The sequence below is a fragment of the Mercenaria mercenaria genome, chromosome 15, assembly GCF_021730395.1.
Source record: "Mercenaria mercenaria strain notata chromosome 15, MADL_Memer_1, whole genome shotgun sequence".
In the NCBI taxonomy this organism is placed as follows: Eukaryota; Metazoa; Mollusca; class Bivalvia; order Venerida; family Veneridae; genus Mercenaria; species Mercenaria mercenaria.
In genome coordinates this window covers 7,461,828-7,533,916 of record NC_069375.1, presented here as the reverse complement: position 1 = coordinate 7,533,916, position 72,089 = coordinate 7,461,828, and the positions used below count along the sequence as shown (strand labels likewise).

General features: G+C 34.6%; 2 protein-coding genes across 2 annotated transcripts; one reads left to right on the top strand and one right to left on the bottom strand.

Annotated features, from left to right (window-relative positions):
* The first annotated feature begins 14,425 nt into the window (after window positions 1-14,425).
* Window positions 14,426-26,873, top strand: LOC123559483 (uncharacterized). The gene is made up of 6 exons (XM_045351348.2): window positions 14,426-14,761; window positions 15,663-15,745; window positions 20,120-20,228; window positions 20,451-20,585; window positions 23,106-23,282; window positions 24,068-26,873. Exons 1-6 carry the CDS (start codon window positions 14,558-14,560, stop codon window positions 26,345-26,347), a joined length of 2,988 nt encoding a protein of 995 aa, XP_045207283.2. The 5' UTR covers window positions 14,426-14,557; the 3' UTR covers window positions 26,348-26,873.
* Window positions 26,874-35,152: 8,279 nt separating this feature from the next.
* On the bottom strand, window positions 35,153-66,941 carry LOC123536087 (F-box/LRR-repeat protein 6-like). The gene is made up of 12 exons (XM_045318941.2): window positions 66,719-66,941; window positions 56,913-57,049; window positions 55,641-55,831; window positions 53,747-53,834; window positions 48,691-48,883; window positions 45,635-45,766; window positions 44,204-44,326; window positions 41,734-41,895; window positions 41,104-41,192; window positions 39,518-39,683; window positions 38,545-38,699; window positions 35,153-35,517 (listed from the first exon to the last, which is right to left on the bottom strand). The coding sequence occupies exons 2-12, from the start codon at window positions 57,041-57,043 to the stop codon at window positions 35,385-35,387; spliced, it is 1,563 nt and encodes a 520-aa protein (XP_045174876.2). The 5' UTR covers window positions 57,044-57,049; window positions 66,719-66,941; the 3' UTR covers window positions 35,153-35,384.
* Window positions 66,942-72,089: the final 5,148 nt, after the last annotated feature.

The window sequence follows — 72,089 nt, the reverse complement described above, 5'->3', positions numbered from 1 at the left end:
TTTCTAACTGATACATATTTTGTAACTTTTTTTCAGCTTCAATAATCTTGTCTTTTAGTTCTTCATGTTTAATCATACTATCTTTTAATTCTTGAACTTGAGTGTATAACTTTTCAAAATTAGTTCTAAATACTTTTTTTATGTTTTCATCTGTCAAATCAGATTTCTTTTCAAGTTCTTTAATAGAATCAGTCATAGCTTTCATTTCTTCTTCAATTTTACCTTGTAATTCAACTATTAATAATGAATTCTTTTTAAAATCTTTTGTTAATTCTTCAATATTCTTTACTTCTGCTTCTAGTGTTTGTTTTATACTTTTGACATCTTCAAGTTTATAGTCATCTATTACACTTTGAATTTTTTTATACATAAACCGTCTTGGAACTGCATCAGCGGGTTTATCTGGATTTCCTAGGTTGATTATTTCATTACCTCCCATTTCTAATGCTCTGTTTATTGTGTTATCAAGTTCCTTATTTTTATGAAGATACGATTCCATGCCCTTTCTAAGCTTTTTGTATTGTTTTTTAGTAGCATAATCACTTAAATCAATATCAAATTTAACTTTACTTATACTGTCAGGTTCACTTATTTGTTCTATATTATTAAAAACTCCCATTATATATTACCAGTAAAGTTTTTTCTTAAAAACTTCCTTGGTTTGTCAATATATAAGAAATCAAATTTTTGATTTGTTGCATTAGCAAAAGAGTTAGGGTTAATATTTTGTTCATTACAAATCATATCATTTTCTCGTTTACCTGGACTTTCAAATAAAATATAATGTGAACAGTTAATTCGAATATCTTTTGGTGTTTTATAGTAAGACTGACTTAAATAAATAACACAACAGTTTTTGTGACGTCCTTGAATAAAGTATTTTGTTATTTCATTTTGAACTTTTTTATCTTCACATACAAAATCATCAAATATTACTACTTTTTGTTTTTCTGATTCAAGATTCTCACAAGGTTCAATTTGGTTGGAATCAGCCGAATATTCAAGTATTTCATTTGGATCTACTTTAATATTTTTTGCAATTTGACTTAAGTTGTTAATTAAATCTTGATATTTAGATTGTTCTAGGTTTTTAGCATATAACTTATCATAATATATAAGAGGTTTTCGAAGTATATGCATTAATGTATTTGTTTTTCCAGATCCAGAAGATCCACAAATTAACATTCTAAAACATGAATCTGGCATAAAGGGATATTGCTTAAATTGTTTAAAGTTATTGGATTTATCACTTTTTGTATCATAATTTGGAATTTCCATTTATATAATATTACATTATTTTACATTATTTTACAATATCTTACATTATTTTACATTATTATATAAATGCAATCAAAACTTAATGAAATAAGAATAAGAAAAAATTTAGTCGGGCAAAAGATGAGGACTCTTAGAGAAGAAATAATGAGAGAAAAAGTTAAAAAAAGCTACAAATCGAGATATGTACACTGAAATTTATAAGCCAATTACTGAAGGAACAGAAAGTCAAAAAGAACAATTATCAAGTCAGTTAAAAGCATTACCTGGAATAAAACAACAATTAGCATTACTAGGTGATGAAATAAAAGACATACAAACATACCAGGGTTTACCACAGCTATTCCAAGAACCACTACCAATTACAGGGTCTCCTGGAAAAGTTGAACAATCTAAAAGACAACAAGATATATACCAGTAGATTGGGGGGATGAACCTGTTAAACGGATACCAGAAGATAAATTAAAAAAATTAGACGATTATGGAAGAGAAAAGATGGGAATAACTGAAACAACTGATGATACAACTGAAAAATCAGAAGAATTGGGAGCAAGACCAAAAGAATTTACAGTTGATTTTAATAAAGAAATTGATTTAACACTTTTAGGTGAAAAATATAATACACCACAAGAAGTGTTTAAATTTTTTCACAGCAAATCTAAAGATCCAGATGAAAAAATGACTAGAGAAGAAGTAGAAAATATCATAGAAAAGGCATCAAAGGATATTAAAAAATTGGGTAATGAATCTGGTGCAATAACTAGAAAGAAAAACAAAACAGATCTTGATCTAAAGCAAAAGGAAGCAATTATAGCTGAGTCGAATAATTTAAGAAAATATAGAGAAACTATTAGAAATATTCTAAAATCTGGAAAATATATGGGAAAAGGAATAAAATATTATAACCCATATAAAGTTTCACCAAATGGCCAATATGGAAATTTAATTAATGATCTTAATAAACTTTATGGTCAAAACAAATTAATTGCTAAAGATAGAATAACTGGAAAAGAAGTAATTAACACTAAAGTTGATGATGATTTAATTGATTTGATTAATAAAAGATATAACAATAATAAAAGGCATTCAATTCATTCTAGAAAAACATTTAAAGAATTAACAGAAAAATCAGGATTACCTATCAATAAAAGATCTATGAAATTTAAAAAAGTAATTAGGGGACAAGGTTATGACGTTTGTCCATGTAATCCAAAAGAATTGGTTAATGACTTGGAGTTAATTTGTGGTTCAATTGATGCTGGAAATAATAATGAAGAACTAAAAAATGAAGGTATTAGAATAATTGATGAACTATTAAAAATGAATTCACTCTTACCAAAAGAACATGAAATGTTATATAAAAATTATTTTTCTTGAATATATAAATGGAACAAAAAATAGTATTAAGTTCTGAAACAGTTAAAAACGATAATAAAAATACTCCGAGTGATTTTACAATTAGATTTAGTCGTTCTTTAATTTTAGATAAAAATAAAACTTATGTTGTTGCTTTGGATAGTATTAACACTATGACCTATTCTTGGCATAATATTAGTGATGAATATGATAATAAAAGAATTCGTTATTATAATGGTAAGGATTGGAAAGATATCATATTTACAAATGGTTCTTACAGTTACACAGATATTAATAATTATATTAGAGAAACATTAATAAGTAATGGTGATTATGAATTTGATAAATCAGACATTGCTCCAATAAGTTTGGAATTTGATTTAAGTAGTTTTAAGATTTTGATTTCAATTACAGATAATTTCGAGTTGGATTTGGAAATATCAAATTTTCATACATTGCTTGGATTTGAGAAAAAAAATCAAACAATACTGAATGGGGAACTACAACACCAAATATAACTAACTCTGTGGATACAATTTACATTCATTGTGATCTTATTGATAATTCACTTGTTGATGGTAATTTCAGTGATATTATTTATGCTTTAAGTACTGCAGATTTAACAAACGCTTATCCATTTACAAAAGAACCACAAAGAGTTGGATATTCTGAAATTAATAAATATATTATAAATTCAATTAGAATATATATTACAGATGTATTTGGTAGAATAATTAATTTTAATGAGGTTAAAACAAGTTTTACACTAATTTTAAAAGAAATATAAATTTTAGTTTTATATAATGTACAAAAAAGTTTATGACAAAAATAAAGGAATATTTATTTATGTTGATGCTCACACGGGAAAAGAAATCATACACGGAACAGGTATCTTTGACACTTTAACGAAATTGTTTTCAAGCGGAGTTGCATCTTCAATAAGCACAGCTGGAAAAAAAGCTTTGGAAACAGCAGGAAAAGCAGCACTAGAAAGTGGAACAAAAAAGGTTGGAACAGAAGTTGGAAATTTAGCTGCTGATAAAATTGTTGAAAAATTTAAAAAGAAAACTGCTCCAGCAGTTGGTAATTTAATTGCCAAGGAATTACAAGAAAACAATAACAGTAAAAAAATAATGATAATGAGGAGGATATTCATATGAGAATAAATAGAATATTGTCAGGATCTGGAACTTCAGCTCAACAAAATCGTATTAACAGATTAATTTATAAAAACTAAAGTTTTAACTTTAATAAAAAATAAAATAATATATAATATATACATGTTTAGAACAAAACAAAATTGTGAAAGATATGAATTAACTCCTATTCAATTAGATACAGCTTTAATATCTGTCTTGGGAAATAATGTTAAGCAACAAAAGAACGGATATCACTTTACAATTAATGATAGAAGCTCATATTTTGATTGGTTTAATGGTTATTTTGAAGTAAGTTTTAAAGTAAATAAGCTTGCTAATGGTAATAATTATGCTGATGGAGACCACATTGCTCTAATTAATAATGCAGCCTCATTAATTGATCAGTTAGTGGTTAAACAAAATGGAAAAATTGTATATGATTGTAATAATTTATACAAAGTAATAAATGTAAAAAATTTAGTTGAATTATCTAATGATTATGCAGAATCAACTGGAACAAATGAATTTATCTCTTTAGATACTACTGCTGTTGCTGAAAGTAGGGATGACCAAGCTGAATATAATAAAGGTTTTGCTACTAGGAAGTTATTAATCCAAGGTGGTAATGAGGTAAATGCTAAAATTCCATCCAATAATTATTCATTTTTTCAGGGTTTAGAAACTAATATTATACCTCCAAGTCAAATTCAAATAACACTACAGCTGACAGATGATGATGAATTAATTTTTAAAGCTAATGCTGCTGATCCTGGTAGAGTAATTGTAACAAAATTAATTCTATGGGTTCCACGTTTGGTTTTTAATGAATTTAGACTTAATTTAATTTCTGAAAGATTTACAAAAGCAAGATGGTCATACCTTAGGGAAATGGTGACGCAATCAACTGACACACAACAAAATAATATAACCTTTAGAATAACAGCTGGTGTAACAAAACCACAACATGTATTTGTTTATTTACAACGACCTGACAAAAGTAATTCACAACAACATAACCCACACCTGTTGGATACATTTAAGGTAAATGCTAATAATTATAATTGTACATTGGAATCTTGTCGTCTTGAAGTTGGTAATGGTGTTTTTTATCCAGAAACAGAATACACAAGTATATCAAGAATATATGATGATGTAATTAATTATTATTATAAACACAATAATAAGACTACTGGAAGCCTGCTAAATAGATCAAATTTTTCTAGATTATTTGGATTTATTCATTTTAACTTGGAATATAAAAAGGAAGTAATAACAGAAGATCCTAAGCATATTACATTAACAGCTAAATTAAATATTCCACCAGCAGTTAATATTCGTGTTTACGCAATTGTATTGTATGAAGAAACAGTTGAAATAAATACTATTGGAAATGAACTTGTTATTGTTTAAATAAAATAAATTTTAAATATATAATGTCATCAAATTATATTGAATATAAAGTTAACCTTACAGATGGACAAAAGAAAAATTTATCACAAGCTTATAATAATAAAATTCCACATACTTTTAGATTAAAACATGAACAATCACGTGGAAACTTCTCTTTACTTTTAACAAAAACACAAATTAATCAAATTAAAAAAGCTGTTGCAAATGATAAGGGATTAGAAATTACAATTTCAAAAAGCCAAATGTCCAGTCAAGGTCAAAATGGTGGATTTTTGGGAGCTTTGGCTGGTTTGTTAGGAAAAACAATTCTTCCAATGGCAGCAAAAATAGCTCCAAAAATATTAGCCCCTCTAGGCATTGGTGCTCTGTCTGGGCTGGCCAGTACTGGTGTTAGTAAAATACTTGGAAATGGTATGATTTCAGTAGCTAATGATAAGAGAAATATGATATCACCATATCTTACACCTAATCAAAGAAAGCAATTAGTAGGATCTGGGGTGATTAAATTAACACAAAAACAAAAACAAAATGGCGGCTTTTTAGGTATGTTGGCTGCAAGTCTAGGAATACCTTTGATTACATCTTTGTTAAGTGGTAAGGGACATGGCCAGGGTATACAGATTGATTCTCAGAGAAGACCTTACAGATGAATTCCTATAGTAAAAAAAAATAAAATTTATAAACAAACCAATATCTAACTTTGAAATTGAACAATGGGTAAACCAATTAAAAATTAAAAACTTTAGGGGTGTGTTTAGTAGAAATAATTTATTAAAATTAAAAGTAAAGGACGAGTGTGGAATTATAAATTTGGACGACTCTATTGGTCCTGGAACACATTGGGTTTGTTACTTAAATAATATGTATTTCGATACATTTGGACTTCCTCCGCCGAAAGAAGTAATTAAGTATATACCAAATGTAAAATACAACAATGTTCAATATCAAGACAAAACAAGTACACTCTGTGGATATTATTGTTTATTTTTCATTAAAATGTTACAAGATAAAGTACTGTTGTATGATTTATTGTATAAAATACTAAAAATTAATAATGTAAAACAAAATGAACAAACTATTATAAATTATTTTAACCAATAAGGACATGTAAATTTTCTTCCGGGTTTTAATTAAAACTTATTAAAACTGTGTTTTATTTAACTGGAATAATTAATATAATGGGAATATTCAATAATATAAATGAAAAAGTAAATAAAATAGAAAGACAATTAATAAGAAAACCTCCATTGTTTTTAACATGTTATACCCAAGATACTGATGGCGGATTATTTCAATGGAAAACTGTAAATGCTAGTCCTGGTTTAGTTCAAAATGGTTATAATGTAACAATTAAACAAAATTGCATCTTAATTATTCTTGTTGATGCCATTAAATTAGATAAAGGAGAAGCTAAATTACAACTAAAAATAAAGAAAATGTAATTCTTCAAAGTTATAATGTAAAAAATAGTAGAAAAAATGAATCTATTTCTATTAATTATGCAAATGAATTTAAAATAAATGATGTTATTTATATTAATTCTTTAAACGTTATGAATATTCAGTTAACAATTTATGGTTCTATTATTTAAGAGTTAATTTAAAAATTAATTTAAGAATAAGCTAATGTATCAATACCATTATCAAGAATATATCTTTTATCGTCATAACATGATAAAGATGTTTTATTTATAACATAACTGGAAAGATTGTGTTTATCAGAACGAATAACTTCAAAGGTGTGATTACTTTGGGCTGAATTAAACAAAGTATCTTTATAATTTTTATGAACTATTGTTTTCTTAACAACAAGTTTTTTAATTCCTTTACATTTTTTAACATTTACTTCATTTTCTAATAAATATGAATACATTTTACTTCTTAATCCGACAAACTCAACAATGGGAATGCCGACAGCTTCATCTTTAAATTTTCCAATTACTTTTTTATTATTATCGAAATAAAATTTTGAATTATTATCGTAATCACTATTATCAAATAAATCTTTGTCCTTATAAAAATCCTCATATGCATCTTTGGTTTTTATTTCATAACATAATGAATCAGTGTCAGTGAATAGTAATTTACAATTACCCTCGTACTTTTCCTTAATGTAATTATAATGAAAATCATACATTAAATATTTTGATAAATCTAGAATGCACATTCCAACATAACAAGGTCTGTTTAATAACAAACTTTCTTTTATTCTATGAATACCAAACAAATTCTTGTTAAACATCGTTGAACTAACAAATGAAGGTTTGGCTATGTATTTTAATAAAATATTTTCATCATGTGTTAATTTAATATTAACCCTTTTGCGTAAATTCTCCATCGTCTTACCGAATACAGAATTGTTCATTAACTTAAAAAAGTCCTTTTCAAATGAATTTTTTGCTTTAGATCTTTTTTGAGTATTAAAATCAATATATTTTTTTAACCAAGGAGATGAATCAAAAGTTAATATTTTGTGTATTTTTGTTACTTTTAACCCTAATTGTGTATATAGTTCAAGATTTTTATAATGAACTACATAATTTTGTTTTTTCATTAAAGTTGGAACTATTTTTTTTACATTACTTTTTCCTTTTTCAAATTCTGTTTTAATATTTTTAGTATAATCAGAAAGCCATTGATCTGGTATTTTAATTTTTTCAGGAGCTAAAGGATAATCGTTGTGGGTTTTATGTAATTCTTTTGGATATTCAAGATCACATTCATCTATAAAGTTAGTTTTACCTTTTGCAATTAATTTCTTAAATTGTTTTCCGGATATAAATTTAAAGTTTCCAGAGGGTAAAGGTTGACACATAGCCCAACCGTAAAGGTTATTGGCGTCAAGGTACATAATGTATTTGCTGTCAAGTTTAGGATTATAATCTTTCATATATTTATTGTTTGCTTTACTGTATCTGTTTGAAATATAACTTATTCCTCCTCTCAGTCCCTTTTCAATAAAAAGATACATATCAATATCAGTTATTAAATCTAACTTAATTCCAGTCATTTTTAACATTGCATCCCAAGCTAAATCAGGACTACTAAAATAATGACAAGGATCTAATTTGTAGTACTCTAAACATAGTTTTCTAAAATTTTCAAATACATCAGCTAAAAGTAACACGTCAGTTTTTAAATATAGATCATGATATTCTCCCATTGTTAATTTTAAATTTATTCCAAACTTTTTAGCATGTTCATATTCGTTGTCAGATATGTGTGTTTCATTTAAAATTGAATAAAACTCTTCTTTAGAAGGTAATTCTGTTTCTTTGAATTTTTTAAATGAATCCATGTAATCATATGGATAAACACCTTTTGTTTTTAATAATTCTAGTGTTACCTAAGGTTCCAGCTTCGCAATGTCATCAAATTCTTGAGATAAGTATTTAAATTCTGGAATATTGTTTACTAGGTTATCCAATGATTGAGACATAAATTGAAATGAATCAATAAAGACCAAGTCGGAAATCATAAATGCCATATATCTTTCCATATTGTTAGGAATAACATTAATTTCTTTTTTGAATTTTCCTATTTGTTGCATAATAAAATGACCGTCATAACCTCTTAAATTATGAAAAATAACAGGAATTTTATGTGTTAGTTTAAAATTAATATTACATTCTGAGTGAGCACTTCCTCTGAATTTTCCTGTTATATGACAATGGTCACGTACTTTGATTGAATCTTCTATATATTCTTTTTCACAAATATGACAAAACTTTTGTTTTTTAAATTCACTTTCATCTTTTTTAGACATTCTTAGTTCTTTGTTAAAGTGCTCTTTAAATATTTCTTTACAATATTCCTCTTCCTCAAGCATTTTTTCAATAAACTTATAAACTGCATTAGGGCCTCTATAAATCTGGGTTGGTTTAGTATATTTATCGTCATAACAACAAACAACTTTATAGCCGTAACCACAATCTATATGATTTTGATATGGTTCAGTAAATGAAGATTCAGTTGATGGTAAAGCAGTTAAAACTTTTTTAGTTATTGATTCAAAATCAGCATAAATTACAAAAGGTACTGCTAAACCTTTATGATAATTTTTAAATTGTACTTTACTTCCCTCTTTTAGCATTTTTACACCTTGGATACCATTAATAGCTAAACAATTTGGAATATGTTCATTTAATATTCTTTCTTGAGAAAAATGTTGCAGACAGCTTTTACAGAAGTGTTTTTTATTTGCATGTTTTGTTTTGTTAAACATTAATCTATTAAAGTCTTTTATCCAAACATAATGTTGGACTACAGTTCTTGAGGGCTTACAGTCATCATCAGTTATTTTATCATTTATTTTATCATTAGCAATTAGCAACATGTCACAGTGTTCTTCGTATTGATATTTTGATATGTACAATGGATAAATACTATTTTCTTCATAACCAAATATATTAAATGATATTTCATTTAAAACTTCAATTTTAGGTATTTGATTTAATGTAACAGGAAATTTAATTCCAGTATAATCAAGATCGTTTATATGTTTTTTATAATTTGAAACTCTTTGAGGATCTTTTTCAACAGGAAATTTGTAAGCTAAATGACACCATCTAAAACATTGATTATCATCATTCTTTATATTTATTAATCCTTTCTTCGGATTTTGTAATGGTTTTGGTAATTCTAAATAACTTGAAGCAGCCAACGGACTATACTTATATCTATTTATATAATGAGCATCAACTGACTCTATTCTCCAGCCACTTCCTTCAGAAATCCAATTACCAATTCTATTTATTATTTCATCAAAAGCTTGATGTAAAGTTTTTTTTATTTCGTTTGTGTTAATAATTTCTAAAGCCTTTGATTGAAAATAAGCTGATTTATATATTGTATCAGTTTTATCCATTTTTGCAAAAGTTATTTTTAAAACAACGTTTATTTTTATACCTTTTAAAGTTTTAAGTTCAGATTTAAGTATTTCATAAGAGTTGTTTATAGTTAAATATAATTGATTCTTTGGATCTTGTCTATATGTAATTTTAATTTCAAATTTCTTATAATATTGTTTTGTTGATCTCTCGATTTCCATCTATATATTATATTTAGAAAAAAAAATCACCAAGGAAAAAAGGATTAAAAAAATAATAAAATAAATAAAGTTTAAGAAGAATTAAAATATTTAAATTTATATCTTTTTCCGCTGGTTTTTGATATTCCACTTTTAACTTGGTTTTTTCCTTTGCAGCACATTGTTATTAACCCAGAATTAATACCAAGGTCTTTAGACGCTGCATAATTGCTTTTATATGTTTTTCTTCATTAGTATCACAGTCGGTTACAATAACTTTTTTAGGATTGTTTCGAGTATTATTTGGTCTGGGACAATCACATAATCTTTCAGCATTTTCTTCTTCAGTTAATAGACAACCACAGTTCCATTCAAATAAATTATTTTTTAAAAGATAAGGATCTATAACATTTTGTAATTTATCAATGACATGATTTTTATATTCATCGCTAACTATTTGATCAAGTTTTGATTTAATAACATTTCTTCTTTTAAGAACTTTCTTATATGAATTTTTGTCTGGATTCATTATTTCTCCTAAAGTGCTAGATAATTTTGGCATAATCATTCTATCTACCTTTCTATTAACCATCTATATATAATATACTTATAGAAAAAAAATCTCTAAAAACACGTAAAATTTAATACAGCTCTTCTTCTTTTTTACTTTTATATCCGTTAAGTTTAAATTCCTTCATATACGTTTCAAAAGGCATTGAATATTTTTTTTCTTTCTGCATTTCTAATAGTATTGTAAAAATATCCTGAATAACTTGTTTCTCTTCTTCTTTATTTACTTTTACAATCCGTGCTTTTGTTATTAGTTGTTTTATTTTGTGATGATGTGCTTTTAAAATAAATTTCTTGTCGTCAAGTTTTAGTCTGTTAGTAAATATGGTAATTACTGATGGAACAGCGCCAGCAACTGCTACAAATATAGGAATAGCTGGAACAAGTGCTAATGCAGCTGAGCAACCAAAGATACCTGCTGTAATATATAATCCGGTACTTACTCTCCCACAAAATTTATAACTTTTTCTGTAAGCAGCAGCTAGTTTGGTTAAGTGAATGATTAACTGATCTATTGTTTCTATTCCATTATTAGAAATTAGATTTTTATGACTCATTTATATAATATATTTTTTAAATTAAATTTCTTCCAATTCACTAAATGGTACCCAACTATTAAATTTTTCACTATAACCTTTCCATTTTACTAAAGCTTGTTTTTTCTTAAAGTCTCGTCTAATAACTTTTTCTATTCTAAAAACTTCTTGTGTAGTAGGTAAAAGTTCTTGTTCATAAAATGAACCTTGAATTATTTCATCATTTAAATCTTTAATAGTGTACGTTCTGGGATTTGTATTATTAATTTTATAAATTATAAATATTTCCTCTGTCCAGTTTGGTGTACATCCTTTTTCAAAATGTCTTTTAAGTTTGCTTAAGCGAACTCGATCACCAATTTTAAATTTTGTTTTACTCTTTGGTATCTTTAAATCACCATATAAATTAAAGTAAACAGTACCTTTATTTAAGTTTTTACTAGCTTCGGTTGGTGTCATTTTTATACTAGAATGTTTTGTTTTGTTATATTTATCAACCATATCCTGCAACTTATCTAAATAAGTATAAGTATTATTTGCTGTAAAATATTTCCACCTCATTCTTTTTAAACTTCTATTAAATCTTTCTATTACTACAGCCTTTCCTTCATTAAATGTATGGTACATATTAATCTTATTTTTATTCAAAAATGATTCAAACTTTTTATTATAAAATTCTTTTCCTTCATCTACCCATAAATTTTGTGGAATCCTTGCAGTCTTCGGGGACTTTCGTCCCTGAATTCTATCTTCAGAAATTATTTTTTCAGATGCTTCTGTAACAGATTCTCCAGTTTTATTCTTTAATGGAATAACCCAAGCATATTTACTAAATATATCAATAACAGTTAACAAGTACTTTACTCCTTTATTATATTTTGAAAAAGCTTGCATGTCAACTAAATCAGCTGACCAAGTATCATCAATATCATTAACTATCACTCTTCGTTTCCTAAATTTTCTTTTAATTGGTTTGTGTAATTCTTCTGCTAATTCATCGCTCCATGTGATTCCGGGGGTATACTCTACCCCCTTTTCCCGTTTTTTTACTTTTGTCTGGGTGTTAAACCCATAGGGAACTGTTGTTTCTGTCCCAGCCCAAGTTTGTATTTCGTTTTAATTATAGGTTTCACAACTAAATGTTTTGCAATTTTTTCTCCAAATGTTTTTGATTTAGTGTTATTTAAATTGGAAAGCATTTGCTTATCACATGTACCCTTTTTTACACCACTGTCATAGCAAAAATCATGGTCCATACATACTGCATCCAGTTCATTGACAGGGGGTCCATTATCTAGGGGATTTCCTTGCCCGCAATAATTATATCCTGGGAGTGTTAACCTTTCTTAGGTAATAAAGGTAACATTGCTTTGTGAATATCTAAATTACCCCCTGTACTTTTAACAAACTTTGATTTCATTTTTCCACAAGATAAACAAGTAGCCCTTATCATTTTTCTCCCGTTTTTTGTTGTAACATAATGAGGATTTATATTATCAGTAAATCTTCTTTCTTTCAAACAATATATTTTATTCTGTAAACTCATCTATATCATATGTATTTAAAACTTTTAACTGGGTTTAAAACCTGTGGGTTTTAAATTATCCGGCATTGGTCAGTCCGGACCAAAGACTAAATGTTTTTTTGGTTAAACCAAAGGTTTTCATTCGGTTTAACTAAAGATTTAAAAGATTTTCAGCTTGTATCTTTGATAAAGCCTGTGGGTTTTAAAGTGTCCGGCATTGGATTTTTTAAAATAGGGACAAGGGGTCAGGGGGGGGGGGGGGGGGCAAGGTTGTGCCAGAAACATCATGTCTCTAACTACTGAGGTGCAATTACTTTCTGTAGTAGCCCGGAGGCACCAGTAGTGATTTTCCTCCACCATCAAAAGCTGGCAAAGTGGCCAAATTTACTGTATTGTTTCGGTGTAACTGCTAAAAACTATATGGTTGGCTTTCGCGTGGCTGAAAAATGGCAAGAACGCGTGTACTAGGTTAAGATTTAGCCCGGGTGTGAAGGGACATAGTCATAAAGCCTCTTGAAATGAAAGTGCGGTTTTATAAAATAATTACGTTTCCGTCAAATCACTGCCAGTAATACTTTTTACATACAAAAATATTCAAAATCATCGGAGTTAATGGATAGTCTATAAATGTTAACATCCGAGTTCAGCGACAGCACTAGCGGCCGTTATCGACAGTACTTTTTTTCGACCATGCCTATTTAACGGCTTATATATTTTTTCAGGAATAACGTAGAACCCGGAAACTTCACACAGGTGTTCCGTAAGGGCACATCCGTTAGATCAGATGATAAAAGTTTTCACAGGTTGTTCATAAACAGAACAATTAGCGCAAAACTTTGGATTTTTGCTCATTTTTCAATCTGAAGAAATTGTTAGCAAATATCTAAAAACATAACCATCGTTTTTGGCCCAGAAATTGTAAATGTAAGCCATGTTCATTCCTTGACAAAACTGTCAAGTTGATTTGCAAGAATTGGCTTCGTTTTATTAGAATTAAATGAAAAACTTTACCTACCGATTTACAGCTGGGTTACATTTCCAGCTGGGTTACATTTCCAGCGGGCGCCAGGATAGCCGGTTATCCAGTGTGATATAGTTAACACTAGAAACTTCTAAGGGCCATTACTCTGGTGTTACTTGGGCAACCTGACTGAAACTTGACAGGCCGCATTTCCCTATAGTGGTGAACATGTATATGAAGTTTAATTTAAATATTCCAAACATTACTTCCTAGATATGGCTCCGGACGGACGGACGGACATCGCCAAAACTATATCCCTCCGCCTTCGGCGGGGTATAATTACGAGTAATGCTTCAATTTTGTAATGTTTAGCAGTATATCATCAAAACACAGAAATCTTTCTTAAACAAACAACATGGCCCTTTAATGCAGTCCTTTTCCGGAATTCAATGTATATATCAGTAAACTGACAATTGTTTTGTAAAGTAATTTTCATGTTTTAAACGTTCAATTTTCGTGTAAAACAACACCCTTCTTTCTATGATATGACGTTGTTTGATTTTTTTGCTTACCGTTAAAATCACGTGACATCGCTACAAGAGGATAATCACATACCAATCAGCCGATTGAAAAGAGAATAACGGTAAATTGTTGGAAAACTTGTCAAAATTATAGCGCTACATATACACGACGAAACTTACTTACATTCAAAATTATGTTGTACAATGCATAACAGTGTAAACTGAAACAGGGGAAGATGAGCAAGTGTAGTGAAATACAGTTGACGGAAAAATCTAAGGAAGATTTTGCAAAATGGAATGTTGCAGTAGATTTACATGCAGCTGGAAAATTCTTAGACGCAGTTGAAACTTATCGTTCCATGCACGAGACCAGCGCGAGGATATTTTACAACATGGCGGTTGCTTATATCAACCTTGAGGATTTCAAAAATGCAGTTACGGTAAGGTAAATTTTCATACAGTTTACACCCAGACTATCTCCTCAACTGTTGAAGGAACACGTTTGTCGAGTTGGGTTTTTCTTGTCATCAGATTTGTGTAACATACATGCAATTGCATATATAAATAGCAGCAAGTTGAAATCACAGCATAGGCCTATAGGTATAAATGTATTCCAATATTTTAAATGATAATAATAACAACAACAATAATGACAAAGCCATTATTTGAAGAGAAAAGTTGAGGTCCTCATATATCTTAACTGCATATATCAGTTGTATATTTTATATTCTTATAACTGGTAGCGGGTAAACCGGTAAGCAGGCTGGGCACATCTCCCAATCGGGGTAAATTACCTCGTTCGGGGTAATATACCCCAATCGGGGTACAACTAGAACAATAGAAAAGCACAAAAAAATTGATATTTCTTTTTTCTTTAAAGTGCTAACATAAATATTTTTACTAAAGCTTTATATCATCATTACAAACATGCCTATCTACCATTTTATGAATTTTGCATATGTTAAAAAATGGTGAAATTCTGAAATTTTTACAACAAAGATCTGTTAAAAAATTATCATATTGTCAACTGTTTATATCATATGAAGTTGACTGGAAAATATGAGCATTAGCAATTCATTCATAAAAAAGTTATTAAAAATTTTGTACTTTTCTATTGTTCTTGTTTTACCCCGATCGGGGTATATTACCCCGAACGAGGTAATTTACCCCGATTGGGAGATGTGCCCAGCCTGGTAAGCGCACCCTCCAAAATGTTACAAAATTTGTGGTACCAATCACTGCCAATCTCATTTCTTCAAATAAACTGCATAGTACATATATTATGTATGCTAGCTGGACAGTCTTCCGTGAAATAAACACATCATTCTCTCTCTCTTTCAGTGTTTCACATCTGCCGTGGAAAAAGATGAAAATCTTGCTGTTGCCTTTTTTCAGAGAGGAACTCTGTACCTGGAACGCAAAAAGTAAGTTTCAGTTATTAAAGGTGTGTAAACCCTTATGTACTATAAAATGGCCCTGTTGCACGGTATATGATGGTTCTGTAGTGATTCAAATACAACAGTTCCAAAATGAAAGCATCTCAGTCTGCGGGTTGTTTTGGAAAACATATACACGGGTACTAAACAGTGCCTGCGGTACTGACTGTGCCGACGAGGATTGAAGGCACTTCGCTTCCTGTACCGCAGGTACTTCGTCAATGTTTACAAAACGAGCGAGATCGGTGAGTGATTTTTTGTCATTTTGTTACTCATGAAGATTTTTTTCAAAAATCGGGGAATGTAGCGGGGTGTAGATGTATCTTATCTACATATCCATGCTAAAATTTGTGGCAAATGATCAATTTCCTAGAAACGTAAGGACAAATAAGTGGGGAATGAAACGTGATTTTTTTCACATCAGTGACTGTATAGGCTCATTTCTTTTCGCTGACCCAAACGATGTTGTCTCTGCCGTCGCAAATTATATTTATAAATGACATGTGATTTGCTAAAACATAAAATGTGTCCAGAAAATTTTGAATTTGTACGTTATGCCAATTTTGGAAAAGTGCCGCAGGCATTTTGACGATGCCGCAGCCCCTTCGAGGTGCCGCAGGCACTTCAAAAAGTTTCATAAATTTGGCCCATAACTACATCTCAAATAAATCGCATTCGTACGATTATATTTTATATTCACAAATATAAAAAGTTTAGCAATCGGTTTATCATCGCGGGTAATTTATAACCTTAAACTATAGTACGCGATTGTTCCGGTCAGTACGTTGAAGCAAACTGTATTCCAAAACATTTTGCTTTTTGAAAATTGCCTTCTCTGCCCGTCCTATGCTGCTCGATATGTTTGTTGTTTTTTTTTTCAAAGTTTTGTTTGCAGGGAATAAAATAGGTTTTTACGTACATGTAAAAACTATTAAAATTCTCCCGTTTGATCGTTTATGAGCTATATTAATTTCTCCTTCTTTTTTCTGAAAACATTTTTAAAATATTTTTTTTTATAGATATACTTAATATTTACAGGAAACATTAGGCTATTAAAATAACTACAGAAAATTTCAAACATCGATACAGTTTCTGATTTTATACCGTAATAACTGTCTAGCTAGTAAATGTCAACTGTCCACAATGGGCTCTTACACAAATGGTATCGAGATTATAATGTGAATCATCGCAATAATATTTACAGGAAACTTTTGACTATTGAGACTCTTATTAGAAAACTTCGCTTTATCACGATAATTTCTTGAAGTATCGCGACAACTACCTATCTATCTCGTGGCAGAGGTTACAATGCAGTAATTCGGTCAAAATGTGCTTCCGTGGTGTATCGAAAGAAGTCCCTAATAAGTAGATCCTAATTTTTCCATTTTTCGCGCGTTTGCGTGTAAATCGGGAGCCAAATGGGCATCATTCCACTCGTGGAATGAATTTTACATAAAATAGGACATTTTTCATGCTAATATTCGCTTGTTTTCGGGTTGTTTTACGTGAAAACAAAAGTAGGGTTTTTATTCTGCGGACCGCTTTCTGGAGGGTACCTGACTTCAGTTGACTTGCATTCCACTGCATACTATTCAACACCCCTTTTTCTTTTCGTTTTCTTGAAGGAAATGTTGTTTCTCTGTTCTTCCATTTGTCTCTTTGTCTAGTTTCGGCCAAATTTATGTCCCGATACTTTTTGAAAGTGCCTGCGGCACCTCGAAGGGGCTGCGGCATCGTCAAAATGCCTGCGGCACTTTTCCAAAAGTAGCATAACGTTCAAATTCGGAATTTTCTGGACACATTTTATGTTTTAGCAGATCACATGTAATTTATAAATATAATTTACGACGGCAGAGACAACATCGTTTGGGTCAGCGAAAAGAAATCGAGTCTAAACAGTCACTGATGTGAAAAAATCAGGTTTCATTCACAACTTATTTGTCCTTACGTTTCTAGGAAATTGTTCATTTGCCACAAATTTTAGCATGGATTTGTAGATAAGATACATCTACACCCCGCTACATTCTCCGATTTTTGAAAAAATACTCCATGCAGTAACAAAATGACAAAAATGACAAAAATCACTCACCGATCTCGCTCGTTTTGTAAACATTGACGAAGTACCTGCGGTACAGGAAGCGAAGTGCCTCCAATCCTCGTCGGCACAGTCAGTACCGCAGGCACTGTTTAGTACCCGTGATATAAGTGTCGAAGAATTGCATAGTTTAGTTTTTCTGGTACTTTTTTTATCATTTCATGGAACTTAAAAAAATATTTATCAAACTAACAGCAAAGATTTCATTTCGAAAAATAAGTTTTATGATCCTTTTTGTACTTAGAAAATTGGAATTTCTTACTTAAAATTTTGTTTGTCATTTTTTTTTTTTTTTTTTTTTTTTTTGCAAACTAAAATTTGTAACTATAAATCTTAGATTAGGAGGTGGGTCAAGAACAATAACTCTGTCTTGTATTTTGTCAGAATTATGACACATTTAATTTGGAAAATGGATTTGTCTTGGTTAACTTTGTTTATGTTCACTTTTTTTGAATACCATAGTTTTCAAAATTGCTACGTATTTTTGATATCAGTAGATGAGAAAGAAGATCAAGAATCGTAATTCTTGTCTTGCATATCGCCTTATATCAAACACTTATAGTCGAGCGTTTGCACCCGCAGGTGGTGCTCTTGTATTTAAATATGATGATATTTTATTTTTTTTTAGACAAATTGCCGGGAAATGGCACCTAAATTTATCTTCCGTTTTTATCTTTACTAAATGAGAAAAAAAATTTAATACATGTATAGACAAGCAGACAATGTTTACGTTATATTCTATTGAATTTATTTACTTTTGGAGGTATTTGATAAAGACTGTAATTGGTGAAATCCACAAAACAATACAGGAGTTTTCAATTTTGCTTCACATTGTATTAGATGATCAAGTTAGATAACCCTTGGTAGACTTTAGTACATTGTATATATTCGATTGAAACTTCAAACTTGGCATTCTCTTCATCAGACGTACATTTACATGTCCAAGTTACAGAACTTTTGGTTGAAATTCATTCAGATTATGACCCTTTTGATATAAAAAATATGTTGAAGTTTTGCCTGTAAATTGTTACACAGCCATAATAAAACTTGAACTATCAAAAATAACTTGCTTACGAAAATGTTCGACATCGAAACTGTCGAATAGCCGATGGCGTTTTTTTTTTGCGGACAGCTCTGGTTATTGGATTGAACAATAGTAAAGCATAATGCAATTTCAAGAAAGTCTGCCCCCGGAATGTTGTTGTCGTTTTTATTGAGAAAGCAAATTCATTGTGTAATTGTACAAAAACAGTGTGGTTTAACCCTTACCATGCTGGACACAATTGATTCTGCCTTTGCGACCAGTGCAGATCATGATCAGCCTGCAAATCCGTGCAGTCTGATCATGACCTGCACTGTTCACCATTCAGTCAGTAACTTTTTGGTATGCACCCCTTTTAACAGATAATGGTACTGTTCAAATTGAAAGACGGACACATTCATTATAGAAATTTAGCAGAGTAAGGGGTAATTAGCCTATAAAACACAAAATATTGTGTTAACATTTTGTTAAGTAATTCGATGACTCTTCGATATATACATTACTATAATTTAAAACGGAATAGATCTAGTCTGTTCTCTCTTTAATATTTACATCATAAATACCTCATGAGGTATTTTTATCTACAAAAAAAAAACATTGTTGCCGTTTTGGTCAAGTCTTTTTATCAAATCTAAGTTATACATTTTGTAGCAAAATATAAACTCCCCCAAAACATAAATCTGTCTGGCAGGAAAATGTTTGAATTAACATCGGAAATTTTAGGAAGCCATCCAGCTGACTTTCGGAAGGTCGGTGATTCTACCCAGGTGCCCGCCCGTGATGAAATAATGCAAGGAGAGGCAGCTGGGGTCTTCTTCCACCATCAAGGGGCCTCCGTGACCGAGTGGTTAAGGTCGCTGACTTCAAATCACTTGCCCCTCGTCGATGTGGGTTCGAGCCTCACTCGGGGCGTTGAATTCTTCATGTGAGGAAGCCATCCAGCTGGCTTACGGAAGGTCGGTGGTTCTACCCGGGTGCCCGCTCGTGATGAAATAATGCACGGAGGGGCACCTGGGGTCTTCCTTCACCATTAAAAGCTGGAAAGCCGCCATATGACTTATCATGTGTCGGTGCGACGTTAAACCCAACACAATAAAAAATCCTCCACCATCAAAGCTGGAAAGTCGCCATATGACCTATAATTGTATCGATGCGACGTTAATCCCAACAAAAACAAAACACTGGAAAGTTTACTTTAAGCATGATCTTTCTCTCTCGTTTTCAGTGTTCAAGACGCCATATCAGATCTGGAAATGACCCGGATATTGTTGCGTGGTAACGCCTATATCAATTACAAACCGTTGGGTCTATTCTGCCATCTTCATGGTTTTACGGTACAGTACAACTTAGAATTAATGTATAACAGATTTTTTAAAGAAAAAATGAGGAATAGAAAGTGAAAAACAGTTTGTCTTTTTTTCTTTCTTTTTTTTTTCATACTAACCACGACTACCAGATTGGCTGAGAATGTTTTTGAATTGCTAATGTTGAAATGTCTATGTCAAATGCATGTTTGCATAAACAAAGCAAAGTATGTGTTTTTTTCACATTTTCAGATTTTGTATAACCTTGCTGTGGCATATCTTCTCGACGGAGATGACCGCGAGTTCCGAACGCTATTAACGGAAGCTGCGCACTATGCTGATTATTTTCAACGGGAGCATATCACGGACACGTTCAAACTATTTGAGGTACTTCATTTTTACGGCATTTTTCGATTGGCCGATATTTATTTGAAAACAACGAAAAAGCATTCAAATGGAGTTGATATTTTTCCTAGTAATTGGCAACCTGAGAATCTGCTAACCTACTGCCAATATTCCAAAAAGACTAAATCTAAATCAGGCTATGTCTTTTTGTAAGTACTTTTCTTCCTAGTTGTTTATTGGATAGCTTGAAAAGGTTTCTTAGAAACCTTTACCTTGTACACATTCAGCTCCGAATATCATTCATTTCATGGAACACATCAGACATCGGTTACCCTTCTTTGCTGAAGACTCACAAACCGGTCATATCAGCTCCTAGTACGGTTCGAACATTCAACTTTCCATTCCTGAGGCGGAAGCTAACGTGTATACGTGTACTTATTCTCACGAAATAAAATATGGGATTTAAGGTTTGTTAGCTGATCTATTCGAAGAATAGTCCGAGCTATTCTACTCACCCTGGCGTCGGCTTCGGTGTCACACCTTGGTTAAAGTTTTTCATGCAAGTAGCTATTATTGAAAGACATACAGCTTTGAAACTTTTTTCTTTTTCTAGGTCAATAAACAACCTCACAGGATCAAGGCCCATAGCTCTGAAATGTAGTTTCGGCAAATTTTGCCCTCTTTTGGACTTAGAAAATCCTGGTTAAAGTTTTGCATGCAAGTAGCTATTATTGAAAGACATACAGCTTTGAAACTTTTTTCTTTTTCTAGGTCAATAAACAACCTCACAGGATCAAGGCCCATAGCTCTGAAATGTAGTTTCGGCAAATTTTGCCCTCTTTTGGACTTAAAAAATTCTGGTTAAAGTTTTGCATGCAAGTTGCTATCTCCAAAACTAATGCAGTTATTGATTTGAAACTTCACATGTGTCTTCCGGGTTATACAACTAGGTGATAGCGTCAAGTCCAATAACTCTGACATGTATTTTGGCCAAATTATGCCCCCTTTTGGACTTAGAAAAGCCTGGTTAAAGTTTTGCGTGCATGTTACTTTCGCCAAAACTAATGCAAATATTGAATTGTTTCGGGTTTATAAAACTAGGCGATAGCATCAAGTCCTATAACTCTGACATGTATTTTGCAAAATAATGTCCCCTTTTGACGTTAAAAACTTTTTGGTCTCAAAACTAATTCAGATACTGGATTTAGGATAATATTCCTGTTTCTGGGACAGCAGTTCGAATAGTCGAGCACTGGCTGTCTTACGCACATCTCTTGTGTGTGTTTTTTTTTTCAGTTTGGTCCAGAAATTCATGTACTTTATAAACGGCTGTTATACTATGATGTGTGCCATTTTCATTGTCTTTGATACTGTCCGTAGCTGCAGATATTTCAATTAAAGAAATCTTAAATAACATAATTTAAATGCACATATTTCCTGTGTGAATACCAAATCCCTTTTAGGGCAGTTTCTCTTTTAACTTTTGTTACGCTTGAAATCATCGTTTATCAATTGCGTTTAGTTGATATACATTGTATGGTACTTATCAAAGCTGGCGGGCGAATTACATTTCAGAGAAAATGTGACTCCTTCTGGTCTTACCTTCTGTACTCTCACCATCCAGCTTACGGAACAAACAGAACAGGGTGCATCCTGAATCTTTCATGTTTCTGAATTTCACAGTATCAGATTGCACTTTTTATTATATGAATTAGAATCTATGTAGTCGTGTTTCCATGGCATCGTTGTATGAAAAAAGTTAAAGCAGATCAAGACTCATTTCTCTTTTCTGTGTTGAGTGATATACAATGATTTCATTAAAAAAAAACATTTCAGGCTAGTCGTATCTATGGCAACATGACCATGAAATGTTTGAATTTTACGACCTTTATTAATTTAACTTTGACGTATGTGTGTAATTCTCGTATTCGCTTGATGTGCGGCTCATAATGATCGTATATAATTTAATTGAAAAGGAACTTACTTTTAGTCACATAGTGAGTGCGAACTGCTTTTGAACATTGAAAAAATGGTAAAGACGTCATCCAGTTCACTATTGGCTTGCAAAATTATGTGGTTCGATATCTCGGTGTTAATACCTGTCAGGGACAACTTTTATTTCCCTCCGCCATTCAACTGACAAGTCTCCATTAGGCAGACCAGTTTCCGGTGTTATTTTTTAGAGCGGATGCAGTGGTCCAGGGGTAACAGTCAGATTATGAAGGGTCGTAAGTTGGAGCCCCCACTCATTCAACTAAAATTACTAACATTGGTATAAGAGTTTTGTGTATGAGTGCTTTTTACCAGACACGTTAAAGAAACAGTGAATCTTCTGGAAGTTGAGCGTGTTCTTTATATACCTTGAATTATCCTTCAAGTAAAATTACTAATTTTCTAGAGGAGTCACACGTATGAGCGAAAGATAAGCTTACAAACAAACAAACAAAATTTAAAGTTTCACATTTAATTTAACGTGAGAGAAAAAACTTACAAACATATGATATCTTGTTTTGGAAAGTTCTCATTACCATTTTCTTCATTAAATGTAATTATCATTTACAGGAGTTTCGATGGCCTGACATTAAGCCGATAAAGGTGACAACAATGGCAGTGTTTGCTCCACCAAAAGAAGTCACAAAGAACCTCGACCGGAAACAGCCGTCCAAATCTAGAAAATCTATGGTTGTCTTTGCATCTAACGAAAATGACAATACACCCTCTTTCGTTGGCTCTAAAACGGTAAGTTTGGTTAATAAAGTACTTTATCACACGTTTGACGTGACGTCGAAGGAGTACATATAATTTTGGTATCACACTAGTGTAATAAGTGTGAGAGACGTTGGTCCATTGACTTGGCCTGTAACAGGTAAAAAAAGAAGAAATGTGTAATATTATGTTTCAGCAGGCAAAGCTTACATATGATAAAAAGAATGTTATTACATTGTGTCTTTCCACGTAGAACTTATTAAACTCGTTGAAAAAAATTGATAAAGTGCTCGGCCGAGCCTCCCATTTCCGGGGATGATCGGATAAACTGGCTTGTATACAGTAGTTTAAAACCGTCTTCCAGTGATTAAACTTGGTAGGACGATTTGACTTGTATTTGAAGGGTTTAGTCAGACATAATATCCAGATGTTTCGGAAGTCTTATTCTTAACGGAGTTATGGCTTAGATACATTATAATACAGTGTCCGTCACAACGCGTCCGTTGTCCGTACGTTATTCACCAGTAAATAGTGTGTTCTTATATGTGTGGCTTGGGTAATTATTTTAAAATTATAGATGAAAGCCTATTTTTATTTCTTTTGGTTTCCATAATTAGTACTGGAATGAAAATAGAGTTTCCGACATTCTTGCACACTTGTTTTGGGTATCCGATACTACCTGCTGAAAGTTTCCTAAACTCTGCCACCTCCTTAATTAGGTGAGCGTTAAGGGTTTTGATTTCGAATACTGATGTATATTAAAGATGTAAACGTATGTTGTGAACTTTGATTTGTCACGTGGCTATAACTTTTTTTAGGTTGACGATCTTCGCAGAGATCTGAATGAAAAACGTTCCATTGATGGCAGAAGTGGTTCTATAAAACAAAGGTTACTTCGGAAAATGAAATCTACAGGAGACATGAATGTTCCATCATATATAAGAGAGAACATACCAACACCTCGGAAACAACGACATTCAACCGGAAGTCTTCGGGTAGATTCAGATATACCGTACAAATCGTTCAAAGAAAGAAAACGAAGTAAGAAGTCTTCGCGGAAGGAGGCACGTGCGACATCAAGTAAACGGAACAGTGATATTGCTGACAGTGGTGGGGAGGCTGTAAAAGAAGATCTTCCAGAAAACGACAGAACCACACGAGAACCTTACCCATGCAGTGCAAAAAATGATTGTAGTGACTGTTTTAAAAGTTCGGCTACAGTAGATACGGATCCAACGTATATTCCCATTCAGTCAGTCGAGAAAGATTTACAGACAGAAACACACACTGACAGTTTACTGCAGAATGTTAGTGCTGTTAACAAGCGTCATTTTAAAGGCAAGGCAAGATCACTTGGGGATATAAAGCGCACAAAGCACAAGACATTAAGTCAGGAAAGAAGATCTACGGGCGACCTAGAAAAGGCTAGAAGTAATTCTTTGTTGCCTCTAGAACGGAAGAAAAAATCTCATTCTTCATTGCTGAAGCTGATGAAATCGAAGTCGAACAAGCATAATGCAGATCATCCAACAGTGGTAATGGAAGGATGTAAGGCTGTTGGAGATTTACTAACAATGTTGGTACCTGTTGACAGTTCTATAAAGAACAATGTTGAAACGTCAGAAATAGAGACAGAATTTGGAAAACTTGATATAAACAACAATGAAAAAAGTTCTGTAAATGTTAAGACTGCCTCTAGGTACTCACTGGGATCTGTGTTTGGAGACCGTTCAACCGTTGTTAAATATGCTTTGACTGAAGCGTGTGACATCCTTACTGCAACTGTGACACCTACAATAGGCGCTTCTGAAGCTTCTAAACAGAAGAAAGATGTATCAAAACAAAGAGATAGAGTTTTAAGAGGATTAAATGAACCGGAACAACATAAAACGAAACCAAGCACAAAGAAAAGACGGGCTCCAGAACCTCCGAAGCTTAGTATTGGGTTGCCACTGCTTGCAGCTGGCAATCTAGTAACTGCACTTGTGCATCAAGATTATGATCAACTAGCAGATGACGGATCAAAGCTTATTGAAAACACAAAAACTGTGACATATACAACTTATGATAGTACCAATATAAAAGACGTTAGCACGATAGGTGCCACAAGAGAAAGACTTAGTGCAACTACCAGTTTCAGTAATGAGTGTAGTAAAGAGGTCAATACAGTAAGTAATACATCTGAACATTTAGAATCGGCTTTTGTATTTCCGCCTGTTTCGAAGAACCCGATTACACAAGACGTGAATAACAATACTTTGACATCAAAGATTGTACAAACCAATTGCAAAGAACCCAAAACTCCAGTGTACGTCAATGCAAGAATGGCTACGGAAGTCGTAAAAAGAGATGTTGAGAGTAAAGGCTCAGAATTCGGAATCGAATTGGATAAAAGTTATCAACAATGGAACGACTTTATACCATCTAAGAAAAGTAAATTATTTAAATCCAAAAAGACGAAGAGACCTCCTCCATCTTATCCCCCACCTCCACTCAGGATCGATTTTCGAAAACAATGCAAGTCTAAAAAAGTAAAGTCGAACGAATTAACATTAAACGGTTTCATAGGAAATTCTTTGCTCGCATCTGGTAAAATGCTTGGCGCGATCGTTCCAGCAGCTAAAGAAGAAGATAGTGATGCTAGCAATTTACGTAGACCTGAAGTGAACATAAACAAAACAGCAGACGACATTTCATGCAACGAAAATATGGGTGAATTGAGTCATTTAATGGAAGCAACATGTAAAATCGGGCTAGGAAATACTGAAAAAGAGGAACATACTTACGTGAATATAAGTGAAAGTTTAGGAGAATGTCGTACATACGTGGATGCTGGGGACACTTGCTTAACTAGTGGCAACAGAAGCCGAAACGCACAACAGGAACCGGAAGGGATAAGCGGGATTCTTCGGACTTCTAGTAACATACTACGAGCGTTTGTGACATCTAGTCAGGACACTCGAGAAGCTTTTGAAGAATTCGTGCACAAGCAACGAAACAACCGCACTAAACACGAGTTCTGTGGTAAACTTTTGAATGAAGACTGTTCAAACGACAGCGAAAATGACTATGTAAATATGACTGAGCTAAGAACATAGCTTTTAGATACCTAACTTCCGTCTGTAACATGTGTAGCTATTAGAACAGTTAATACAGCTTATTTTTTACAAACGCATAACTATGTCTGTTAATAATTGCTTGTATCCGTATATTACCATTCTTTTATGAAAGTTGTTGTAAAATATGTTTTTGTTTACTTTGATATATTTCATTCAAAAACAAAGTTATACATGCATAGATATCTATGCCAATAAAATATTGTACATTTATATCGAGTTTGTGTAAGTACGCCTGATCTTTTTTGGCTCGACTATTCTAGGAATAGGTACAGTTATTGCACTTGGTGGTATGATATATTGAAACTTCATACACTTGTTTACTATGATCATCTGACATGCAGAGCACTTTTTGTTTTCTGTAACAAACCTTTAAAAAGTCGCCGGCAGCTCTTGTTCTGTTTCCCAGCTTGTGTACTTTTCACTTCATTGCATTTCAGTCTTTCAAGGTTAGAGCCTGGGCGAGCATCCAACACAATGATGTTACAATAATATGTGTACTAACAATCGAATCCATGTGTTCAAATTCAATACGATTTCTTAAAATATGCTTACCAAAATCCACACACATGTATTTCATAAACTGTTTACATATATCAAGCAAGGTGGAAAGATAATGGACAGTATCTGGTTATAGAAAAATGTAAATAATAAATAAATAAAATCAACCTGGCAGGAATGTCTGTCATTTCAGCACATGGGCACAATTTCTTTAAATATATCTCCAAAGCTACAATGCCAATTTCAAACTTCAAAAAGAAACTCCTGAAAAAAACTGTATATATGCCCGTCTCTGAAAGAGCGGGGCGTATTATGTGAACACCCGTGGCGGCGGGCGGCGGCCAAAACGGGCGGCGTCCAAAACATGTCCGCTCTCTTCATCGGATCTTCACCAAACTTGCTGAAAATGTTTGTGGGCATAATATCTCGGCCAAGTTCGATAACCAGCCAAATCGCCCGAGGCACTCTTGAAATGTGTCTCTTGAATTACTCGAAAAACTGCGAATTTAGCCTTGCCGCTCTGTAAGTCGAACAGTTTTCATCTGATCTACATCAAACTTGCTGACAATGTTTGTGGGCATAGTATCTCGGCCAAGTTCGATAACCATTTATTTTGTGACAGTCTGGCACTCTGTTACGCATTTGGTGAATCAAACTACTGTGCATTCCTAGTAGATGGTACAGCTTTCATACAACTTGTCTTTGGCATTATTAAATGTCCCCAAAGAGCAAGTTACAGAACTAGCTTTTCTTTGTTAAAGTTATGTCCCTTTTCTAACATACATTTTGGTTAAAGTTTTACATGTGTTTCTCAGGATGAACTTGACCAAATGTTTTCAGATTCTCTATACATCTTGACCTCACATGGCAAGTTCCATGTCTCTGATTTAATATTTTCAAAATTTGCCTCTTTTTCAATTTTGAAATTTTTTCTTCAGCTATTGCATATAAGCTTATATTAGGCAGACAACCCGATCTTGTTCATCTTGCCTGTTACAACATACGTTTTGCAAGTTATTTTATACAGAATGCGAGAGAGTCAATGATGCTTACTATTAACAGAACTACTGTTATACCGGTATTATATGTTATTCAGGCCTTATTTAGTTTGATTTAGTAACATGATTGACTCGCCTGCAAAAAATTTGATATCACCAATGCATGTACAATTTCCACCTTCTGTTCAAAGAGAAATGCTGTTTGAAGGTTATCCTTTTTTTCTCTGACAGATTGAACCTAATTAGATAAAACTGTGGGATGGCATTTACAAACTTATTGAGCATTTATCGTAGTAGATTGTAGAAGTTTGCCCATTGCTCACATTTTTACATAGGCCTTTGTATGAATAGCAATATTTGGACCAGGAGGAACCGTACTGGTGGTGTTCAGGGGGAGGGGACTGGAGGGGCCAGGTTTATTAAATTATTGCAATGGCCATTTAATACTGATTTAAAAGGTAGATATTGGTGGTGTTCGGAGTCAGTTTTAGTGCAATGAACATTTGATACTGATCTAGCAGGCCGATATTGATAGTGTTCGGGGGCAGGATTAATGCAATGGCAAATTAATACTGATCTAACAGACCGATATTGACCGTGTTCGAGTGCAGGTTAAGTGCAATGACAAATTAATACTGATCTAACAGACTGGCTGACGGTGTTCGGGGGCAGGTTAAGTGCAATGGCAAATTAATACTGATCTAACAGATTGATATTGACGGTGTTCGGTTGCAGGTTTAGTGCAATGGCAAATTAATACTGATCTAACAGACTGGCTGACGGTGTTCGGGGGCAGGTTAAGTGCAATGGAAAATTAATACTGATCTAACAGACTGATATTGACGGTGTTCAGGGGCTGGTTTAGTGCAATGGCAAATTAATACTGATCTAACAGACTGGCTGACGGTGTTCGGGTGCAGGTTTTGTGCAATGGCAAATTAATACTGATCTAACGCACTGATATTGACGGTGTTCAGGGGCTGGTTTAGTGCAATGGCAAATTAATACTGATCTAACAGACTGATATTGACGGTGTTCAGGGGCAGGTTTAGTGCAATGGCAAATTAATACTGATCTAACAGACTGGCTGACGGTGTTCGGGTGCAGGTTTAGTGCAATGGCAAATTAATACTGATCTAACAGACTGATATTGACGGTGTTCAGGGGCAGGTTTAGTGCAATGGCAAATTAATACCGATCTAATGGACTGATATTGACGGTGTTCAGGGGCAGGTTTAGTGCAATGGCAAATTAATACTGATTAACATGGCTGACGGTGTTCAGGGACAGGTTTGTGCAATGGCAAATTAATACTGATCTAACGGACCGATATTGACGGTGTTCAGGGGCAGGTTAAGTGCAATGGCAAATTAATACTGATGTAACATGTTGATATCGACGGTGTTCAGGGACAGGTTTAGTGCAATGGCCAATTAATACTGATGTAACATGTTGATATCGACGGTGTTCAGGGGCTGGTTTAGTGCAATGGCCAATTAATATTGATCTAACAGACTGATATTGTTTATTGGTTTAGTGCAGTGACTATTTAATGCTCATCTAACTGGCTGCGCCATGGTACTGACTATGTTTGGGGACAGGTATTGTGCAATGACCATTTATTGAAATGGGGTTATGTGAATAAATCTCGTTCTTTTAAAATAAAGTTTTAACAGAATCCATTTTTTGTGACTGACACATAAAAGGACAACCAATTTTCATGAAAAAATAATCACCTGTACTTTTTAAGCAATCAAACAACCCACTTTCAGCCATAATTTCAACTACTTGTCCACATAGTAACCACAATTTTCGACCTAGCAACAGGACTGGAGGACGTGTAAAACTCAATATTGCCTTGTTTATATGTGAAGTTAACAGCAGAACCCACTTTTCTGACTGGCAGTGACTAACAGTCCGACAATGAAACACTGGCATGGGATTGATATTGCTACAACAAACGACTTATCATTTTGAATGTAATACCCACTAAGGAATGCCTAAGCGTTGAAGTAATAAAAACACTGTTCTAATTTAGTAGTTTTATTACTTCTCCAAATGAGGAGAAAATTGACATCTTAAAATATTTGTACGATGCCATACAGCTGTAAATCCCTGAATAAAATCGATTCATGCAATTTGCTACATACATGAAATATGGTCTTTATCTAAAAATAACAAGAGCTGTCACAGGAGACAGCGCACTCAACTATTTCGATGCTGAATAGTGAAACTAGGCACATCTGAGGAAACTGGAGCTGTCACTAGAGAGTTTAATGACTCCAATGGTGGATGAAGATATTGCACAATAGCTCGAGTCAGTGTCAAAAATATTAAGTAATAAGAGCGGTAAATATAAAGTGTATCAAAACACTATATAACTATAACTCTATGCCAAAAGGGGGCATAAATTCATAAAATATTGGTGCAGGAGTTATGCATCTTGTGTCATATGCTGTGGGTGAGGATGTTGAACATTGAATTATTTTAAGTCTGAATCAAATCCATTTAGTAATAACAGAGATAGAGTGAAAGTGCATCAAAACTTTAACCTGAAAATCTATGTGAAAAACTCATGAAATATTGGTGCAAGAGTTATGGCCCTTATGTTAGATGATGTGGGTAATGATGAGGAATAACTATTTTAAGTTTGAATCAAATCCATCAAGAAATTACGGAGATATAATGAAACAAGAGGGTCATGATGACCCTGGATAGCTCACCTGAGTAATAAGAGCTACATGTTTCAAATGTCAAACTGATGATAAAATATTAAGAAAGTCAGTAGGTCACATTCATGGTCAATGAAATTCAGTTTTACGATTTGTGTGCAAAACTGTGTAAGTCATCAAAATTTCAAGGCTGTATCTTAAAAAACAAGAAAGTAGGTCAGTAGGTCAAGGTCACAGTCAAGTGACATCATATTACTTTGGGTCATCAGGTAATTATAATTAAATAGTCTTTGAAATAGGATCAGATGATAGTTTAAGTATTTTTCCTATATAACTCACATAATAACTAAGTGACCCCACAGCGGGGCCTCTTTTAACCCCAGGGGCATAATTTGAATAATTTTGGTAGAGGACTACTAGACAATGCATCACACCAAATATCAAAAGCCTAGGTCGTATGATTTCTGAAAAAAAGATTTTTAAAGCTTTTTCCTATATAAGTCTATATAAAACTTGGGACCCCCAGGGCAGGGCCTCTTTTCACCCAAGGGGTACAATTTGAACAATTTTGGTTGAGGACCATAAGACAATGCTACAAACCAAATATCAAAGGTCTAAGTGTTGTGGTTTCAGACAAGAAGATTTTTAAACTTTTTTTCCTATATAAGTCTAAGTAAAACTTGTGATCCCCGGAGCGGGGCCATATTTGACCCTAGGGGGACAATTTGAACAATCTTGGTAGAGGACCACTAGATGATGCTACATACCACATATCAAAGTCCTAGGCCATGTGAATTTGTACAAGATGATTTTCAAAGTTTTCCCTATATAAGTCTATATAAACCATGTGACCCCCCGGCGCGGGGCCATATTTGACCCTAGGGGGATAATTTGAAAATTCTTGGTAGAAGACCACTAGATGATGCTATATGCCAAATATCAAAGCCCTAGGCCATGTGGTTTTGTACAAGAAGATTTTCAAAGTTTTCCCTATATAAGTCTACATAAATCATGTGACCCCCGGGGTGGGGCCATATTTGACCCTAGGGGGATAATTTGAACAATTTTGGTAGAGGACCATTAGATGATGCTACACACCAGATATCAAAGTCATAGGCCCTGTGGTTTTGGACAAGAAGATTTTTAAAGTTTTTCCTTTCGGTTGCCATGGCAACCAGAGTTCTGCATAGAATTCAATTCTTTGAACAATTTTGAAAGGGGGCCACCCAAGGATCATTCCTGTGAAGTTTGGTGTAATTCTGCCCAGTGGTTTTCACGAAGATTTTTTTAGGAAATGTTGACGGACGGACATCGCACGACACACACCGCACGACGGACGCCGGACATTGCGCGGTCACAAAAGCTCACCATGAGCCTTTGGCTCAGGTGAGCTAAAAAGAGAAAGTGTAAACAAGAGGACCATGATGGTCCTGAATCGCTCACCTCTTCCCACATGATCCAGTTTTGAGTATGACGTCGTTTTTTCTATTATTTGACATAGTGACCTAGTTTTTGAGCTCATGTGACCCAGTTTTGAACTTGACTTAGATACTATCAAGATAAAAATTCTGACCAATTTTCATGAAGATCCATTGAAAAATATGGTCTCTAGAGAGGTCACAAGGTTTTTCTATAATTTGACCTATTGACCTAGTTTTTTAAGGCATGTGACCCAGTTTCAAACTTGACCTAGATATCATCAAGGTGAACATTCTGACCAATTTTCATGAAGATCCATTCAAGGGTATGGCCTCTAGAGAGGTCACAAGGTTTTTCTATTTCAAGACCTACTGACCTAGATTTTGATCGCAGTTGACCCAGTTTCAAACTTGACCTAGATATCATCAAGATAAACATTCAGACCAACTTTCATACAGATCCCATGAAAAATATGGCCTTTAGAGAGGTCACAACGTTTTTTCATTATTTGACCTACTGACCTACTTTTTGACGGCACGTGACCCACTTTCGAACTTGACTTAGATATCATCAAGGTGAACATTCTGACCAATTTTTATGGAGATCCATTCACAAGTATGGCCTCTAGAGAGGTCACAAGGTTTTTCTATTTTTAGACCTACTGACCTAGTTTTTGACCGCACATGACCCTGTTTCGAATTTGACCTAGATATCATCAAGATGAACATTCAGACAAACTTTCATGAAGATCCATTGAAAAATATGGCCTCTAGTTAGGTCACAAGGTTTTTCTATTATTTGACCTACTGACCTAGTTTTTGATGGCACGTGACCCAGTTTCAAACTTGACCTAGACATCATCAAGATGAACATTCAGACCAACTTTCATACAGATCCCATGGAAAATATGGCCTCTAGTTAGGTCACAAGGTTTTCCTATTATTTGACCTACTGACCTAGTTTTTGATGGCATGTGACCCAGTTTCGAACTTGAACTAGATATCATCAAGGTGAACATTCTGACAAATTTTCATGAAGATTTCATGAAATATATGGCCTCTAGAGAGGTCACAAGGTTTTTCTATTTTTAGACCTACTGACCTAGTTTTTGATCGCACGTGACCCAGTTTCGAACTTGACCTAGATATCATCAAGGTGAACATTCAGACCAACTTTCACACAGATCCCATGAAAAATATGGCCTTTAGAGAGGTCACAAGGTTTTTCTATTATTTGACCTACTGACCTAGTTTTTGAAGGCACGTGACCCAGTTTCGAACTTGACCTAGATATCATCAAGGTGAACGTTCTGACCAATTTTCATGAAGATCTTGTGAAATATATGGCCTCTAGAAAGGTCACAAGGTTTTTCTATTTTTAGACCTACTGACCTAGTTTTTGATGGCACGTGACCCAGTTTCTAACTTGACCTAGATATCATCAAGATGAACATTCAGACCAACTTTCATACAGATCCAATGAAAAATATGGCCTTTAGAGAGGTCACAAGGTTTTTCTATTATTTGACCTACTGACCTAGTTTTTGATGGCACGTGACCCAGTTTCGAACTTGACCTAGATATCATCAAGGTTAACGTTCTGACCAACTTTCATGAAGATCTTGTGAACTATATGGCCTCTAGAGAGGTCACAAGGTTTTTCTATTTTTAGACCTACTGACCTAGTTTTTGACCGCACGTGACCCAGTTTCAAACTTGACCTAGATATCATCAAGATGAACATTCTGACCAAGTTTCATGAAGATCCATTGAAAATTATGGCCTCTAGAGATGTCACAAGGTTTTTCTGTTTTTAGACCTACTGACCTAGTTTTTGAAGGCACGTGACCCAGTTTCGAACTTGACCTAGATATCATCAAGGTGAACATTCTGACCAACTTTCATAAAGATCCCATGAAAAATGTGACCTCTAGAGAGGTCACAAGCAAAAGTTTACGGACGCACGCACGGACGGACGACGGACGATGGACACCGCGCGATCACAAAAGCTCACCTTGTCACTTTGTGACAGGTGAGCTAAAAAACTTTACCAAGGTGGGGACACGGAAAGACGCCAACGCCGGGTCGAGTAGGATAGCTCTCCTCATACTTCGTATAGTACATGTATAATTATATTTCACATATTAAATTATGATTACAATTTAAAGCTACAAGCTCACAGGTGAAGTGAAATTTTTCAACATGTTCATTTCCGCCAAGTGTGGCAAATGTCTGTAAGTGATAAAGTCTGAAAGTAAGTGTTACATATTTGTATAAAACAAGAAGAATATTGATCTTTTCCATTTTTTCCAAAAGGGGTACAAACAGTATTTCCCTTCTGCACAAAATTTTTCTGTATTTTATTAGGATTTCTTGCAAAAATCAAATGGTAATAATTTAGAACCATTGGTCATTTTCATAGCTCTTGTACTGAATCGATTTTTTGACAACAAAAAAAAAAAATTGACCCAACAGTCTGAGCAAATTGTATTAAGAGATACCTACATATATAAGAAATTGAAACTTGTCTAAATGTTACTTTTGAAATTGAACTTTAATTCTAATTCTAATGTTGGCCACAAATGAACTTTTGTTTTTAAACCAATGAAATCAATCATATAAAATACAGACATAATGAATTGGTGACTTTTATTACAATATTCTGATGTAACTTGTGCCAAGCAAAATGTAAATGTATCAATATCTATCATTTAACTCTGTTTAAACTTATCTCCCCTTAGTTAATAATTCTATACAAGTTGATGGCAGTAAGCTTACTATTGGTCAGAAAAGCTCTCTCTGTTACTGATAAAAAAAAAATACAATTAATGTTTTGCTTGGCACAACTAACACCAAAATGCTGTAATACCAAATTTATTATCTTAGTGTTTTGAAATTATTTCCTCTTTTATAAAAATAATTCTTCAACATGAATAGTTTTATTTCTTTGAGAACAAAGTTCATTTGTGTGTAACACAAACATACACAAAAATGTCAACTGGATACGGAAGGTCGGTGGTTCTACCCAGGTGCCCGCTTAGTGATGAAATAATGAAATAATGCACGGAGGGGCACCTGGGGTCTTCCTCCACCATTAAAGCTGGAAAGTCGCCATATCACCTATCATGTATCGGTGCGACGTTAAATCAAAAAAAAAAAAAAAAAAAAAAAAAAAACTATTCATGTTGAAGAATTATTTTTATAAAAGTGGAAATAATTTCAAACACTAAGATAATAACTTCGGTATTTCAGCATTTTGGTGTTAATTGTGCCAAGCAAAATATTTTGTATCTTCAACAAATTTAACAAATCTTCATTAATATTGCAATTAAGACAACATCATTCTAAACAAAACATTGTAAATCCACAACATAAAATGTATATCATCTTCCAGTATAAATATTGAATGGCCCGAGATACTGGAACACTATCACAGTCCAAGAGATTTCCTGAGATCATTAATTTCTGCCTGAGATTTGTACTCTCGTTTACACCCCCTGTCAAGGTCTCTACATGAACTGAGATCTAATCTATCCAGCTTGGTCATCTTTCTCAATATCTTTCTGAAATAAGAAGTAAATTTAGCTTGATAGTACAATGCAAACATTTTAATAAAGTATCAACTCACCTACATTATTATCCCCTGACGATGAAATCGGGAGGGGTGTATTGAAATGGCGTTGTCCGTCCGTCAGTCTGTCCGTCCATCCGTCCGTGCATCCGTCTGCAGCCATTTCTCTAACTAGCAGGTAGAATTTTATGAAACTTGAAATAAACATGAATCAACAAACTGCGATGATGCCCGTCAAGTTTTTTTTTGGATTGGTCAAACTCCCTTAGAGTTATTGCCCTTGATTTAATGAAAAATGCCCAAAAATGTCCATCTGCAGCCATTTGTCAGTAACTATTGGGTAGAATTTCATAAAACTTGAAATAAACATGAACCAGCATACTGCGATGATGCCCGTCAAATTTTTTTTTGGTTTGGTCAATTTCCCTTAGAGTTATTGCCCTTGATTTAATGAAAAATCCACGTTTGAAGCCATTTCTCAGTAATAAGCGGGTAGAATTTCATGAAACTTGAAATAAATATGCACCAACATACTTCTATGATGCCTGTCATTTTTTTTTTCAAGTGGTCAATTTTCCTTAGAGTTATTGCCATTTAATTGTTTAAAAATCTACAGATTTGAACATAACAAACCAACCAATTGGTAGAATTTCATTAAACTTCTTTCCTTTTCCATGAACATTTATTATAAACATGTGAAGTTCTGTTCCCACACCTGGTCACCACCTTGCCTTGGTCACGCCCCCCGCCCTCCCACCAAAACAAAAAATCATTCCTTTTTATTATTATTTCTTTTCAAACCTTCCATGAATATTTATCAGCATGCAAAGTTGTACCTTTCCCCCACCTTACTCTCCACTCAGTCTTGCCCACCACACCGATCATGCATCCCCACCCATTTTTTTTTCATCATTTTTAATTTTCCATCAATATTTATAATCATCAGGTGAAATTTTGTACCCTCACCTGGTCACCCCTGCTACCCTCCCACCACCCACCCAAAATAAATCATTCATACTCTGTTAAAATGATCTTGACTAATGAAATTATTTGCTTCTTAGTAACATCCTTAACTTCTTGCCGGATATATTTTTTGGCCATTCCTAACCACAGGCCCTTTCGGCGGGGGATACCAATTCATCGAATTTGCTTGTTATATTTGTTTTGCATTGGTCTATAAATCACCTGTTGAAACATTACTAGTTAATATTTAATTTGTTCATTGTTTTGAAATAAAGAACTGTAGTTCCTTTTATATTTTACTGTTATACATTACCGGTTCTCTGAGATTGTACATTCTATCCTTGCTGCAAGTAACCTGGTTCAAAGATTATAAATTAAGTTTTCAGACCAGTCTCAAAATGCTGCTTTGCCATTGGTCTATTTCAAATGTTTGCTCAGAGTCAGCCAATCAGATGCTAAAGATTTGAAACAGGTCTCCCGACCATTTTTTCAAAACATTAAGATTACAGATGTTAAAATCATCTTCAAATAAAAATATTTTCTCAAAAAGATTTATACAGAAGGTACAGATGTAACTGTAATATTACTACATGTATAATATTGCTACATGTAAGTCCCAAAAGGGGTGCAACTTAGAAAAAAAAAAAAACATTCGGTAGGGATTTTTCTAGAGCGGAATAGCAGGGCGCAGCGCCCTGCCCATTTTTAGCGCCGCCCTTCTGCCCGAAATCGCCGCCCTTTTGCCTTTCTTCAGCGCCCCTTTGTCCTTTTAGCACCGCCTCTTTGACCATCAATTAAGTATTTCTGAACGAACTGCCCATCAATCATCTGTCAAAATACCATCCCAGATAATTGTCAATCGATACGAAGTTATGACACGCACCGACTATACACAGGTGCTGTGTATTTGCCCGAGGCATGTATGCAGTATCGGTATGCAGACGACGACCGACCGAATCGTAACAAACAACAATTAGATAGGTGGCAAACTGCAAAACAGATTAAAAAGGAGAAAAAAAAACATCTTAAAACAACGTCTGCTGCTTATTAAATGCCGATTAATGGCCAGTTATTATCGGCAATTAGCGTGGCACCTCGTGTCAATATTGTTGTTCACAGTTTGATCTCGATTGAAGATAACAGTTGATCTTTAATTAGTATCACTGCCTATCAGAATATCTATGATTTTGTTATATTTATTTCATCAAAATACTATTAAATTTCTATGATATTAATTTTGTTTTAAAAAAAATAGACCACTCGATCTTTTACAGAACGTATCGGCAATCTCAGAATTTAGCGTAGACAGTCAGCGCGTAGAGTAGTTTCCCTTTACCAAAATGGCGAAAATCGTAAACAAAGTTATTTTGTTGAATTTGTAGTTGGAAAATTGTCTACACCTTTGTATAATATGCATCAACGATTCGGTGGGGAGAGGGGAGGGGGCGGATCCGGGGTAAAAAAAATTGTGTATCAACGGTACGTTCAGTAATATAATGAATGTATAATGACAGATTTGCACCAGAATTTTAAATTATTCAACAGTATCTTTACGATATATTTCTAATCAAGAAAACTTTCCAGACAAAAATAATATATGCAAACATAAAACAAACTGCATGTATTTATGAATGATAAGCATGTTATATAGACAAACAGGTATTAATGTTTTTCCTGACATTCAGATTCATTTTTCTGTAGTACCTTACAATGTAGACATTACAACAAAAATCATGGAAATCTATCTTATGATTTTCGTAGACAAAGGTGCGCAACGCGCAGAATGCACCCTGCCCCTTTTTAGCAGCACCCTGCCCTTTTTAGAGGTCTAGAAAAATCCCTATTCGGACATGACAATCCCAAAAATATGCACATGTCCACTTAATGTTGACAATGTTCCAAGTTTCATTTGAACTGGATGAAAACTTACGGAGAACTTGAGTACAAAAGAAAGTATGACTGACATACAGATAGTTAGCATGATGTCTTTGCACTGGTGGGGGGGGGGGGCATGAAAATACATCACTCCAATACATAAACCTTAATAAATTCTTACTTGAGAGTGTTCATGTGTACATTTGTTCCTGCTAGACTGAGTTGTAACATCCTGGATTCACCACAAAAATCACACAAAACATCGAGGCCTGAATCCAGTGAATTTCTAGTGAAATTGTTCCATGACAGGTCTAGATGACTGAGACTGTGTTGCCACTGAAAGATAAACAGAAAACATACATGAAATATCACAAGTAAGCATGAAAACTTTTCTGGGATCCTTCAAATCTGAAATATATACTTGAGACACAAATTTCAACTGTACAGACTTGGAAGAAGTTAATGTCTTGCCTCAACCTCTCGCCCACCAGCACCTACAAATAGCCTTCAACAGAATACTTACATTCTAGCATGCATTGGAGTCATGTTCTTCCACAAAAGAAGTACACGTTTACTTATGCAGGAACTTTTTTCAGCTTGTATCAATTTCAATTGGAACAGGAATTTTATGTTTTGAGGACATTGCCAACAAACATCTTTCAAAAAGCAGTCAGAATAGGCTTGCTTTAAATTAAATCAAACTTTAAGGTAATACAAGTATATAACTTTCAAAATAATACAATTTTTTCTGGTACTGTGTAATTTTGACGAGTCTAGCAACTGCGTTCTTCACTTATACACCGTTCCAAGCCTCATTACAGAAGCAAATGAAGTCATATAGGAGTGTTTAGTCCTCTATATTATGATAACAGGTAAACAGTTTCCAATACTTTAAAATGAAAATTGAAACAGGAAATTCAAGCTTATCATTTTTAGTAGACTAAAGCTCACTTTGAGGTCTTGCCTTTTTTAAATAGTATAAATGTTGTCTAAAGCCGTGAAGACTAGAAGACGGTCTATATGCCCAGACAAACAATGCAATATTCAAGAATGTTTTAAGCTTCCTGACCTTAATCTTGAACACAGAAGAACATCAACTAATCAATACAAACTGCAATTTGTCATAAACAAACTAAATCAAAATACTGACATACCCTTCGTAAAATATCATCAAGACATAAGCAAGAGGCGACTTGGCTCCTTGCCAGGTAAAGCTGCTCTACATCGTCAGCTTCAATGTCTTTCAAAACTGTCACTACTCTATCTGACAGACATCCTCGTAGATCTATCAGACGTAGCTTTGTAGCATTCTTCACAAACCTAAAATTGTTAATGTATGTCTAACTTAAACTAGAAATACATTCTACATGCCCACAGGCAGAAAGTCCAGTCTGCCAGCTGTCTAAAAAGTAACATTCAGAGATAGGTCAAAATACACCAAAATATTGGATACAACACGCATGTTGTATGACAGAAAATTGGTCTCAATTTTTCCCACGGCCAGTAACCAGTGATTTACAATATAAGCTATTTATAGTAAAAACAACAGGAAGTAATTCTAAGAACAAGAATGTCTCATGGTGTTGAACATACGTGCCAAGTTACATCAAAATCCCTTTATGCATGAAGAAGACATGCTCCAGACAATGTCATTCTTGTATCTGACCTTTGGCCTCTAATTATGACCTTGACCTTTGACCTAGAGGCCTAGTTCTTACACATGACACTCTGTCTCATAAAGGTGAGCATTCGTGCCAAGTTACATCAAAATCCCACCATGCATGAAGAAATGAAACTGTGACCTTGACCTCTGAGATAGGAACATGGGGTTTGTGCATGTCACTCTTTCTCATTGAGGTAAACATTCATGAAAAATGTAAATAAATTTGGTCCATGCATGTCAAAGTCATGGTCCTGACAAACTTCAATTTCACATTTGATCTCCAACTATTACCTTGACCTTTGAGATAGGAAAATAGGGTTTGCGCATGACAAGCCTTCTCAATGAGGTAAACACTCGTGCCAAATATAAACAAGATTGGTTCATGCATGTCAAAGTTATAGTCCAGACAAAATTGGACGGATGCACGCATGGGTGCACGGACAGATGCACTCACGCATATACACCAAAAGTGACAACTATATAAAGCTCACCGCAAGCGGGCTCAATAAAAATAAACTTACCGTTGCAAATTCATAATTTTTTTGTTTCGTTCAGACTCAAATGAAAGAAAATGTCCCTGCACCATTCAGTGAAATTTTTGAGTACTGAGATTGTAAGTAATTCTTACAATCAGTACATTTGTGAGGAACTTGACAGGAAAAGGGCCAAACTTGACTGGGATAGCAGTAAACTCTAGTTTAGCACCAAACATGGTTTATAATTAAAGTATTTTATTTTACTTTAACAGATTTAAAATCAAAAGAGGCAAAAAAAACCAAATGAAATAACTCAGTACATGTAAAATCATTATAATTTTAGACTGTGACTTAATTATAGAAAGTAGTTCTACATTTGAGACTGTAAGTACAGAAAAATGGGCAATGTCCTCTCATTTTTCCTACACAATTAACCTGCATTTAAATTTTAAATAAAAACTACACAATACTCAAAGTTACACAACATGCTGAATATACATAACTAAATCATAACATGCCTTGGGAATCAAGGTAATATGATAAAATTTATTTCATGATTAATCTCTCATATCAGTGCACTATTGAGGAAATCAAAACTTACCTTTCAATAAAGTCACTGGTTGTTAATCTGTTACTTTCTAGAGCAGCAAGACTGAGTTCTTCAAGGTCAGGAAAACCAGGAGACTGTTGCTGAATACATAAATGATGTTTTAACCAAATAAATATATACCCTGAAAATATTAATTATTTCTTTTTCATCATAACATATAAATTATAATACCTAATACTAACTGCATATTTTAAATAGTATCTATGAAATTAAGGAACATCTGGCTAGTATGTAAATATTGTGTTCCTAAATTTCAAATTCAGACTTTATTCAAAAGCAACTTTCAAATCCAGACTTGATTCAAAAGCAACTTTCAAATCCAGACTTGACTCAAAAGCAACTTTCAAATCCAGACTTGACTCAAAAGCAACTTTCAAATCCAGACTTGACTCAAAAGCAACTTTCAAATCCAGACTTGACTCAAAAGCAACTTTCAAATCCAGACTTGATTCAAAGGCCATTCTGAACTTTAACCACACTAAGATATAGAACGTCATTCCAATGGATAGTATAAGCTCTTCCTATTGTACACTTTGACAAGTCACATAGCACTTATATATGTGGACAGGCATTTGACCCATAAAAAGTACAATAGATAAAAAAAGACCTATTTATATTTACCAAATTCTGCTGTGAAGCTGGCATTGCTCTAGCTACATTATTTGAGGAATAGAAACTTTTCAGTTTTGAACAACTTCTCTGGAATGATTCAATGTCATAGGTGTGTCCACTCTGCCATTTAACATTAGATATATCCAGATGCTCCAAGTTAGGACATTTCTCCTGAAAGAAATAATATTCATATTTGTATCCAGATGATAAATGTTAGAACACTTATCCTAAAAAAAGATAATTCACTATATCATTCTGTGATTTTCTTTATTCAGATGCTCTAGGTTTGGACATTTCTCTTCAGAGATAAAATATCTGCTTTTATTCTATATTTATTTTATCTATCCAATCATGAACGTTCATTTGCAACACGTGACCATACAATTCATTACCTTACTGGACACACATGCATACAAAAAACCTGTATATTTTTGTATTTGGAGTCCCATTATGATAAAGCCTGAAATGCGTTCCGAATGTAAATCAGATGAAGTAGGCGCTCTATGTACAGAGTTAGGATATGCGTCTTGAAATGAGGAAGGCAGAAACACAATATTCAGTGAACCATTTTTAATTTAAACTAATAAAGAATAATTATAGAATAACAAGAGGGTCATGATGACCCTGGATCGCTCACCTAAGTAATATGAGCTACATGTTTCAAATGTCAGACAGATGATAAGATATTAAGAAAGTCAGTAGGTCACATTCATTGGTCAATGAAATTCAGTTTTACGTTTTGTGTGCAAAACTGTGCATGTCATCAAAATTTCAAGGCTGTATCTTAAAAAACAAGAAAGTAGGTCAGTAGGTCAAGGTTACAGTCAAGTGACATCATATTACTTGGGGTCATCAGGTAATTATAATTAAACAGTCTTGGAAATTGGATCAGATGATTTTTTAAGTATTTTTCCTATATAACTCACATAATAACTAAGTGACCCCAGGACTGGGCCTCTTTTAACCCCAGGGGCAAAATTTGAACAATTTTGGTAGAGGACAACTAGACAATGTATCATACCAAATATCATAAGCCTAGGTCCTAGGTTTTAGACAAGAAGATTTTTAAAGCTTTTTCCTATATAAGTCTATATAAAACTTGGGATCCCCAGGGCAGGGCCTCTTTTCACCCAAGGGGTACAATTTGAACAATTTTGGTTGAGGACCATAAGACAATGCTACAAACCAAATATCAAAGGTCTAAGTGTTGTGGTTTCAGACAAGAAGATTTTTAAACTTTTTTTCCTATATAAGTCTATGTAAAACTTGGGACCACCAGGGTGGGGCCATATTTGACCCTAGGGGGATAATTTGAACAATCTTGGTAGAAGACCACTAGATGATGCTACATACCAAATATCAAAGCTCTAGGCCATGTGGTTTTGTACAAGAAGATTTTCAAAGTTTTCCCTATATAAGTCTATATAAACCATGTGACCCCCGGGGCGGGGCCATATTTGACCCTAGGGGGATAATTAGAACAATTTTGGTTTTGGACAAGAAGATTTTTAAAGTTTTTCCTTTCGGTTGCCATGGCAACCAGAGTTCTGCATGGAATTCAATTCTTTGAACAATTTTGAAAGGGGGCCACCCAAGGATCATTCCTGTGAAATTTGGTGTAATTCTGCCCAGTGGTTTTCAAGAAGAAGATTTTTTAGAAATTGTTGACGGACGACGCGCAACTGATGACGGACATCAAGCGGTCACAATAGCTCACTCGTGACAGGTGAGCTAAAAAGGTTATTTAACACTGAACTGTACAATACCAGATATATTTGGACCATATTTACCCAGCTGATAAAACCATATTGGACTCACCTAGCAACCAGGCCAATATGGTTTCTCAGCTGGGTCCAAATAAATTGTATATCTCCGTATTGTACAGAAAAATGTTAAATAACCTAATATTATTCTGCAATTATATGTTACAACTTGCTTGTTATACTGTGAATTCATTTATATAAATGGAGAATCAAATTTTGTGGATTCCATTGTTGCATTTGTTCACAAAATATAATCCCAGAATAGCTGCAAATCCTCCTTTTATTTTATAAATCATAACTTGAAATCAGTTAAATAAAAGTATTGCTAAATGTTAGAATTCTTGGCTTTTTTTATGTTTCCTCATACAACTTTTTTTCAACTATGGCAGCCCCAAATCCAACTATGCGACAAGTCTGCAACATTCCTGGGTCTTAACAGAGAGACCAGTCTGTGACTGCCCCCAATTTACAAAGGAACTGGCAGAAATGCACCAGCAAAATTATCAAGCTAAAATATTTGTACTTTAAGTTTGTGTTTTTTTCTGAAAGGAACAACCCCCAGAGGCAACTCTATATTTGACACAAGAGACTCACATTGACCAAGATTAAATATTATCTGTTAGATTTATTCCAAATTTAAAGCTTGATAACTGTGCATTATAACATTTATGTTGACTTTTAAACCAGCACAACTTAATTTCCTGTATGATACTAACCGCTATCTTTGTAAGAAATGTGCTGAGATTTTTGGCAAAGTTTTCTGATATGACGATCCTTTTTAAGTTTGGTCCACACTTTTCTGCTATATTGATCAACGTCTGTTGTGCCACGGCATCTACCTACAATAAAAATATATTAAATCTGTTTTGAAAACCCAAGTTTCCTTCTATTTTTCGAAAATGTAAACTACAACATAGGATCCTAAACAACTTAAGACAAAATATGACAGCCTGATATAGGAACATAAATTGCTTTGATACAAACCTGCACAGAACGTTTATCTTGATGATATCTAGGTCAAGTTCGAAACTGGGTCATGCTGGGTCAAAAATTAGGTCACCTGCTTATATCAAAAAGCTTTAGAAGCCACATTTATGACCTTATCTTGAAACTTCGTCAGAATCTTTACCTTGATGATTCCAAGGCCAAATTAAACAGGCGAGCAATATAGGGTCATCATGACCCTTTTGTTTAAAGATACTTCTTTTTTTCGTTACAAACAGGTAGATCTGGTAACCAGGTAGATCTGGTAAACAGGTAGATCTGGTAACAGTGGCCTTGCAAGAACAAATACTCTTGAGAGAATAGAAAATATACTCTTTATTTCCAGCAAAAAATTTTGTTTTCATTGTTTTCAGGACATGTCTGAACAAGACAGTAAACATGTATTAACAGAGATTCTAGTATCCAAGTGCTGTAATCACCCCTCTAAACATATGACATGTGTATGAACTATAAATGTATTAACACCCCATAACAGAAAATTTAGAGGAAATGATGTCAGCATAAGCAAACCACACTGGCATCCCAGACATTTAATGACAACAATGGACAATATATTCATTTCTTTAGCTATTTACAAGTTTTATGCTAGAATATCAATTCTAGCATATTCATTTTGTGTAATAACATTTCTAAAATCCTGTATATACCCTGGTACCCTCACCATACTGGTCTCGGGCACCAACCACTCCCTCAGGATTCTGCAGATGTTATAACACAAAAAGAACACGTGTTGTCCCTACTAACAAAATATCAGAATGCTGTAATATATTTCCAAGCCAGCTGTATTTCACTTTCACAGACAAGCCAGCTGTATTTCACAGACAAGCCAGCTGTATTACACAGCGAAGCCAAGAATGACTGCTAAAATATGTGTATTAACGTATGTGTATTAAGATTTGTTTACATTCCTATAAAAGCTTTTTGAAAATCCTTGAAAAACCTATAAGGCGCTGATCCACAATGAAACAGGAGCATCAACAACAATCAAGTGACAACAATACTGCGCAGATTTTGTTTTAAAATCTAACAAGCTAATGAAAACAACAACTACATATATACATAATGAAAATGTAATTTTATCTGGGAAAAAAGTTTAATCTTACAGTTTGAAATCCTATTTACACTCACTTTTTTCTACTTACAGTAGTTGAGGAAAGATCTATATCCTGCAGATGCTTGCATGATGAGACAATTTTGTCAACAGAACCAACAGGTAACTTCTTGCAGTTGGAAAGATTTATAGCACGCAAATTGTGACAGTTATCTGTGATTGCCTGAAATGGAACAATTCCAGTAGCGAAATCACATACAGCATTCAACATAAAATCAGTTTAGGATCTATTAATTCATTTATTCATCAAAATTTACTTAGTTTATTCCAATATTTTAGTACAGTTAGATGTCGAAAAAGGTGCTCAGAAATACAAGAAACTATGTATACAGTTCATCCTTTGTAAACCCTGACAGACAGAAAAACAGACAGACAGACAGACTGAATGAATGATAATTAAATCTTCATACATTCAACTCTGATCAGGTAATTAAACATTTATGTAAAGCCCCTTTGAACACGTTTATCATGAAAAGAGTGCTGTATAAATCTGATATAATACATTTGAGCCACGCCATCAGAAAACCAATATAGTGACTTTGTGACCGCACAGTCTGGTCAGGATCCATGCTGTTTGCTAACGGTTTCTCAAATTGGAATAGGCTTTAAAAGTGAACAGCATGGATCCTGACCAGACTGCGCAAATGCCTAGGCTTGTCTGGATCCATACTGGTCGCAAAGCCACTATGCTGGTTTTCTCATGGCATGGCTCATTTATCGGATCTGTATCAGACAGGGTATTCATAAATTCTGTCAGTACTATATTCTTCATTGATACATAACCCCTAAATACCAGCCAATTGTGTGTGATAAACTACCACTTTACATCCAACATATAGACTGGGCTTAACATCTGTGAAAATTCATTTCAAATGTCATGTTAATGATGTTACAGAAGTTTTACTGATGGCCTGTGGTTAAAAGTACATGATGATTGCAGATGTAATTTCCTGAACATTTCAGAAATGGTACATTAATATATATCCCCATTTCCCACCCTCCCAATCCCCTGATATTATTTAGATGTTAAAATGTTCTCAACTTATTTGTACCTTTAGATTTCTACGTATGTCACTGAAGCCATGGTTCAAAAATTTACATCTTGATAACTTTAGGTCTCTAATGACCTCAATTTACCTGTACACTGCAGCCATGCTTCATAAACAAGAAATACATTCTTCAAGCCCATGGGCAGAATGTCAAGCCCACCAGCACCATTGGCTTCTGAGTGTGACCTTGACCTTAGACCTAGAGACTTGGTTCTTGCACACTCTCAAAATGGTGAACATTCATGCCAAGTTACATCAAAGTCCCACCATGCATAAAGAAGAAAAGCTCCGGACAAACTTCAATTCGACCTTTGACCTCCCAACTGTGACCTTGACCTTTGAGATAGGAACATGGAGTTTGCGTATGACTCTCCTTCTCACTGAGGTAATCATCCATGCCTTATATAAACAAGATTGGTCCATGCATGTCAAAGTTATGGTCCAGACAAAATTGGCCGAATGCACACACACAGACGCACATACACGGACCCGCAAAAAGTGATGACTATATCAAGCTTACCACAAGCGAGCTCGACAATAATACACTGATAGGAGATCTCAAAATGATGTCAACCTACCTGTATACTGCAGCAATGCTCCATATATATTTAAACTTCATTTAGATCTGTGCATGATCTCAACTTACCTGTACACCCCAACCATGGTTCATAAATATACACCCTGATACACTGAGATCTCTACATGATCTCAACTTACCTGTACACCCCAGCCATGGTTCATAAATATACACCCTGATCAGTGAGATCTCTACATGATCACAACTTACCTGTACACCCCAGCCATGATTCATTTTACATCCTGATACAATGGGATTTCTACATGATCTCAACTTACCTGTACACCCCAGCCCCGGTTCATAAATATACATCCCAATACACTGAGATCTCTACATGATCTCAACTTACCTGTACATCCCAGCTGTGGCTCGTCAATTTACACCCCGATAGACTGAGATCTCTACATGATCTCAATTTACCTGTTCACCCCAGCCATGGTCACTGGCACCAGATCTGAAAGAAAATGCCTCCGTATGTGTTATACCCTACCCCTAGGTATTTTATAAGAACCATGGTCATGAACGGGAAAGTGCACTAACCCGTTTCAATCGTACATTTCTCAACTTAAACGCGCATTTAGGTGAATGGGTACCTAGTATATTGAACAAGCAATAATTTATCTTCCATCGTGCACCAGTCACATTGTCTCAATATTCCATATTGCTGAGATTATCAACATATTTTATGCTTTCGTCAACGTTACAGAAAAAACTTGATTGACCTTCCCTAATGAACATCCGGTCTAGAGGTCACGGCAGTGTGCACATGTTTGGCGAAATGTAAACAAACAAAAATAAAATTAAAATAAAATCACAATTTTACACTATTTAAAACTCGAAATAATGAATGAAATTCATCTGGTATATGATCTTTAATTTGAAATCGTACATTGGTCTGCATCTGTTCTGTTTATTTTATTCATTTTACACATTTATGCTGCATTTTCACATTTAGCGAACACGTGTAGTAAAATGACGATTGACATACATTTTCACAACAGCCAATCAGAATGGTTTTGTAATCTAGAACGGAACTTCACTAGGGAAGTTCAAGCAAGTTTTTTGTGTAACGTTGAAATAACTATAAACCACGAGTTGTTTTTCTAAGATAAGATGTATTGAAAAAATGTGACCGGTACACAATGGCAGATAAATTACCACTTGTTTGATATCCATAGTACACATTTACCGAACTGCGTGTTTTAGGTATGAAATGCGTGATTGAAACGGGTTTGTATATTTTCCCGTTCATGACCATGGTTCTTATAGAATACCTAGGAGTAGGGTATAACACATACGGAGGCAATTTCGTTCTGATCTGCTGCCAGTGGCCATGGTTCATAAATATACACCCCAATACACTGAGATCTCTACATGATCTCAACTTACCTGTACACCCCAGCCGTGGTTTATAAATTTACACCCTGATACGATTGAGATATCTACATGATCTCAACTTACCTGTACACCCCAGCTATGGTTCATAAATTTACACCCTGATACACTGAGATCTCTACATGATCTCAGTCTGTTTTCACAGATGGATTTCAACTGTGATTCCTTCAAATTCAGCCAACCAAATGACATATCTGTCTTTTCCCAAAGATGTGGCCGTTTGCTTATGTCGTTCCATAGTCGGCAAACCCTTGCAGCCCTGTAGTGAGTATATAGAATGAATACTAAATGATGAAACTGTACACTCACACAAAAGTATGCTCAAATGATGAAAAACACAGGAACCCTACATCAGAAGAACATGATGTGGTTTTGTTTTTTTTTGGAAAAAAAAAAGGATCATGAAAACAAAAAAGTATATGTTCTATGTTGTCAAATGACACAAAAATGTTTTCAAATATTTGTACAAATGCATCAAGACTATTTAAGTATCATTTACATACAATGCACCATCAACCAATAAAACCTGAAGCAATATCTAAGGGTTCTGAAGGACACAGTACTGCACTCTCCTTTTTACTGGGGGCAAGTTCTACCTTCAATGCAGAATTTAAAATGTTGAAATAAATGATATTCAGAACTCAATCTTGACAAAAAGAATTTAATTTCATATTATATTTATCACACGCCTGAGAAAATTAGAAGGAGAAATACATTGCACCTTGACCTCATTTTAAATGAAGAGAAACATCAAGGTTGGGATGACTGTAAACCCCTACTAACTACTAAAATAGATGCTGATGTCCATACCGGTGTAGGAGAGGTAAACCCCTATTAAATGTACCCCTATTAACTGTTCTAAAACAGATGCTGATGTCCATACGTGTGTAGGAAAGGTAAACCCCTATTAACTGTTCTAAAACAGATGCTGATGTCCGTACCGGTGTAGGAGAGGTAAACCCCTATTAAATGTACTAAAAGAGATGCTGATGTCCGTACCGGTGTAGGAGAGGTAAACCCCTATTAAATGTACTAAAAGAGATGCTGATGTCCATACCGGTGTAGGAGAGGTAAACCCCTATTAACTGTACTTAAATAGATGCTGATGTCCATACCGGTGTAGGAGAGGTAAACCCCTATTAACTGTACTTAAATAGATGCGATGTCCATACCGGTGTAGGAGAGGTAAACCCCTATTAACTGTACTTAAATAGATGCGATGTCCATACCGGTGTAGGAGAGGTAAACCCCTATTAACTGTACTTAAATAGATGCTGATGTCCATACCGGTGTAGGAGAGGTAAACCCCTATTAACTGTACTTAAATAGATGCTGATGTCCATACCGGTGTAGGAGAGGTAAACCCCTATTAACTGTACTTAAATAGATGCTGATGTCCATACCGGTGTAGGAGAGGTAAACCCCTATTAACTGTACTTAAATAGATGCTGATGTCCATACTGGTGTAGGAGAGGTAAACCCCTATTAACTGTACTTAAATAGATGCTGATGTCCATACATTTGTAGGAGAGGTAAACCCCTATTAACTGTACTTAAATAGATGCTGATGTCCATACCGGTGCAGGAGAGGTAAACCCCTATTAACTGTACTAAAATAGATGCTGATGTCCATACCGGTGTAGGAGAGGTAAACCCCTATTAACTGTACTAAAATAGATGCTGATGTCCATACCGGTGTAGGAGAGGTAAACCCCTATCAACTGTACTAAAATAGATGCTGATGTCCATACCGGTGTAGGAGAGGTAAACCCCTATCAACTGTACTAAAATAGATGCTGATGTCCATACCGGTGTAGGAGAGGTAAACCCCTATGAACTGTACTAAAATAGATGCTGATGTCCATACTGGTGTAGGAGAGGTAAACCCCTATGAACTGTACTAAAATAGATGCTGATGTCCATACCGGTGTAGGAGAGGTAAACCCCTATCAACTTTACTAAAATAGATGCTGATGTCCATACCGGTGTAGGAGAGGTAAACCCCTATTAACTGTACTTAAATAGATGCTGATGTCCATACCGGTGTAGGAGAGGTAAACCCCTATTAACTGTACTAAAATAGATGCTGATGTCCATACCGGTGTAGGAGAGGTAAACCCCTATTAACTGTACTAAAATAGATGCTGATGTCCATACCGGTGTAGGAGAGGTAAACCCCTATCAACTGTACTAAAATAGATGCTGATGTCCATACCGGTGTAGGAGAGGTAAACCCCTATCAACTTTACTAAAATAGATGCTGATGTCCATACCGGTGTAGGAGAGGTAAACCCCTATCAACTGTACTTAAATAGATGCTGATGTCCATACCGGTGTAGGAGAGGTAAACCCCTATTAACTGTACTTAAATAGATGCTGATGTCCATACCGGTGTAGGAGAGGTAAACCCCTATTAACTGTACTAAAATAGATGCTGATGTCCATACCAGTGTAGGAGAGGTAAACCCCTATTAACTGTACTAAAATAGATGCTGATGTCCATACCGGTGTAGGAGAGGTAAACCCCTATTAACTGTACTTAAATAGATGCTGATGTCCATACCGGTGTAGGAGAGGTAAACCCCTATTAACTGTACTAAAACAGATGCTGATGTCCATACCGGTGTAGGAGAGGTAAACCCCTATTAACTGTACTAAAACAGATGCTTATGTCCATACCGGTGTAGGAGAGGTAAACCCCTATCAACTTTACTAAAATAGATGCTGATGTCCATACCAGTGTAGGAGAGGTAAACCCCTATTACTACTGTTTGCAGATCAAATTGCCCCTTCAACATTTTTCAGATCGACATAGTTGTACATTTACGTCACAAACACTGTGAAGCTGAAGCTATTTTTGGAGTAATCCTGACAGGTTAGCCCCGCCTCATCCGCAAGAAATTATTCACTCACCTTGTCGTAAAACTTTTTTTCTTTATCTTTACGTCACACAAAGCGCGCGCTCTGACTCTATACTTGCATACATTGTAAAGTGCAATAAGGTGATAATGGATATGTTTTAAAAGTAGAATGTTGAATATTTCAACTACGTTCAAATGAAAACAGCGTTTTTTGTTTGTTATGACAATTATTATCGACGAAATTTCCATCCACGCAAGGATATATAAAGTTTTATAGAAAAATATCATTGACCCTTCCAGTTACGCACTTGTAGATCTAATTGTCATATCCATAAAACTGATTTATTTGATATTCAAACTTCTGCAGAGTCTTCCGTAGCTTAACTATCGCAAATCCAGCTCCATGATTATAGATTTAGTTTTCTATTTTATTTTTTGGTGGGGTTTAGCTTCTACTTGTGTGTGAATTTATCTACTAGGCCTATTTATTTGAAGTCGTTTAAATACTTTTTCAGTTATTTACATACATGCAGTTGATAAGCCTTGTCTTCGTTCATGGAAAGAACCAGTTATACACTCACATAAGTCAAAATAATTCGACATTTAGTTTGTTGTATACATGTATATATGACGGTCACTCTAAAAGGACCAAAATAATCGAGGATGAATAACAGTACATCGTCATGTAAAGTTATTGGTTTTACCGCTTGCACATTATATGTAACGTTAATCCTGTTAAGGGGATTTATGTTAACTTTTACATAAATTAATGAGGAATTGAATCCAACTTTTGATAGGCTAAATAATGAGACCTCGGGTAGACCGATTTTACATTTTGATAGTATATTGCGTTGTCTACCTAGAGGGGATATCAACCAGTCAAAAAATATAACGATATTCAACTCTTGAGTAAAATTATTTGGACTACCTCTTGATACATGTAAGTTATATTTGAATTTATCTTATATTCGCAACCATATCAGCATTTAAACCCAAATCTGGCGATGACAATTTCTTTCGAGTGGAGAAAACTACTCGTAACAGTTTCCTAGGATCGCGTCAAATTAATTAGACTAAGACTCACATATTCCGTAAGAAATTGCCTTTTTTCAATTAAGGAAGCATGGTCGGTTCCGGGAAGCGAATTTATGCCCTTCAATCAACGATGAGCGAATCCAACAACTCGAGTCAGTCACGTAAAAATATCATTATTGTTAAAAAACTAAACACGAGGTACATTATTTAAAAGTATGCAGCAAAAGGTACTGAGATTTAGGCAGAAAAAGGCCTGTAATGTACAAGAGGGTGTCTTTTTTCATATCCAGGCTACCTAAATGTAGTTTGCATTGCGGCAAGATTCATTTAAATTTTAAACGAAGATTATAGTTCTAGTACATCTGTTACAATCCAGTTAAACACCTTCTCGGTCAGGCAGCCTATGTAAACAAGTTCATTCAGTAATTTTTACTCGTATCGGAAAGGCGGAGTTACCTGTATAGACGAGATCCAAAAATAGCTCCAGCATCGCTGTAAAGGTACAAGTTTATCGATTTAAGAAAAGACGAAAGGGCAATTTGATCTGCAAACAGTAGTAACTTTACTAAAATAGATGCTGATGTCCATACCGGTGTAGGAGAGGTAAACCCCTATTAACTGTACTAAAATAGATGCTGATGTCCATACCGTTGTAGGAGAGGTAAACCCCTATCAACTGTACTAAAATAGATGCTGATGTCCATACCGGTGTAGGAGAGGTAAACCCCTACTAACTGTACTTAAACAGATGCTGATGTCCATACCGGTGTAGGAGAGGTAAACCCCTATTAACTGTACTAAAATAGATGCTGATGTCCATACCGGTGTAGGAGAGGTAAACGCCTATTAACTGTACTAAAATAGATGCTAATGTCCATACCGGTGTAGGAGAGGTAAACCCCTATTAACTGTACTAAAATAGATGCTAATGTCCATACCGGTGTAGGAGAGGTAAACCCCTATTAACTGTACTTAAATAGATGCTAATGTCCATACCGGTGTAGGAGAGGTAAACCCCTATTAACTGTACTAAAATAGATGCGATATCCATACCGGTGTAGGAGAGGTAAACCCCTATTAACTGTACTTAAATAGATGCTAATGTCCATACCGGTGTAGGAGAGGTAAACCCCTATTAACTGTACTAAAATAGATGCGATGTCCATACCGGTGTAGGAGAGGTAAACCCCTATTAACTGTACTTAAATAGATGCTAATGTCCATACCGGTGTAGGAAAGGTAAAGCACCATCCTTCTCAACAATAATCTTGAAGATTTTTTCCCAAACCTCTGTCGGTAGAGACGGCAATTCACCTGGGAAGAAAAACATTTTTCTTTCTGTATTTCTTTTGGGTATAGCACCCTATTTTAGCAATGTTGCAGTTATGTAATGGTGGGCAGTTCTACTTCAGGGTTCTTGAATTATTCTTTACCTGTTCCCTGTAAGTAGGCCTAACTGCTTATTTCTCCACATGAATTGGAGGCAGAGGGCAAGTGATTTCAGAAAGAAAATTAATGCTTTTTATCAAAACATCACATAAAATATATACGTCATCCAGAGTTCAAAATCATGACCCTGCAATCTATAGATCTGCTCTCTCCCTATGAATTTAAGTAGATGTGCTGAGAAACCACTTTCATAAAAAATGAAGAACACTTTCTGTCTAATTCTCTTTTAACAATTAATTATCATCATGTCACTGGTATAAAATGATATATCATCATAACATGATACTCTCTTTTCCTTTAACACTGTAAATTATAGCAACAATATACAATCATTTAAATAATGAGTTACAGACTTACACTCCTTTAAAACATACAAAAATGGAGGGGGTTCCATAGTAGCCTAGAGCCATCTACATCTACATCAGTACAACCAAAAATCTATTTCCGATTATGACTGGTCGGCGCTGTCAGAGAAACAGTTGTTAAAGAAATTTAGTATATTACAGTATTAAAAGTAAAAGGGTGCCTTAAAATGGGTGTTACTGATTTAATATGTGGAAGCAGCCAACTGGTCCTATGAAGTCAGTTCTTCAACTGAAATTCCATGTCCCCCTTCACACCTTGCCTTCAAGTAGTTCAAGAGTTTTTAATTATTGTACACAACAAGAAAATGTCCCGATTCAGGTAGTATTTTTCCTATATTTTCCTTATTACTTAATGGATTTTCATAAGAAAAAAAAGAGCGTCAAAGATAGAAAAATGAGTGCTTCCTCGGCACAAAGTGTCTGTAATCAGTTCTCAGAACTTTTCTCAAACACTTAAACCAACTGTGAAAGTGTGTATGTTATCTACTCAGTTAGTGGGAGAAGTGTTTGAGAAAAGTACTGAGAACTGACAGCAGAACTTCCAAACTCCAACGCAGTGATCTCCCTTGCCGCTTCGCTCATTGATCACTGCCGACACAACATTCACGTGACCATGGTTCATCATGTGATGTCAGATCGGTTAAAAATTAACATATCATTATGATATACCAAACTTTTGACAATAACAGATCTTGGCCAGCAGGAAAATATTCAAAAGCCTCCATCTATTTCGGCTTAGGTCAAATGACAGCATTATAACAGTGAACGGTGTCAAAGATTAACGTCGATATACTCGTTTGTTTACTTTCAGTTTCGTTTCTGGATACTTACCGGTCGTGTAAATAAATACCTATTTTCATTCAGAATCATTATTTTTTTCATTATGGAACATTCACCTGTGCTAAAAAAAGTGTAAACTTTGAAAACATTGAAGAAAAAATAACTAAATAATCATATAACTAAAAGAAGTCCACTTAGCTGAATTTTAGCTAAAAACATTGTGTTGGCAGTGATCAATGAGCGAAGCGGCAAGGAAGATCACTGCATTGGAGTTTGCAGAACTTCATGCAGAGGAGAGCACTCATTTTGCAGTCTTCTAGTGGCAAAACATTACTGAGTTGAGACACTGTATACGGTATCCAAAAGTTAAGAGGACTGACCACCCTGATTTTGTCAACCACTAAATCTGGTATATCACCATAACTAAAGTGAACTATATAGCTTTATACTAAATAAATTAATGGCAAAAAAACATCACAAAAACTGATAGGAAGTTTCAAAAAAACTTTAGTTTTGTTTTACCTACCATCAAATGCTGGATATTCTGAAGTGTTTCTTTGCACAATCCTACTTGTACAGCTCCTTTTCTCGGTAGTTTCATGACTGTTTTCTTTTATTTTCTTCTTTCTGGCAGTTTCTGTCTTTTTGTCTTTTATTTTTCTTTTCTGTGATTCTTTGCTTGTACCAGAGCCCTCATATTCAGAGTCTGTGTCTTTACTGCATGAAGTTGAACAATAACTGTCTTATTAAGTATATACTACTCAAAGCACTAAGTTGCAAAGTCAATAAATCCTACTCTACATGCAGTCAATTGTTCAAATCATAAAACATTTCAGACAATGGTATTTCTTAAGCCAACCACAAAATATCATAAAATATGCCAGCCTGCAAAGTTACATGTAACATCCTGTAACATTTCAACAAAATATGCCGTCCTGTAAAATATTTAGAGGTTATTATACCGGGCTGGTGTGCCTTAAGGCAATATTGGCATACTAGGAGAGGTTATGGCCAGTCTCAGGGCTTTAGCCAATAGGTCTAGTATGCCAATATCACCTTAAGGCACACTAATCCTGTTTTATAACCTTTTTTATTCCATATGTTCAACTATACTATTAAAGTGAAAACGACATTAAAATAATGTCATGTTGCACAGCGTCTTTGAACATTTATTTAATGCACCGGAACATCAACGTTTTCTTACGACGCTGATGTCATTTCCTTTCAAACATTTGTTTTAAATTCATGCTTTTTAGTGCCGTAGTTTTGATAGAAGAAGCTAGCAAAATTATGTATTCATACCATGTATTCTTTTGTAAAATAAATGTAAGATGGTATATACTTGACATTCTGCCAATGGAAATATGAAATCTTGATGTTTCGGACAGCCGGAAGTGTGCCTGATATGGATTTTTGGCACACATGGAAGTGTGCCTGATATCGATATCAGGCACACCAGCTCACACGGACGCGAATATCGGCCCAACGCTGCTCATATATGTTTAAATTCAGTACAATTTTGTTACTATATTTAGTAATATATGCAATAACATGAATGATGCCATTCCAATAAGATGAATGATATGGCTAAATAGTCAGCAGTCCCTGCTTACATTCTTGGACATTGGCAAAGGTTAGGCAAACTTGGAGACCAGGAAGAAACACAAACACTGCTGATTTGAATGAAATATGGGCATTATTTGACATGCTATAAAAAGGCAAAATCAAATATTAGGGCAGTCAAAGCCATGTTATCAAAGAAAAGCCTACCATTGCATATAATCAAAGAAAGGCCTACCCAGGTGTGTAATCAGCATCCTCATCATCGTCTGAAGGCCACTCATCCCCTTGTCTTGCACTGAATGAGAACAGAATCTGATTTCTTGGATCCTTTCTTACACCAAGGATACCCTTTGGATACTTTGGCATTGTTTACTGAAAATAAATTTTGTGTTTTTCACTATTGTACTTAAAAGATTCAATATCTTGGAATAAAACTCTACATATATGTGCTAAAAACAAAACTTCCACCATAGAAAACTGAAATCTTTGTTCCATAGTATACACTTATTGTCAAAACAATTGCCTAAAGGCCAAAGAAACAACAGCCAAAAGACATCGGAATTAATTTTCCTGACTATGACTTTTTATTTGATTTTAATTTTCACAGCAGTGCAATCCTCATTCCAATGGCTTTTTCATGCAATAATACATAATTTCTAGACTATTGCTAGTTTCTCTAGAAAAAAACTGCGAAAAACATATGAGGGAAAAGGGTCCAGGTAAACAATATAACAGAAACTGTAGAGAAAGTATTTTTCCCCAGTAAGAAGGAATTTTCAAAGATGTTTCCCTTGAACGCAGTACCATGAAACTGGCCTCATCACACTATTGTCTCTTTATAAATTATAAATGTTTTTTTGTCTTTGCACCATTTATCGTGACAGACTTCACAATAACAGAAAATAATAGTATACATGTATGTACATCTGTTCAATAACAGCATCATTTACAAGTTGTATACAAAATATAATAAATGTACAGTTAGTTTAACTGACATACACTTAACACAATAAATCTTAAACTTGGGAGTTATTTTATGTGGATCATAACTAAACAGTCTACTTCAATTCATCAGAGCAGATTAGGAATGCCAATCTATACTGCAGAATTTTTTTTCCTCAGGTTCAAGTCTAATACATGGCATAATTTTATTCTTCTTTTTCAACATATGCTATTAAGTGCAAATAATTAAAGAAAATGTATGTTGTACTGTTTGTGTCGCTCAGAAAATCTTAATATTAAATTTTAAAAATCATTTTCATCAAATCTATAAGATTATCCTTTTAAAACATTCAGCCCCCTCCCAAATCTAATTCAGTTTGAATAAAAGAAATAAGACAAAATATTACAAATAAACAAAAATGAAACCTTTCACAATATCCTTGAATGACTGTAAATAAAATGTACCTGTGACTCAACAGGTGTAAGATTTTACGCTTCCCTTGTTGGTATCTAAAGCTTTGTTTCGTTTCAAAGAATGCCAAAACAGTCATGACAGTTGCACAAGATATTGGAAGAATGAAAATTGTTAAAAACAAAAAACCTTTCCACTTCCAAATTTGACTTCAGATCTTCCCATACCAGAATCCTTAGTATGCTCTTACAATTGAGCTAATAAAATAACTTGACAATGTAATTAACTTGATGAAAAATACTCTCATAACAATATAAGTATATATTATCAGGATTCAATTAGTTGTTTTTTGGTGTGTTTTTTAGAATATTATTTATTTTTATTCAAACTGTCAAAGGTTTAAACATGAATTTACATGGTAAAGATATAAGAATGTTCAAGCAGTAGTTTCACGAGTGAGGTGTACATGCACTTGCCATACATTATTAAAACAGACTATGTATTTTTCAATGAGACGTGCATCTAAAATAATATGGGAAAAGAAGTTTACCCTTCAGCAGTTTAAACTGTTTATTCAAAATCACAGATTTTTTTCAAACTTACTATAGTACGAATTTGTAAACATTTTTTTTTCAGATGGTGCGAACCCACAGTCAACCACAGATGTATTTACAGGTGGTAATTTTAGATAGATCTATTAAATTCCTATTCCTACGATAGTTACTACTGACCTGCAAGTCATCAAAAAGTGTTCTATTACCCCACATCAGATAAATATTTTCAAAAAAGTTTTCCTCAAGTTTTGACTTCAGCCTATTAAACTATATATTATAGACTCATCATTAGCACTGTGGATCAGCAATTTATCTAAAGTGTCATGTACATGTACTAAGATATATTAGAACACAAATTTAGAATCAGGGTTGGCATGGTATTTACCGGTGACAATAGTACACTATGCCTCATCACATGTTACAAACAACTTAATAGCACCTGTATGTAATTTCAGTAAATCAAACAAAATTCAAATTATTTCTCTGAACTTTTATCTAGGTCTACCTATAGAACTTACCTTATAATGCCTACTGCTTGTTTTTTTACACAATATATTTTCTTAACAACCCATTCATTGATGACATAATATAATATACATTTTTTATTATCATTTGAATATAGAGTAATGTATCTGAAGATTTCTGTCAGCTGGCTGCTTTTATAACTCAGATAATTCTTACACTTATTCTCTCTTTTACAGCTTATTATATTTTTCCTGTTGATACTGCTTGCTATACTGTTATCATAGTCGATTGTAAATGAGAGAAGAGCTGATGGCTAGTCAACAAACTAAATGTGTTTTGATATTTTGTATTTCATGTTTTTGATACCGGCTTAAATAAAAGCCCATTTACAACTTACATATCTCTTGTTTTTTATTTTGTCTTACAAGCTTCGCAAACTCTCGAACCTTCCATAAGAACCACTTGATGGCCATAAACGAGAGTAAGAGCTGATGTTCATTAGTTGTAGTCTTGCCGACTCAAAATAAATATAATATTATTATGGTCAATTTAACTGAAAGATGAAATCGGATAATCCAAGAAAACTTGATATTCAGCCCTAACATTTATTCAAATATGCTTTACACACGCAGTGAAATTCAAGTACACAGTTTTAGTTCAGATATAATTTTATCATTTGATAGTGAAAATGCAACCCATAGGATCTGCATGAATGTTTATACATATCATTGAGTCTTATGATGGCTGAACTACATGTATGTAAAATTGAAAGTCCATTTCTCAACACGAGGGTTCAACGCAATAAGGGCGTAACTACATTTTTGAAAACTTTACAAGAGAAGAAAAAAACTACTTTGTTTTCTTCTGTGTTCAGTCACATACAAATTTACCAAAGTTTTTCACTTAATATTAGACATGTTATATGAAACATTAAACAACATGAATGAAATTTGACAAAATAACAATATATTTTAAAACATTTGACTTAAGCCCTTATTGCATGATTTTTCATGTAAATCTGGAGTAATTTTATATGCAAGATGGGCGTAAGTGGACTTACGCCTTTATTGCAGGAAATTTTCTGTTGAAGTTGGTAAAATTGTGTCATGCAACAAGGTAGTATGTATAAAAAAGTAAATACAACTAAAGCATACTAGCACTTTTATACTCATTTTAAATGAAACATTTAAGAACATAATTAAAATTGAAGAATGTAACAGCCTATTTTAAAGTATCAGACCTAACAGCAAGATTTGTTCATGTAAATCCGGAGAGATTGTATTTGCAAAATGGGCAAAAGTGTTCTTTTGCAGTAAAATTTCAATTAAAGTCTCTGATGAATTTAATATTTTTTTCACGTAAAATGGTATTACTATACAACAGAATAGAATCATAAAAACCTAATTTATGTCTGCATTTTCTTTAATTAAACTTAATATTACACATCTCATTTTTTTTCCTCCAGACCTGAATGAATATCTTTCTATTTGGCACTATAATAAAGGGAAAACAACAACAACAAAAAAAGACTTTAAAATAGCAAAGCGGTATATAGGGAGTCTATCAAATATCAAATAGGACAAATGAAATCTGTCAGTCACTCTTTTTCTTAAATTTCAGTCTTGCAAGCTTTATCAAAGACAAATGACATTAATTGTATATCTGACAAAATGAAAACACCACAAAATACAGGATATGACACACAGGAGATGGCCTCAGTTACCACAGCACAGTAACAGCATCTTTGCTGCATGTTATAACATGGCAATTTCCCTTGCCTATTAATTAATAAACTGGAACGGGAAGCGGTAGTCTAGTGGATAAGGTGTCAACCGCTCATTCATGGGGTCGTGGGTTTGAGCCCCACTGCAGTCACAACCATGACCTCTCATATGACACCAGTATTGGATTTTTCAGAAGCAGACACAAGAGTGGTTCCAAACTGAAAACTAGATGTGTGTATAAAGGACACAGGTGCCCCCACCTCCTGTCACTGTACATAATTATTATTATTATACCAGATTTATATAGCGCCCTTTTCATCCTCTACTAGTACAGACACAGAGCGATCTGACCAGAGGGACAGAGTGAGACAAAGCCCCCACGACAGAGAGATTTGAAATCAGATACAGGCTTGTCCGGCTAACTTAGCCTAGCTCGTTGCGAATAGACAGCCTGGTTCTTTAACGTGCCCAGTGTATAGCACTGATACACGCAAGGATGGGTTCCTGACCAGTACACCTCTAGTTGGGTGGGAAAGCATTTCTGAAAATTCCAGAGTAGCTGCCAAAGATCGAACCCCCAACCTCAGGATTGGAAGGCCAGTGTGAAAACCACTGAGCTATCCGTCCACCTATACATCATGGTTTCATGACTCTGGGTGAAATATCTTAGATACATGCAACACAATTATAATAAATGTTTCATCACTTTAATGTGTATTTTTCGCTAAGTCAAAGACCATAACTCTTGACTGGCTGAATGAAATCCCAAACAGAACACCCAAATGTACAAGTTCACATGTTATAACAATCCCCTGATGTTTTCTGACTCTAATTCAAATACTTCTTGAGATGCAGGCAACACAAACTTGTTTGCCCTTTATGCATTGTTTGACTTAATCAAGGCCCATAACACTAGTATGACCAAAAGAAATCCTGAATGAAACCTTAGGTGCACAAATTTCCATGCTGAATAATATTCATCCTCTTTTACCCAAGGTCAAATACGTTTTAAGATAAAGTGTGACACAAACTTTTATATTCATTTTATGCATATTTTTTATTAAGTGAAGGGCCATTACTCTGGTCTGGCTGAATAAAATCACAAACAAAACCCAAGGGGGCAGGCACAGAACTTCTGAATAATAATCCTGTAATGTTTCATAATCTCTAATGTCAAATACTTTCTGAGTTACTGTTATATGACACAGACTTAAAATAAAATGTTGGTCAGCTGTGAGAGATCCAAATTAAAATACTAGCTAGGTGCACAATTTCACTAAATGGAGCTTGATGACACTTTGTAAAATACCTTTTTTGAGATATGCACAACATAAATTTGGACGAAAATACAAGGCCAACTCAAAGTGCCTCCATCCAACCCTTGCTCACGAAATTTTGGATGGCTCAAAAATCACACAGTGACTGTAACAATGTTAATACCAAAACAATCTGTATAGTTGCAGATTTAGCATGCCTATCATTTGACATATTCCACCTGAGCACAATGCAAGAACCACAAATTGGTTTATAAGTAAATATAAGAAGATAAAAACGCCCAGGAAATTTGCTGAAATGGCATAGAAAATATGTGGTAAGTACCGGTATACAAAACAAGAGCACAGCCTTGCAGTTGCAGATGCTCATCTGATTTTATTGTCTCTGTATAATAGAAATATTGTCTACCCATGATTTTCTAAGTTCAAAAGGGGCCATAATTCTTGCAAAAACAATTTAAAATTACGGTACTTGCTTTGCAGAGTCAGCGAATACCTTCACCAAGAATTAAAGCAATAGCTTTGACCTATAAGGAGAAAAGTTGACCTAAATGCAGAATTTAACTAAAAAAAAACAAACAAAAAAACTGATATTTTCCTATTCCAAAAGGGGCCATCATTCTTGCAAAAAGCAGGATGGAGTTATGTTTCTTGCTGCACATAGTCAGTTACTGATGTTGAACAAGTGTTGCAAGATTTAAAGCATGCGGACACTTGACGCAGACGTTGACACCTATCAAGCGATGACAATAACTCATCAATTTAAAAAAAAAAAAAAAATCAGATAAGCTAAAAAGCTTCGAATACTACCAAACTGGCTTCATGTATTATTATGTTACCGAATAATACAGACACACTTACATTTCAAAGAATGTATGCTGTATGTCTTAGGCTGTGGCTGTTCACTGTAAACTATAGCCTGAAGTACTGGCTTTTGATGTATGACACCTTTTTGATTTTCATTTTATTATTAAAGTAACTAAATTTTTTAAAAAAATGCACATTTTTACCTCATTTTGAATATTTTGTTTCTTTTGGTGCCATACAACTAAAATTTTGGTACAGATTATTGAGGAGTTTTTCCTAGGCCAGACGCCTTTCATGTATTATCACATTTCATTGCTGGACTTCCCCTTTTATATGTACATGGAGTTTCACCTACAGTTTTTGTGGACTATAATCCTTTTGCAATACTGTACCGAGTAAGCAGGCACAAGTGTAAAAATCTTCAAGTAATTGGTACTGCAATTTATTTGTTTTCAAGAAAATCATTTTTTAACTCCCTTACATTTTTCAAGGGCATAAAAATATTTTTAAACCATGATACATCTTAAAAAGCCTGCAAGGGTATAGAACATGGACTTACTTCGACCATGGTACAACTTTACAAAATTCAAGGAAATTGAAATATTTCCTACCATGATACACCTTTAAATATCTTTAAGAACAAGGATACACCTTTAAAAATCTTTAAGAATACAGAATATAGACTTACTTTAATCATGATACACCTTCTGAAGTCTTCAAGAATAGAGTATAGCCTTTTTATAACCTAGCCCAATTAATATTTTTAAACTGTTAATTTTGGATAAAATGTTAATATATTCATTTTATTTTACGAGAATAGAAATCTTTCTATTTGGCAATAATTATTGTGGGGCAAGTATGGCTTTCACTTTGAAAGTATTGGGCTATTAGTGTATTAAGTAGCAGTAAGATGAATGGGGGTCTATCATTTAACTGTAGCTAAATTTGATATTAACATATCCATGCACACAGGATGAATCTACCATTTGTAAGTACTGACTCTCATAAGCATAAAAAAAGCTTTTCTTGACTTCAATGTCATAAAATGTGACAATACTACATTTACTTTAAGGGTCATGCATCAGGATATAATGCCCTTGATACCTTATGATGTCATCATTATGACATCACAGAAATTATCTGATTACACAAGCCTGTATTGCAGGATAGATATTAAGACTACTGGATACTTTTTTGCATGCAATAAGGCAGTAAGTCAACTTACTTCCATATTGCGCATAAAAATCAAGGCAATCTGAGATACGCCCTTATTGCAATATCAAAATAATGATATAAATAACTGAAACATCTGGTTTAAATTTTCACAGTATATAAATTAGGTCAAAATAAAGTGAAAAATCAAAAAAAGTGATTTTTGGTAAAATATGTAGATACGCCCCTATTGCGTTGAACCCTCGAACAGTGAGCTATATTATACATAAGTGCTAAGTACTTGTATGTATGTATTATTCTCATGCAAGTGTTCATTTAAATACTAATTATCACTTAGATATTTGATGTTTTTGTGTTAAAAAACCCAGAATTTTTTTTTTTGAGTCATTTTTGTAGTATTTCCCACTATTTCCTAGTATTTCCCACTTTTTGCAATTTTAGGAGTATTTTCCAGTATGGGAATTCCCAGTAAATACCGATGGGAATTCCCACCCCTGGGAAATTCCGGCCAACCCTGCTTACAATGTATTTAAAATGATGGGAAAAATACGAGAGCACACATTTGAAATCATCTCCCAGTTTTAAAGATAAAATATAGTCTCCTCTTTGTATACCATTCTCAGTATTCATATTGATTACCGGACCTCAAGCCAGCCCTGGACTAGGTCTGGTTATCGGACCCCTAGTCTAAATAATGAGACCTCGGGTAGACCGATTTCACATTTTGATATTTTACATTGTCTACCTAGAGTACTCGGAGGTGGATATCGACAAGTCAAAAAAATATAACGATATTCAACTCTCGAGTACAATTATTTGGACTAGCGGCCCCTAGTCAAACTAATCCGACATATACAGTTTGTTTTGTATTGTGACGGTCAAACTGTGGTGGCTGCAAAAGTCAGAAATTAAAAAAGCAGCCACTCAGCAACAGTAAGCTTGTCTACCGGATCCCTAGCCACTGCCTTTCCAATTTTTGGGGTGCATGTCACCGTGCAAATTTGGTCAGGTTGGTTAGAGAATATGTCAGGCAGCCTGTAAGCTCAGATGGTCAAGCCAAGGACTAACTGCACCTTTTCTCACTCTGTGACATTCGCACAACATTTTCACGATAAAAATATATAGGCAGTGGCTAGAGAACCGGAATCGGTTTCCTAGACAGCGAACTTATTCGACCGGAACCGGTTCTCTAGCCAAAATACCGTGCATAGGCTAGGGAACCAGAATTTTATTTCTATGCATAAAACTGTCGAAATTCACTGTTATTATCTTATTTTCTTAATTAATTTCACCATTTCAACCAACAATGCCCTTTCATTTATTTGTGTTTACTGTGTCTCCTAAAGTGTACTTGCCACATACTGTCCGCCATATTGGATTGACAAAATAAACTAGAACGAATGAATGCGGAAATTGTCAGCACTAGAGCAAGCCGAAATAAACTGGAAATTTAAACTAAAAAGGTACAATACAATAAAAGAAACAATTATATTTAAAACAAATTAAGTGATTTCTGTTAATTATAGTATTGATCACATATCTTTGAACGTGAAATGCCGAGGTGTTACAAACCAGTATTTAAAGTGATCAAAGAATCTATAAAATATCTATGAAGTTTAAATGGCAATTGAATTAGTTTGTACATCTATAAACATGTTTACAATGACAGAAATACAAATCAATATTATTTCATATCTTAATAATTTAAACATAGTATGCTGTGTTCTCGTAATTCCGTGGCTCTTAATTGCCAAAATTGCGCATGCGCATTTGATGTTAGATATTCACATGTTGTTTTTTAACCATAAGTAGCTGCAACCTTTCAATATAACCATGCTAAGTCAAAAAATCAACAAGATATGACAGAAAATGAAAAATCTCCCCTCATGTATGTTGACCTACATTGGTCTGGATCAGCTGGCAGCTTCTCGTTGAATCCGTGGCTCTGATTGGCTAATTGATGGTCGCTATGGTGAAGGGTACCTTGACAAATTACACTGCTCAGTATTTAGTTAGGGGACTGCTTAATGTGTTGCTACAATTTTGTCACAATTGGTTTGCATGTTTGTATTAAAATAAAGGTTTTTGTATGCCACCATCTTTTTCCTTAGCACTGAAAAGTTTTTTTTCAACATTTCCATATTTTTAAGTAAATAAGCTATATTAACCTGTTTATTGCGCATTTTTGGATGCTCACAAATCTTTGTTTACTATTCTGAGAAACTTGGATGAACTTCGGGCATGCGCGGCAGCGGCACAAGGGTAATTTTGAGAGCCACGGAATGAACGAGAAACCACGGAATATCGAGAATTAGATATACATGTTTAGAGCAAGTAACATTTTAAAACAGCAAAATTAATGTGGTTTTCCTTCACTTAACAAAAAAAAGGTGCATTTCGGCAGCATTATGCATAGAAATAAAATTCCGGTTCCCTAGCCTATGCACGGTATTTTGGTTAGAGAACCGGTTCCGGACGAATAAGTTCTCTGTCTAGGGAACCGATTCCGGTTCTCTGGCCACTACCAAATATATAAGACGATCCGAAATATATCTATACGTCCGAACTCACATGCACTATTACAGGAAAATTATGAAATTTCCAGCAAAATACATTTATTTCTGTCAAAATTAACAGAAAATTTGAAGAATGTTGCTTTATTCACAATATAATTTAATAAAAAGTTTTACCTGTTTATTAGATCTGCAATTTCAACACAAATTTCTGTCGGTTGTGCAAATTGTTTACATTTTGAATTGTTCTAAGCGGTTTATTCTTCATGCATATTTCCTTTTACAAGCCGTACCATACCGTGAGTTTCATGCAGACAAATCCTATCTTTTTCCAATGCGTCTTTATTTTGTCTGATTATTGTACACAATGGTGTTTGCAAGTGAATGCCTGTTAGACAGGGGAAAAAAACAAGAATAAATATCAAACAGAGAATGCCGCGATCCAAAAACGCAGACTCATAAAACTCACAGCAGGCAGATGTGCACACTGCCAACACACACACACACACGCACGCACGCACACACACACACAAAGCAAACACACGAGGTGGCAAAAACACCTATCGGGAGTTTAAACCGGTTTATGGTGCGCACCCAACCTCACCCCCACAATCTTCCAAAGTAACGGGACAGTGTAAATAAAGTAGACTAAATATAGAAGCGCTTTGACGTCATCGCACGTTAACGTGACGTCATTCTAGCGTGATCTTCTTGAGTGTTTTAACAGAGACAATCATATTAGAATGCAAAGATTGCAAAATTTATGGCCCAAAATGAAATATGACAAATTCAAACAGCTCAAGATAATAAAAGAAATAAGAAGCTCCGTTTCCCAGTCATGATATCAGCGACATGGCACCATTCGTTAGTTTTTGTCGCTTAGAGTGCAGGGTTCAAGGATTTCGTTATTTTTAACAATTTCAGTCAAGTAAAACTTTTAGCAATAAATTGACCATATGGTTGTTTATCTCATGGAAAATGATCGGGTCGTTTTATAGTCCCGGTACGTGGTTGAAAATTGACCTACGGGCTCCAAACGATATTTTTCATGTTATTAAAGTATTTTATTGTAAAGACAAAATTTCGGAAATATCTACATCTTTCACCCAACCGTCGATTTCCGACTATCACTGGGCGGCGCTGTCAGAGAAACAGTTGTTAAAGAAATGATATGTTACAATGTTAAAATAATAAAAGCTAAAAAAAGACAGTATGCTACAGTTAAAATGGGGCAGAGGCAATAGAATTACATACTGACCACCGCCAGCCTCTCTCTAAAGATACTGAGACTGGGGCTAGATTTAACATAAGTTGGTAGGGAGTTCCAGAGACGGATGGTCCTTGGGAAGTAGGAGTTAGAAAAGTACTGAGTGTGAGACATGGGGATTAAGTAATTTAGGTTTCTAGTTGGAATAAGATGAGATTGGTCGACTGCAACTGTCTGGGTTCTTATTTTATAAAACATTACTAATGAGTTGTGTAACCTTCTATATTGGAGTGTATTCCATTCTAAAGTTTTCAGGATTTGTGTAACACTACTGGTGTAACTGTAGTCGTACATGACGTACCTGGCAGCTGACCTTTGGACATTTTCGACTTTGCTAGTGAGGGTTTTTTGCCAAGGATGCCAGACGCTTGAACAGTACTCAAGTTGAGGGCGGACATAGGTGTTATAGGCAGCAATTTTGACCTTTTTATTGTCAGTTTTCACATTCCGTTGTATGAAGCGAAGAGTGGAAGTTGCTTTGGAAGTGATATTGTCAATGTGTTTGGACCAGTTTAGATCTTTGGAAATGGTTATGCCTAGGTATTTAGCTGCCTCACAAGTTTTTAACTCTATGTTGTGAAGTTTGTAGGGGTAGACCACGGGATTTTTCTTTCTAAAGATTCTAAGGACTTCACACTTGTCTGGGTTGAACTCCATGGACCATGTCTTCTCCCAGGTTTCTAAGTTACTGAGGTCTTGTTGCAGAGATACATTATCTGAAATGGAGTTGATGGTAAGGTATATTATGGTGTCATCTGCAAACATTCTTGCGTTACATTTGACCGAGTCTGGTAAGTCATTGATATATACCAGGAAGAGACATGGCACAAGAACAGACTCCTGGGGAACTCCAGACAGTACAGGAAGTTCACTGGAAAAATGACCATCAACAGCGACTTTCTGGGATTGGTTGGACAGGAAAGATTTGACCCAATTGGTAATTTGTGGGTTGACACCAAGGCTTTGTAGTTTATAAATTAGTCTTATGTGACCGACCTTGTCAAACGCCTTGGAGAAGTCCATGACAATAACATCTGTTTGTTGACCCTGTTCAGTGTTATTGTAAAGTTCCTGAGTGAAATTAATGAGCTGAGTCTCACAACTGTGACCTGATCTAAAGCCGTGCTGGAACTGGCTAAGTAGCTTATGCTTGTCAAAATAGGTCATAAGACTGGAAACAACAATGTGTTCAAGGAGTTAAGAAGCAATGCAAGTTAGGGAAATTGGGCGATAGTTACTAGGTTTAGACTTGAGACCTTTTTTAAATACGGGGGCTACAGTGGCTTTTTTCCAATCACTGGGTACTAGGCCAGATTCGAGAGATAACCTGTATATATGGGCAAGTACAGGAGCAATTTCGTGGTGGAGTTCTTTTAGGATGCGTGGGGATAGTTCATCAGGTCCTGAGGCTTTATGTGGGGATAGGCCATGGAGCAGTTTTTCCACACCTTCAGTGGTGACCTGGATCTTATTCATCTTGGAGACTGAGGATGAGAGAACGTTGGAACATATATGCTTCAGACTAAGGGGCTGGGGAGGGGAAAAGACAGATTCAAATTGTTTGTTTAAGATAGTAGCCTTTTGGATGGGGTCCGTGTAGGTAAGACCATCTGATTTGAGGGGGGGGGGGGGCGATGCCGACATTTTCTTTTTTGTTGTGCTTGATGAAACTGTAGAACTTTTTGTTTTTACCAGGTTGTGAGTCATGGTCAAATATGATACTTTCCATATATGACCAGTATTGGGCTCTTATCTGCTTCTGGATAGAAGACTTAAGTGATCTGAATCTTTGTTGGCGGGTTGGGGAGGGAGATTTGTGTAGTTTCTGGTACAGTTTATCACGCTTGTGTATAAGCCTGATAATTCTTGGGGTTAACCATGGCAAGTCGGCACGGGGTTTAGACATTTTAGATGGAATGTGTTTTGACTGGGATTCATTAAGGCAGTCCTTGAATGAGTTCCACGCTACTTCAGGGTCTGAATGGTTTTCGGTGAGAAAGCTAGCACCAAAAGCCTTCATGTCAGATTTTAGCCCTTCCCAATTAGCCTTCGTATAGAGTTTTATAGGGCGTCTAGGTTGGGTTGGGCGGCCCCTATTAAGATTCAATTCATGAAAAATTATATCATGATCCGAGGTTGCTAGACTCGGTAGGGTCTATCAAATCGATTGCGTTTCAATCCTACATTCATTCAACATTGCTGTTAATTTTAATACCTGCCAAAGATTTTGTTTAAGTCTTAGGGCTAGTAAAGTGCACACGGTATGAAATTTGGCACCGTAAAAATGTGGAGCTAAAGTCCAACAACATGAGATGTTAACTGACACGTTTAAATACTCAGTTTTACTCTCCAGAAAAACAACAAAACCTTTTTAATATTTATTTTTATCCTTTCGTGAAATGGCCACTAGAAATTTCGACTGGTAAAGCGATATTCTGTTCGTTAAAGTAACTATTTTACAGTACATTCGTTAACAAGAGCTGTCATAGGAGACAGCGCGCTCGACTATTTCGATGCTGGATAGTGAAATTGGGCCGATCTGAGGAAGCTGTAGCTGTCACTGGAGTGTTTAATGACTCAAATTTGGATGAAATTGTAAGTAAAAAAGGGGATATAACTCATAAAATTACTGAGTTACTGACCTTGTGTCATATGATGAGGATAAAGATCTGGAAAATCTAATTTAAGTTTTAATCAAATGCATTAAGTAATGACAAAGATAAGGTGAAAGTGCACCACAATTAATCTGAAATTCTAAGTAAAAAGGGGGCAAAATTCATGAAATATTGGTGCAAGAGTTATGACCCTTGTATCATATGATGTGGGTGATGATGTAGTACAACTATTCTAAGTTTGAATGAAATCCATTTGGTAATAACAGAGATAAAGTGAAAATGCGTCAAAACTTTAAGCACAAATTAAAACATATTGGTGCAAGAGTTATTTGTTAGTAACAGAGATAGAGTGAAAGTGGAACCAACTTCCCCCCAGTGTCGCCCACCTCCCTGCCCTAGAGCAGTTCAGTTCCGCAGTTTGCAGCCTTGAACATGTCTCGCCCTAGTTATCCTGCTAACTCAAGTTTTAACCTTTTATTTCACCAAAGTTATTTTTTTTAGTTTCTTCCACTCTAAATTTTTATCACTATATTCTTTCTCTTTATGATTTTGACGCGCAAAACGTCTACGTCCCCGCAAGGGGTTCGGCGGTTATGGAAGATAGATAGAAGTGCATAAAAACTTTAACCCGAAATTCTAAGTAAAAGGGGGATACCTCATACAACACAGATGTCACAGTTATGGCCCTTGTGTCAAATAATGTAGGTGATGATGATGAACAATTAATTTTAGTTTGAATGAAATCCTTTCTGATATAACAGATATATTGAAAATGCATCAAAATCAACATAAAATTCTAAGTAAAAAGGGGGGCATAATTCATGAATAATTGGTGCCGAGTTATGGACCTTGTATCATATGATGGGAGTGATAATGTACAACAACTATCTTAATTTGAATCAAATCCAGTTAGTAATAACTGAGATGGAGTAAAAGTGCACCAAACTTTAACCTGAAAATCTAAGTAAAAAGGGGGGATAATACATGAAATATTGGTGTGAGAGTCATGGCCCTTATGTCAGATGATGTGGATGATATAAGGAATGACTATTTTAAGTTTGAAGCAAATCCACCAAGTAATAACAAAGATAAAGAGAAAGTGCATCAAAACTTTAACCAAGGTGCGGACGCGCAAGGACGCCGACGCCGACACTTAGTCGAGTAGGATAGCTCTCAATACTTCATATAGTCGAGCTCAAAATGAAATAAAGTGAACGAGTTTTTTATGCTACATGCGCGTGTTTGTGTTGTTTTTTTGTTGTTTTTTTTAAAATAATGGTGATAAAATACAACTGTTTGAAGTGATATATTGTTTATATGCCAGCTTCTTTGTCGTTTACAGCCACCTAAAACGCGTTTATTTTATCCCCGATTGAATACTGACGACTACCCCTTCGTCCCCAAAGATATATTTTTTGACATAACAAGATCTATCAGTGAAATGAATGTCTGCTTTTTAAAAGAAAATTATCAATGTAAGAAATGTAAGAAGCTGCTTGTTTAATCTTCATATTAAATGTAAAACAACAATATGAATTGTTCTTGGCGTAGATGCAAAACATTAAGTGTAAATTTGAAGTAAACTTTGTTTACCAAGCTATGAAGCCACAAAAATGACCATAGACCAGTACCATATCAAATATTTGATCACTTGTAAACATTCAAC

Coding starts and splice junctions, on each gene's coding strand:
- LOC123536087 (XM_045318941.2), bottom strand. CDS start 57,043: ATGCCAAAGTATCCAAAGGGTATCCTTGGTGTAAGAAAGGATCCAAGA. Junction 41,896..44,203: donor CATTTCTTACAAAGATAGCG/GTTAGTATCATA, acceptor TATTTCTTTCAG/GAGAAATGTCCTAACTTGGA. Junction 39,684..41,103: donor ACCAGTGACTTTATTGAAAG/GTAAGTTTTGAT, acceptor TAACAATTTTAG/GTTTGTGAAGAATGCTACAA.
- LOC123559483 (XM_045351348.2), top strand. CDS start 14,558: ATGAGCAAGTGTAGTGAAATACAGTTGACGGAAAAATCTAAGGAAGAT. Junction 20,229..20,450: donor GCCATCTTCATGGTTTTACG/GTACAGTACAAC, acceptor TCACATTTTCAG/ATTTTGTATAACCTTGCTGT. Junction 23,283..24,067: donor CTTTCGTTGGCTCTAAAACG/GTAAGTTTGGTT, acceptor AACTTTTTTTAG/GTTGACGATCTTCGCAGAGA.